Source organism: Nesoenas mayeri, assembly GCF_963082525.1.
Source record: "Nesoenas mayeri genome assembly, chromosome: 3".
NCBI classification, from domain to species: domain Eukaryota; kingdom Metazoa; phylum Chordata; class Aves; order Columbiformes; family Columbidae; genus Nesoenas; species Nesoenas mayeri.
This window is the reverse complement of record NC_137544.1, coordinates 82,501,760-82,562,707: the sequence shown is the minus strand read 5'-3', so window position 1 is coordinate 82,562,707 and position 60,948 is coordinate 82,501,760. Positions and strand designations below refer to the sequence as shown.

Below are 60,948 nucleotides of genomic sequence, written 5' to 3'. Positions count from 1 at the left end.
ACAAGCTCTGTGCAGTGATATAGAAACCATGTTGTTGTTGTTTTTTTTTTTTTTTAGCACAAGCAGACAAAAATATTAATACTATGAACTATGCGGAATGTTTAAGGAACTATTTGCTCTTTGAGGCGTATACACACAATTGCCTCATATTTGCAATTGCTCAGCATCTTTGTACCAAACTTACAACTTTGTCCTAGCATCTCTTTCCACTGACATTCAGAATTCAGATATTTTCCACTGTTTTTTAAAAAAATGTTATCTGTCAACTTTGTATTTAATTTTCTGTTATATATCGCCCTAGCTGTCCAAGCCACAGTAAAACTTTTCTCCAGTGGCTTTTATAAATTCTCAAATTCTTGGTTAAAGTAAACCTCAAGGAGTGAAGAAGCAACTAAAATAAAACTGCAACCTGCCAGACAGCTGCAGACTGTGACTGCTCAGTGACTCAGGTTTTTGAATACTTTCTTGGCAATAATTACATCATTCAGATTTATGTCTTTTTAATAGCTACTTTACACTAAAAAAAAAAAAATCTTTACCCAGGGGTGTTGATTCTGTGAAGCAGGAAAGAATGAAAACAGCCACTGAGACATCAGTTCCACTTCTAAGTGCTCAAGTATGCATGATGAAGGCATTTCTCTGCTATGAGTTTTTTTCCATTGTTTTTTTTTCCTCATGAATAAGCTTGGGGCCATGCTCCGGTGTCTCTGGAGGAAACAGCCTCTTACATTTAGCCCCTGGTTCTACAAACAGTGATTTACATTCTCACCATTAAGTTAGCAAGGCTCACCACATAGGTGACGCTGCGATATACTGCAAAGACACACTTGCAGGTGTGCCATCTGTGACAGGAGCCACAGGTATGCCCTGCCCACAGCAGACAACTCCTGGGGGGAATCAGGGAACCATGGCAGCACTGAAACCCCCGGGCTGGCAGGGACCAGAGGCACCCGCTGCTGTTCAGGAGCTGTGCGAGCTGCTGTGCCCCAGATGTGGGCAACCCACACAGGATCTGTGGCCACCAAACCCAAGGCCGCAGCTTGTACACGCTTAGAGCTGAGGCCAGACCCTGCACACAAAGGCCTCCCTCTCTCCTTCCCTCGCCACCTCCACATGGCGCAGCCGCCATCCAGCCACAGCAGGACCAGCGTTTCCCGCCCGGTGCAGCGCCATGGCCGCTGCTCCGCGGCCACCCCGCTCCCCGCTGCCCAACCGACACGGCCTCGCGCGGGCGCTGGGGCAACCGGCAAGGACCCGTCCTGTCACAGGTGCGGCCCAGGACTACGCGCCCCAGCGTGCACCGCGCCCGGCCCCGCGCGGCGCCCCGGGTAGTGTAGTCCGGGCTGAGAGCAGCAAGGGAGAAGGAGGGAAAAAGCCGCCGCGAGCGGCGACGGCGACTCCCGTTGTCGGCGGGGAGCGGAGCGGGGCGGGACTCCGGCTGGGAGCAGAGGTCTACCTCGCGGGAAGCGGCGGGGAGGCCGCGCTGGGGGTGCCGGTAGGAGGCGGCACCTGGACGCGGCAGCAGCATCACTGCCCGCCCGCCCGCCCGCGAGGAGGAGGAGGCGGGGGAAGCGGAGCTGCCGCGCGCTGCCGCATGTGCCTGGAGCGGAGCGGGAACGGGCAGCGCGAGCCATGGCGGAGCATGGCGCCCCGGCGCCCGCCATCCCCAACGGCGAGTGCGTCTCCCGCGTCCCCGGCAACAAGGTGACCGTCGTGCTGGGGGCCCAGTGGGGCGACGAGGGCAAGGGGAAGGTGGTGGACCTGCTGGCGCAGGACGCCGACATCGTCTGCAGGTGCCAGGTGAGGAGGCGGCCGGGGCACGGGGGAGGCCGCGGGTGTCACCTTGAGGCGGGCGCCCCCGCCGCCGCCCGGCTCCGTGCGGGCACGGACTCTTCCCCGGGGCGTGCGCCTCAGCGCGGGGCCGGGCGGTGCTGCCCGGGGGGGGCGCGGGGCTCCCGCCGCGCAGGGCGGGCTGCGGGGCAGCGAAGCCTTCCCCGGCGGGGCAGCAGCCCGTGGCGAGAGCCCCGCGGCCGGGCTCTGCAGCCCTCCCGCTTCTCCTTTGTCCCCGTCCGGCGCCCGGAGGAGGAGGAGGAGGAGGAGGAAGGCGCCCTGCTCGCCGTCGAGAGCTGCGCGGCAGCGGCGGGAGCGCGGCCGGGGTCGCGTTCCCCCGCCTCAGGCCCGCCGCGCAGTGCTCTTTGTCTGGGGGACGGCGGGAAGGGGCCGCGCTTGGCGGTTCCCGCAGCATCACTGCTGGGAGCGGGCGCTGCGGGGCCGGGAGCCTTTCCCCGGCGGCGGCGTGGCCTAAGCCGCCCGTCAGCGTGATCGCCCTGCCCTGCCCGGGCCGGGCCGGGCTGGGGGTAGTGCTGGGCCCCGGCACCGAACCCGCGCTTACAGGATATACCTAAGGGCATGAATGCTTGTGGTCCGTAGCAACTTAGTCATCGTCAGATGCAAACAGCTTCTAAAAAGCTTGCTTGCCCTTGCTTCAAGATCATCGTTGTGTCAATGAACTCCGGTTTTTCTCTGTTTATTTTTTTTTTCCCTTTTTCTTCTCTGTTGCTTTATGGAGGCTTTATTACAGCAAAAGAGAAAAAAAAAATGATTCTAGCCTGTGAGCATAGTACTCTTAAGTGCCTGCGTTAAACCACCACAGATCTGAGGGGATGTTTTTCTTAACGTTTCTTGTGTAGTAAACCTGTAGAGTGCAACATAATGAACTATGTACGTTTTTTTCTTGAAGTTAAGAGATAACAGCAGCTTAAAATACCTACAGCATGTGCAAATGTCATGTAAGCGTTGTTATCTGTAGGCCTTTGTTGAATGCTCAAATAAATGTGCTCTTAAATAAATATATTTTGGAAGAGCGTACCATTTCCCGTAGAGAACAAACACTGAAGCATTGTATTATCTAATAAGATCTGAATATATAGCTGGTGTTTTCAAAGCCAACTCAGTTGCAAAGTTGACATATCATAAAATTTGTATTTCAGAGGCTTGAATTTTGAAGAAACATATTCTTAAATAGCTGCTTTCACAAATGAATTATTTTTGCCATGTATCTTGTTTTTTGTTCAAAATGAAATGCAATGTGGTGCTGTGGCATGGTTGCCTGGCTTTGTGGGTTATAGAACACAGTGACTCAGTTTGTCCTTTACAACTTCGTTTTTGAAACTTGAAGGGCATCTAGGTGAGCGTGTGTGTTTAATGCTAAGAAGTCTTGGTGGGGTGAGAGAGGCAGATAGTGTATTTTTGTGTGTACATGTTTTAACGTATTGGTTAACTCTTTTGAATGAGTTGAGTAAAGGATCAAGAAAAGGGAAAAATGATGGTGCCATCTCAGGCTTGAATTTCATGTCCGGTTTTGCCATTTCTAACAGTTGTTGCTCCTGCTGAAGGAAGGAGTTTTTCTGCCGCCTTTCTTCCCTTTCCTGTTGATGGCTGTGCTATCTGGGTCTCCTCCCATGCACTGACTCTGGTACTTGAGCACTTCTGTAAGTTGATTTAACTCACCAAAATGATAGGAGACTTATTTTTTGTTGGATGTACTTTCTACCATTTTAGTAAATGAAATTGAGTTTGATTGGCTCAGAGGACCTTGATGAAAAGTGGAGCCCAGGACAGGGTAGGCACAAACAACAGATCCTCAATGAGAGGGGAGAACAGGAATATTCTCTTCCAGTGGTATTGAGCTATTAAATCATCTTGTTATGTATGCAAGCATATTCTTGATGTTTTTGTTACTGCTGTTTGTGCTTTTCCTAGTGGTACAAGTCCAGAAAGAAGGATTGTAACACAATCTGCCCCTTGCTTATATCAGCTTTCTGTAATCCGAGCTTCTGATTCTTATTTCACCATTATACTTTTATTCATTCTAGGATGGTTCGTCATGCTACAGAGTTGCTAGAATACCTGTGGATGCGATCAAATAATTCTAGCGTGTTTTTACGAGAAAGTTATTAGTACGATTGTTTTCTTGGAGGACTTGGGAGGTTGTTGTAGCAGGTCTGATGTGTCTTGGAAACTTGCATTATATTTGCAGTGAAACACTCTAGTGTGGCTTTCATATCACTGTCCCTGGTTCTGTGCAGATGCGAGGCATAAAAATGGTACTGTCCCAGAAGCGAGAGCAGGCTATCACTTAATTTTACAATGCCTGTAAAGGCATTGCAAGGAGGTGTACTCTGAAATCTATGGCCATACATTTTTGTCTCCTAGGTAGCGGGTGTCCTAATGGCTTCAGTCACTTGTTTGACTATCTGACTGTGGCATCTGGAACCAGATGCTGACTTAAGTACAAGTAGGTGAATGAGAGTGTCAGGAAATAAGTTAAATTACGATTCTACTTCTTCTAAGTAATGCGCCCCCCACCCCCTGAGTATTTTATCTTGGGTTTAGAGATTGTTAAAATGAGTCTTGTGCTCAGAGCAAGGGAATGGTATTTTCAGGAGACAGATTGATAGATTCACATTTATCAGAAGTAGTATTATGGTTTCAAAACCAATTGTTTGAAGGGACTGAATTAAAGTACATCCTGGGGCTGCGTGTTATTTGGCTGCTTAATGCAACTGAACGGGTGGCTGTGATAGTTTTGTGAGGGCACTGCTGGTACAGAGGGTTCAGATGCAGTTAATACATACATATCTACATTACTGGCAAAATATGTACTTGTTCTTGCACTGCTAAATTTTAATTAGTCTTCATTTACCTCTGGGAGGTATTTGCTAAAATTATACTATTGGGAAAATAAATGCATTGGTGAGACTTTTGTACTCAAACCTGCATCTGTTCTTCAGTGGCTTACAGAGCAAAGTCTGTGTACCTGCTGTCTTGTAAATCATAGTCCAGACAGTAAAACAGAGGAAGAATTGGTTTGAGATTCATTGCCAGAAAAACTGTGCTTTTGTGGTTTTTGATTGACGCAGTTTCCTCTTAGTAAGCAGCTAGCCTTGCTGTCAAACCTGGCAGTTTTCAAAAGTATACATTGTATTTTTGTCAGTTCCATGGGTAATGGAAAACTAAAGAAAAACATTTCTTGTTTTGATTAAGGGACTTCCTACCATTGCAGAGTGCAACCAAATTAGGGAATCTAACTACCAGAGCTTCATTTGTTAGTAGATACGGGAATTGCAAATTAATGCAAGCAAATTATTTTAGCTAATCATTTTATCAAAACAAATACAGTACCAAAATATGCTATGTCTCTCTTCTGCTAACACCACCCGCCCCACCCAATCTACCACTGTATGCGGTACAACAGAAAAATGTAGTCATGCATTTTGGAGGGCGTGATTCTGTTCTCATTTACTCACCAAAATTTTGGTCACTTCTTGCTCTTACTATTGGAGGTAGCTTATTCATTAAAAGTATATAATTCACACAGATGAATAAGATTTCTAAGTCTTCAAATTATTTTCAAGCCATGCTCCCAATGCTAAACAATCCTATTTTCCTGCTTCCTCAGTTATATTGTACACCTTGTTGCTACTTCAAAACAGAATTGCAGCTTCTGCACAGATCTTAGCTGATTCCACCATGGACTGCTTGTGACTCTGCCTGCTGTGGGGTCACACGATTCCTACTCCTCAGCTGCTAAGGCGTGGTTATTGCAATGTATGGGGTCTTCCTATTCCCTTTTCCTCCGCCCAAACAACAGTGTGTACAGTGACTCCACCACTGATCACTTGCTATGTGGCAATTACAGTGCAGCAATTAGTAGAGAAGTTTTCAATGTGCACATTCTTGGGGTTAAGCAGTTACCGTTGACCAGCTGATAACTGCCGACTGAAGTCCTCAGAGCAGTGCTGCCTAATACCTCCATATCACTAGTCTGTATATAGCTACCTTATTTTATTTGTTTTGTAACTGGAATTTTCTTATTTTCCATTCACCAAGTCTACTTTTTTTCTTTTTCTAAATATTCTAATTTGAAAAGGTGTTTTGGTCTAGAGCCTTTGCAGGGCAGGCAGAACTAGGAATTTTATAATCAGTAGCTATAGCTATTAGTGCTTTTTTAGCTGCTCATGCAGCCGATAAGTGATGTCTAGCTAGAGCGCTCTCTCTCTCTCTTTTTTTTTTTTTTTTTTTTTTTTTAAGTTCTGGGTGCACTTTTGGACCTTGTAGCAGTTGGCAGCAGGCCAGTGATGTGCTCTGGTGAGGAAGGAGAGGTCAGAAAAATGAGTTCTTTGGCTTGCTCCATCAGTGAGTCATATGCTTTACAGACCTGCATTAGAGCATCACTGCCGGATGATCTCTTGTTATTGTAAACAATCACACAATGTCTAAGTTATTTCAAATAGAAGAACAGTTGAAACCTGATTTTCCAGTTCATAAACGTTGTACCGTTAACAAAGGAGATCTTAATAGAACTAAAGAACAAATTACACCTTGATCTACTGGTTTCTTGTTCTTTTAATCTTACTGTTAACTACAAAAGCTTACTGTGTTGAGTTGGTTAAGATGCAGTAGTCTATAGCAGTTCATCAAGCTTTCAAATATTTTTTTTTATTTCTGCTGTACTGCTCCACACATTTTGGAGGTGTTATCTGTAAAGATTCCCAAAATCACTTTTTGTTTGTCATGTCTTTCTTAAATATTCTTGCGAAATGTAGCAATGATCAATGGGGCTTTGTGCACTGAAGCAACGTAGTGCTAGACCACTCTTTGCTTTCAACATTTTTCTTGTGCCTTGTCTGCCTGCCTCACTTGATCTCCTTTAACTCTGAAGGATAGATTGGTCTTTATTCTGGACTTGGATAATGAGTCCTTTTCCCTACCCAACATATGTAGGCATTGCAGCAGTATAAGATTTTGCAGTTCAGGTGACACTAAGCCCGAATCAACTCTAGAGTCTTTTTGAATAATGCCTTTCAATAGCACTTCCTCAGAGCAAGTTCTGTCACTATAGAGAAAGGTATGGAGTTTTTTTGAGATTAATAGACTTAAGTTAATGTTCTCTTTCATTTGGTAGGAGAAAACAGGTGAGTAGGTAAAACATCTTGTGCTTATTCTGTCATATTCTGCCTCAAACCACACTCTTCATCTTGTTCTGGTGCAACAATTCGTGGACTACACATTCAAAAATTTCTCAAGTCTAGCCAAAGAAACTCTTATTAAGTGTATAACATGGTGATTCCTTCAACTAGGTTTAGACTTCACAAACATGAATGGATTGTCAAGGAAGAAAACTGCTAGCTGACAGATGTTGTTTATACTGGAATCCAGGAGCAGGTTATATAGTAGAGTTGGTTGGCTGCTAATTGTTGGGGACAGAAAAGAGCAGAAAGCATGAAATTAATCACAAAATCTGGGCTGTGAGAGAACTAATTAGTTACCAAAACCTATTTTTGTTTTTATTTTTTTTTTAAGGGGGATGATTTGCAATCCGAAGTTCAAAATAGATTTTTTGCAATATGTATTGAAGTGAGAAGCAAATAGCCTAGTAATTGCAAAGCTATGTGTAGTTAGGGTGTATCATAGGGGTTCAGATGTTCCTCTTTGTTAGACTGATCATCTTTTTAAAGGTGTATTCAGCATTCCTAGAGTCCGATTGTGGCAAGAAGGAGCCTTTCTTACCTTTCTTGTAAGTAATAGGATCTAGCTTTCTTGATGTATTTTAAACTTTTCATCTAAGAGTTAAATGAAAATGTTTACGACCATGTGATGCCAAAGCAACATTGACTTATTTCTTGCCCAACTTGGCAGTCACTTGTATAGCTAGCTCAGAAACAACAGTGGTTGCCCTGAGCTAAAAATGAACGCTGGAATGTGGTAGCAATAAAAGTAAACTGTAGAAAAAATTATGCACACATGCATCTGATGGGGAGAGTTGAAAGGAGTGTATGGCTTCTTCCTTAGTGTAGTATAAGATAACATCTCTTTAAACTAGACAACTAATTTCTTTTCTAGAGGAGATAACTTGAAAGACTTCTTTGCTGTACCCTGAGGCATCATATTTTTGAAATAGACAACTTGGCACAATCACATCGTAAGAAAAGGCAGTGATTGTCATCATAGACTTTTTGGGTAGATACTGCTCTTAAATGCATATGTCAGTACTTCAGAGCTGCTTTAAATACTTCTGTATTTAGTATCACTATAGAGAGCCATTTACACTATGCTTTTAATAGTAATTTTAGTCTGCTTTTCTAAGAAATCTCTTCTGCCCTATGCACCTCTACTGTTAGGTAAAGTTGCAGTAATGTGGACCAGTCTCAGCAGTTCTGAGGGTGTTGCTATAGGCGAGGCATCAGGGTATGAACTGCTTTCTTGTCTTGATGTGTTCAAACAGGATTTAACTATTCTGATGACTATACTAACATCTCGTTTGCCCTTGACTAATAAAGATATGCTTTGAAAATAAAATACTATTTTCAACTTATGTAGTTCTAAAATGGAGAAAGACATGCTGTTGTACCTCCATCTTAGTTTCAAATGCATTATTTTCTGTGGTTCTGGAGTGATTTCTTACTTGCATGTTCTACTAATGTATGTACACATGCCTCATACTTAAGCATATGCTTCCTTGGCTAGCACACATAGCACACATTTTCTCTTGGTCTTTGTGTTGTTCACAAAGTTTTTAAGAAGGAGAGAATGTCTTATTGTCTTTTTTTTTTTTTCCTTTTTTCTTTTGGTCAGAGGGGTAAGTTTGTAAGGTCACTTTCGGTTTATGAATGAGCAACTCTGCTTTCCTTTTTGGTCTTGCTGATTACCCAAGTTGGTACATATTAGGCTGCACTTTTTTCAAAAAAAAGCAAGAGAAAACCCTGAAGTCTGAAGGCAGAATGAATTAAGGATTAAGAGGGTCTTTCAGGGAATGATGGATGTATTAAGTGTGTATATTTTTCCTGGAAGAGTCCCATGTTCCAGAAAAATGGAAGGATTGCAGATCCTTCTCCCTTAAACTGGAAGGACAAGCACTCAGGTCCTTTGTGTGCTTTTTCAGGTAAATCAGTGAGATTGGCTGCATATAAAACATACTGGAGTTTGTAACTCCCAATTTGATTTTTTTTTTAATTTAAAACTTTTATGTCCTTGGTAAACATTAATGTTGTTGAAGTATATTTATGGAAAGCCAAATAAATTATTCTAGAATAAATTGCTTCTTAGGAAGCATTTTGGTCCTATCTTCCTATTTAGCAAAACCCAAACCAAAACCCCAGGTAATGGTGATTTCAACTTCACTGTTTTGTTAGCTGAATTTTGGTAGTGGCTGGTTAAGCACCGTAAACTTGAAGTCTTACCTGATAAACTTTCTTGAGCCATTTTAATCCAGCAATAAAGTAGTGTTTTTGTCAAAAAAAACAATCTCTCTTTAATTCTGACAATAAAGGTAATGATGCAAAAAGGTTCCTGAAGTAGTCATCAGTTAGACTTTCTGAAGACATGCATAATCATTACTATTTTGTGAAATTAACTTCATTAAATTATTGAGACTCTGCCATAACTCCAAGAAAGATTGGTCCTTATTTGTCCAGTGAATCAGCTCACTACATGGATGTTCCTTGGGGAGCTTTTGCCTCGTACAGCAGTGCAATTCTAGAAGAAAAGTTGCTGTTAAATATTATGATGAATGCTCCTTCTCCATGCTTTATACATAATTCGGAGGTTCCTCTGCATGGACCCAATATAACAAGCTAAAGAACTCTCATGGTATGTGAAGGTTTGAAGTCGGAAGACTAGTCTTGCTTTGGAGTTTTTCATACATTCTTTTGAGTTTACCAGTTTGGTTCCAGAACACACTTTTCTAAGAGTTATACTTCTAAAAATTGGTTCAGTCTTTAGAGCTATAAGTAAAAAAGATACAACATAACTCAGCTACCTGGCTGCAGGTTTAATGTTGTTGCTAGTTCTATTCAGTTCTTTAACCAAAGTACTTTAGCTGGTAGTTAAGATATTTAAAAGCTACAGAATGCAAGAGAAATAAGCCACTAAGCCAATAAGACAGTAATAAGTGCTGAAAATGATTTACCTTAAAATTACCATACATGTCCTATTAGAAATACGGCTCAGTCAGTATGTTTAAAATGCAGTCCTCTTTGATACTATTGATGAGTCTTCAGTATGTTTTCCAGTAATACTGTCACAACAATGGTATGGTATTGTGGGAACTGGCATGTTTGGGGGCATGTGTGTATTGTTTGGGGTCAATATTGCCTTCTAGTGCTTTGATAGTGGTTTTTGACTAGCAGGAGTCTCTTGTTTGATTTATTGAAATTTCAAATTTGTTTCTGGTAAAATGTCAACTAGCAGATAATTTTTTTTTTTTTTTTTTTTTTTTTTTTCCCCTTCCGAATTAGTATTTTCAGTCACTCAAAGCTATTGCAAAAGGGGTGTTTCCTAGGAAAGTTTATCAGACAGCCCCTGGATGTGCAGTACTAGCAGATGCTTTTGTTATCTTATGCCCCTTGTGTGCACATGTAACTGATTTTGTTCACATTTGCCAGGGTAGGTATGTTTTGGAATAGTATCTTATTTTGTATGTAGTACTGACCAACCCATCTAAATTGGATATATGGATACAGATCCTTGGATGTGGTGCTTACACTGAGAAGGATTTTTAGGCTACCGAATCTTCTTTAGCAAGCTGAAGGAAAAACCCTGTTTTTTTGTTTGCTTTAATAGAAAATGATGATATCTCTGAGCAGTTTACCACCGTAAAAGGAATATTTCAAAAGTGGTATTTCATAGGGGGTGTTTTTTGGAATGAGGCTTTTAGAAAGCAGGTAAACATGGGGTTTCGTTACCAGGATTGCTGTCATTCTAACAGCCCTTGTGTGATAATTTGTTTATTAGTCTGCACCTCTCTGTCAGAGTCCTGTGTACTTAGCTGTTCTACATGTTTAATAACTTTGGTATTTCAAGGTTACCAGCTAGTGGTCAGGGATAATATACTTTTTCAAGGAAGTGATTTAAGCATACTGCACCAGTAAAATTAGAATAATGCCTATTTAAAAAGCTTATGCATTTAGTTATCTCACAAAATAGGTTTTACTTAAAGTATTAGAGATTGGGTAATGATCTTGTGCCTGATCTTACTTTCACTATTTCGCTTAATGACTTAAAATACTCTAAAATAATAGTATAATTTAGTAGCATCAGGATCACAAAAGCAGAAAGAAGGCTACTGTGTCTTGATATGATTTTAAATTGTTCATCCATCATGGAGCATCAAACTAAGAAGTCCCTAAACTAAACTCATATACTGAAATGCATAGGTTCATGCTTCTTGTTCATGATGACTTTCACACTGCATCTCCAAATAAATGGAAAAACATTTTTTTATTCCAATGCGACTGACATTTTAGAGCATGAAACAACAGCCCAAACAAAATAAAGAACCCACGACAAAAGAATAACTGAACAAATCCCCCTAAACCCAAAACAACATCTCTTTAAATAAAGAGTACTGGGAAGCTTTCTTGGCTGAGGTGGTTTTGTGTTTTGTTTCTTTTTGTACCAAGGGTAAACCAGCTATTTCTAAGATGCCCAACTTCATAATGAATTGTTTGAATTGATATTGTTGGGCGAAAAAATAGGTGTTTGGTTCTCCCTTTGAGCCAGCTCCTGTTTTCCCCTGTTATCAGCACAAATGTTCAGTGTCACCTGGTGGCAGTAACTCCTTCAGCGTTGCTCACAGCAACTGGTAATCTTGAAACTGGAAACTGAGTCCAGCCGAGAAACCAACCATACTGACTTTGGTGTGTTGTTTCAAAATCTTGAGGAACAGCAACAGTAAGCCTAGTTATTGACTACAGGGAAAAGTGACAAGTTAAGGAAGGACAGCATTGTATTTTTATTACTTTGTATTACAAAGTTCCTGCTCCTGGTAGTTGAGACTTTGGAGAAATTCAATTAGAGAGACAATTTAACATCGTAATTTGGGAAAGTTGTGGGCTCCTGAAAGGGGGCCTGATCCCTTGGTCACCAAAGAATCCTTAGGGAGAGGGGAGAGAACTGATCCAAATACTGTGGTGAAAGATACGAGGAGAAAAAATAGTTCAAGAAAAGGAGAAAGGTGTATTCCAGACTGAGGACATCTTTTGGTCTTGGTGCATACTTGGCCTTTCTGTCTGTGTTGGGCCAAGATAGGTGTTTCAGTTTTCACATGGCTGGGAGTTGAGCCAAGATAGGTGTTTCAGTTTTCACATGGCTGGGACAGAACTCCTCTAGTTTGGGTGCCTAGAAGGTTACTGAGATATGGTAGACTGATTAACCATATTTAATTTAGAATATTGCCAGCCTCAAGAAATGGTGTGTACCTCTTAATTTCCCTCTGACAAAAGCTCTATACAATGTATTGAAGGTCATTTGAGGATGAACTTTGTCTAATTAACAGTGAAAATAAATTCCACAGTTAGATCTCCATTAATAATGTGTAAACATTTGAATCAAAAGAGTATTAGCTTGAATGACATAACTTGTCCTATTTGGTTTAGCGTAATGAGGGAGGAGTGAGAAATCTAGATAGAAAGCACTGAAGCCAGGAGTGACTTTATCAGTTTATACCTTGAATTATGCCCAGAGGCAATAGTTGCCCACAGTATGGAGATGTTGGCATTATCATCAATTTCTGGAGGAGGAAAAAAAAAAACCCAACCAAACAGGAAAACCACCAACAAACAAACACTGCACCCCAAACAAACAAAACCCGAAACAAAACAAAAAACCCCAAACAAAAAAACCAAACTCCATAATGTAACAACAACCCAGCCCTCCACACCAACACCATTAGAACTCTGAGTTTATGTTTCTGTAATTTGAATTGTTTACCAAACCTGTGTTGTGCAATTTCTGAGCGTGCAACATGTGTGCACTTTACTGATAGTGCAGTGTGAACCATTCTTTTAATATATTACAGTTACTAACAGTGTAACTATACACTTGCACTTCTGCAGTTATGGTAGAGTTTACCTGTAAATCAACAGCAGAATTTTGAAAACTGAATTAATGAAATGCTGTTGTTTTAATGCCGTCCTAAAATATGGTTTGAAATTTAAAATATTTTTCAAAATGACATATTTTGACAGAATGACATCCAAAGTAGGATGGGTACTGGCTTAATATTCTACCAGACAGCTGCTATCAATAGCACTTCTGGGATTTAATCTTTTCATGTCGTAGGCATCATCATATTATAAACAAATAAATTCTGAGAATCAAATTTGAGTCTAATCTGAAAACAAGCATTTGGAAATCTTGAAGTATTAGTATGGCCTAAGAAGTTTGTTCAGATGGCGATTCATCACACATAATGTCAAGTTTTCTACTTTAGTCCCTAGCAAAATCCTTTAAATTATAACTGCTCACAGTAAACATGCAGAAGTATATATAACGAGCTTGCTTCTAGATGAAGTGTGAGCTGTGTTGTGCATGTACTTCAGGATTTAAAGGCTAAAATGCCATTTTTATTCTATTAGCTATGGGGTATTTTCCAATGAGCATGGAAACAACTGTGCTGGTTTGACTGAACATGGATTTTTCATGCAGTTAGAAACCTTTCTTTTCCATAGCTAGCATGCTCATTATTTGGACTTAGTTTGAGAACAAGCAGATAACACCCCAGGACAGAGCTAATGTTTTTATTTGCTCTGATCTGAGAGCCAAGGACATTCTGAGCACCCTGCTTACCCTGCTTACAGGTGTTGAGGAAGGGGGCACAGAGATGAGTGAGAGCTTGACTGACATCCAGACTGATCAATAAGAGTATTCCAGCCCATTGCCGTCATGCTTCAGATTTAAGAGTGGGGCTTCTGGTTTCTTGCCCCTTTTTCTCTTCCTCTGCTATCTTGCTCTCTCTGGGGCACAGTTGGGGGCATACAGTCGGGACATTTAGCTCAGCCTTTTGCCATCCTGCAGAGGCCTCTGGGCTTTTCTGCCTTTTCCCGCTTCTCTCTCTCTTAGATCAGCTCTTTGGACCAGGTGTGGCTGTCTGGGACTGGCTGATCAGTTGTGGATGGAGTTCGTTTGGAATCGCCTTGAGTATCTTTTATTTCTATTATATATATATGTATATATATTTATATACATTTACTAGTAGTGTATTAGTATTTTGTTATTTTATTAAACTGTGTTTATCTCAATCCAAGTTTCTCCCTTCCCTTTTGAATCTCATGGTTGTATTGCTAGCTCAGGTTAAACCACAGCAACAACACACTTTGGCATTACTCAGCAATGCAAGGGGGAAATCTTGACACCAACAAAAAACAGCAGCTATGTTCTCATGATTAACGGAGTCTGAGTCTGCATGCTGTACGCCTTACTCAGGTAGACACGACTGCTGAACTTTTAAGTTACCACATCTGAATGGTACCAGTAGATTGGCAAACTTTGAGACTAAGACTTTATTGTTAATCGTGATCTAATCTCTACAATGGCTGATTTTTCTTTCTCTTTATTTGACATTTATGATTCTAGAAAATGTTTTTTAAAAAAAAAAAAAGTTGAGAAGGAAAACATGAAATTAAATAATCCAGTTAGTAGGAGATTTCAAATGAACAGTTATTTACTAATCTCAGTGTTGCTTATGGGCTAGTCCAGTTCATTTGTGCTGCAGTGGGAGAGTTTGGACTCATCTTTGCATTTGTGAATTACTGCTACCTCAGTACTTCAGTGTTGTACTTAGATCTATTTATTGAATTTTCATTTAAAGCACTTTAGTGCTCATGTAAAATTTGTCTAGGCTGATATTACCAGTGGATCTAATAGAAAGGAATAATTAGAAGTAATCTGACAAGAAAGAAGATAACTGCCCCTTCCAGCAGATGTACTTGACTGTAAATGCTAACGCAGTACGTATCGGTTCTTTCTTCCCCAAGAAAGGTGGTGTTTCAGTTCTCAAACACTGAGTAGAAAACTGTCCTGGTTTTGGCTGGGATAGAGTTAGTTTTCTTCCTAGTAAATGGTATAGTGGTGTGTTTCGGATGTAGTATAAGAACGTTGATGATATACTTATGGTTTGGTTGTTGCTGAGCAATGTTTGTACCAAGTCAAGGACTTCTCAGCATGGAGGCTGGAGATGCACAGGAAGCTGAGAGGGGGCACAGCCAGCACAGCGGACTTAAACTGACCAAAGGGATATTCCATACCATGTGACATTCTGCTTAGTATATACACTAGGGAAAAGTTAGCCAGGGGACCACTGCTCAGGAACTGGCTGGATAACTGTTGATGCGTGGTGAGCAACTACATTGGGCATCCCTTGTTTTATATATTCTTTTGTTGTTATTATTACCATTGTTGTTGTTATTTCCTTTTCTGTCTTTTTAAACTGTCTTTATCCTAACTCACGAGGTTTACCTTTTTTTTTTTTTTTTTATGATTCTGTCCCCCATCCCACTGAGGGAGGAGTAGTGAGTGAATGGCTGTGTGTGGTATTTAGTATTTAGCTGCCTGCCAGGTCAAACTACAACAAAAAAGATGTCTTTACTTACTAAAAAAAACCTCGTATATTTTATGTATGTGTGTAACTTAGTAGTTCTTAGAATATTATCTAGTTTTGGAGTAACTTGTGGTAGCTCAGGAATATCATCATTGCATTTCAAAAATAGATGTAAATTACATCTACCTGCTAATGTAGCTAGTTAACATCCTTTTAAATAAATAAAAAAAACCTGTAGAGTTGGTAGACTGCTAAATAATCCTTCTTAACAGCTACTGTTGAGTAGAAAGGATGCGAGGAGGAAAGTTATTATTGAATATTTATTATTTTCTTAAAATAATCAAGTCTAAAGGCTTGCTTTATTTATACATTCAATATGTTTCCTGTGTTGTGAATCAAAAATTTGGCATTCTCTGATTCAGTCAGATCATTTGCAGTGAAAACTATCTGCATTGAGAAATCTTTACAACTTCTTTCAGGTACTGTTGGCTACCTGGAAAAACTCTACATTACTAAATCATTTAAACTTTTCTTAAATTTCTTTGTTGGGTTAAGGCTTTTAAGTCTTCCCTTTATTTCCTAAAGAGGTGGAGAAGCTGTAAGTCCTCAAATAAATAATGCTAAAATTTCAAGAATTTTCATTGCTAACTGCACTGAGATTAGGCTTTTACCTGTGGTGTGTGTGTTTATATACTGGCACAAATGTTTGATATCTAAGAACATTCTTTGTTTGTAATGTCAGATATAAGGCTTTATGTATTGCATTCATGCTTTGTAAATGTTGTAGAAGTAGTGAGTAGCTGTTGAGTCCATTGCTTAGAAAAGATTTTCTGTGATATATTATTCTGAAATATTTCAGATTTATAATTCTATCGATTACTATTTCATATAGTTTCTTTTTTCCTCTTTTCATATAATGCCTTTCTTCAGTTTATCTTGTGCTGAAAGAAGGCTTAGATTAAAAGTCTTTCCTTTAAGACTTTCTTTCTATGGAGCAGTTTGTTTATTTCTCGTGCAAGGTGCATGTAAAGGATGCTCCTGCAGTTATGACAAACAGAACCATTTTGTACGTGAACTTGTCTTGCACAAATGACTTGGTCACAAGAGAGTGTAAGCTTATTTTCAGAAGTACAACAAACAAGAACTGGGAATATTTGGTAACTGTTTTGTAATCATCTTAGTTTCTTAAGCCTATCTTGAACCTCTCTCAGACTTGGTCACAGGCTTCTTTTTGTATTTTAGACGTATTTCACAGTTTAACAAATCTCTTAATACTCTGTGATAATGAAAAAATCTAGAAATGTTAAGTGTTAGTTTGACGTAAATAATTTCCGGCAACTTATGAAACCACAATCATCTTAGTTGCTGCTAGACTCACTCCCTAACAGCAGGTTTCAAATACGAATGACTTGTACTAGTACAGACCTCTCATTGCTGAGGAGATATAGAATGAAGAAGTTAACTTTCCTGGTTACTGTTAATAGAAAAACACTCATAATACTGAACTCAGCATTCAGAAAAGCAAGTCTGCATGTTGCCAGACAGCTAGACTTCTCTTTCCCAATAACTATATGGTTTTATATACTCCATTTAACTGGTGACTTTTTTTTGATTTGCTAAGGTTGCAGTTTCACTTTTAATACTTACTCTCCATAACTGCAATAGAAATCTAGTAAAACTGATGATGGCTTTTATAAATATTTGCATGTTCTACAACATTTATGCTTCTCTCCACTAATTTAAAAAAAAACATTTTAATCTTATCTCAAGTTTTAGTACCTTTGATGAACCAAAATACTGAAGTCTATATGACAGATAGTACTGATGTAAAAATTGTCAAGTTTGACAAAACAGGTTTGGCTGATTTCCTAGAAGAAGGAGATCTCTGAAAGATCTTTTGTCAGTAACAGAAATTAAAGCTGCAGAATTGGAGCCGGAACCAGTTTATTCCATCTCTATACTGCGCGTTCATTTGTCTTTAGTATCAAAAACTATTAACACTTTTTTCCTCCACACAGGGAGGCAATAATGCAGGGCATACAGTTGTTGTGGATTCTGTGGAGTATGACTTTCATCTTCTGCCAAGTGGGATCATCAATCCAAAAGTCACTGCATTCATTGGTAAGTGTGACATCTCTGAAAAAATATACAATACTGTAGTTACAGACTTATGATGTATTAAAATAACAAACTATATCTGAGGACATAGAGGATCAGGATTTTTCTTCCTCAGATTTTCATAGGCCTGACCTGCTCTACTGTCTTCTTAAAATTGTCTTAACTCAGTTCTGAAGTTTGGGTTATAGAGGCATCTTTTATTGTCTTGGATAGTTCACCTTTGTATTTGTCCTATTAATGCAAACAGCTAGCTGCCCAGCATATCTTCATTCTCCCATTCCCTCTTATTTTCACCACCAGTTATTTCTTTTATTATCAGAATTCTTCCTCTCTGTTTTAATGTTCAGCCCTGCTAAGTAACTACCAGTACCTTTTGAAACATACATTTTTTTTTCCCTCCTTTTTCTGTTGGATTGTGAAATGAATGCTGACTCCAAAAGATTTCTGCACTATATAGTTCTCACCAAGAAGTCCTCAGGAGAGAACATTAGAAGGTTTAGGGCAGTGGCAGTATTGTGTGATGTCAGGATCAATGATTTGTTTGCTTCCTGAAAGGGGATTTAGATTGTCCTGTCCATTGTCACTACAAGATTGCTTAACCCCTCCTCATGAAATCCAGTTTCCAATCCTATGTTTTGTTTTGTTTTTCTCTTTGGATTGCTTGTATGACCAACCTACTTAATAATGCTGTGTAGCCTTTAAAATTTCCTTTGAAGCATGAAAGTAAATTTAAAGCAGGTCTGCACAGTGTTGTAGCTATGCATGTGCTTGTGCACTGTTTCACAAATCAGGTCAGTCTCTGGGTCACTGAAGGCCATGACCTATCAGCATTTCAATCCTGCTTTTTTGATATTCAGAACTCCTGTCCCTTACATTCTGTACTTCTCCAAATCAGGACTCTGTTGCCATGCTCTTCCTGTCACTTCTTCCTGCAAATCTCATTGCTTTGAGCCTGTAGTCTTGTCTCTCAGCTTGGTACACATGCCAAGAGTAAGTGGTCCTTGGCCATTTGCTAAACAGCATAGTGCCTAAAGAGCCTCTGACACTAGTTAACTTGCCTCATAAACAGTGCTTGCTGAATTCTTGGGTCCAGCTTGGTAGTGACTGTATGCTCACAGTCAGCATTAACTCTTTACTTGATGGGAATTGGTGGTTAAGTGCCTCTTTTCAGTTGTTATTTTGTGACTTGATAGTGGGATAGTTTTGGATCACCTTGCCCTGCCTAACACTTCTGCAGAAATTGATCTGATGGACATGGAAATAGATTCCCCATGGTGAAGGGAAGGTTGAGATGTTAACTGTTTATAGTTGTGAAGGCTGTGGCAGATGATACTCCTTTTCTTCTATTTTGATGTATTACTGTATTATATTTCTTTAAAAGGTTATTGCTTGTAAACAGTAAGAAAAGAATGCTCACTTGCCATGTTTTGTTTGGTGGACTCAAGGTTGAGTAGCAAAGACCCCCATCCATTAAAAATACAGTACACAGGAGAGAGCTTTTTACAAGTCCTCTTGTATCTGCCCTGTCTTGGTCTTGTCTGTTTTGAAGTTTGTTCCAGCTTCTTCTAGGTCTGCCTTGTGTTTAAAATCTCTTTTGAAAAAAAAGAAAATCTGACTTAGGATTCCATTGAAAGGGCTTATAGCTTAAAAAAAAAAAACAAACACAAGGGCAAGGGCAAAATGACTGGATTATTGTAATAGATTATTAGTATTGATTAGAACTGTACCATGAAGATTATCGTGAAGAAGTCTTAAATACTTTGTATTTTGGTGTTTAGAATGCTTTTATCTATGTGAAATCAGGTGACATGCAAAGAGTTTCAAATGGCAAGTCCCTTCATTCTTTAGCTAGATGTTATCATACCGATAGCTTTGGCTCTGCTGATCTGATGGCTTGTATAACCTTAACATGGTTCAGTTTTGCGATATGGAAGTGCCTATTAAGACTCAGTGATGCTGGTTAATTGTATGAGCTGGTAGTTTCTTTCTGAGCAATGTGACAGCTGTAGGAGAGAGAGTTTGCTTTTGATAAGGCTTTTTCCTCTGTTATTTTTTGATAGGCTGTTAACAATACCAACTCTATATACATAATATTGTGTCTATTTACAGCAGAAGAGTGCCTGAGGGGATGCTAGTGTTTATAATGAGGATAGAAATGTGCTTTTAGAAAACAATAGGGTTATTAAAATGAAGTACAAAGAGGGAAGTTAATTTTAGTTATGAAGAAGAGGAAGTTACATTCCGGTCTGTCCCACAATGCTGTTACTGTTTCTCCTGATCTAAATTATAAGTTTGAGTTTGTTAAAAAAATTCCATATATGTAGTTAGAAACACATCCCTTAGGTGTAAATCAGTCTCCTACAGAGGAATTCCTGAGAATAAAAATTGTAACATCTTGAAAGTTTAAAAACTTAACAAAAATACTCTGCTTAAAAAACATGAAGTGTATTTGAATTGTTTGGAATATTTTTTTTCCATGTTCAACATAATTAATTGAATTTTGTGTAATGGTTTTCTTTAGGAAATGGCGTCGTAATTCATTTGCCAGGGCTCTTTGAAGAAGCTGAAAAAAACTTGAGGAAAGGAAAAGGTGAGTAAATTGTAAGATACTACTCTTAAATAGTTTGTGGGGCCCTCCTCAAAAGATTCAGATGGAGGATGCCTCTGCAGAAGTTAGATACAATGTGTTTTTCCAGAATTCCATTTCACTGCTTGGTTCTGACAGGAGTCTCACTAGAAGTCCCAGGGCCTTCAAGAGAAGACAGACATAGGGAGTCTAAATATGAATTATCTGCAGACATTTTTCTTTGCTTCAAGCAGTGAATTTAAGAAGTGAAACAACTCATTAAATTGTGGTGGCTATTAATAGTCATTTTACCTGTTATGGTATCACTATACAGTTTGATGATATGTGTTAGTGTAAACAAATGCTGTGGTAATCACTTCTTGATTCAGAACTCAGTTTTTGGATACTTTGTGTTTATGGCCATGCTTGGCAGCAGTCTACTGGAAGTGAGGTAAATCCATTAGATTATTCAAAACCAAAAAGCTACTAATTGATTGCCAAAGTTGAGGAGCTAGTAATGTAGCTGGAATTCTTCCTCAGAATAAACCTGACTTTCTCAGCTTTATAGGCTGACGCCAAGTTTTAATTACGAAAATCTCTTTTCTTTTTCTCTGAAACATGATTGCTCAATCTTTAAATAGATTGACTGAAGGCTAAACATGGGAAGTATTTATCCTTTATACGTCAGAATACAAACATGCTATAAATGCCATGCAAAATGTAATTTGAGCATAATTTTGTCTTTTAAGGGCTAGAAGGCTGGGAAAAAAGACTAATAATTTCTGACAGAGCTCACATTGGTAAGTTTCTATTTGTGTTGGTGGTTTTTGGTGTTGTGGGTTTTTTTGTGTGGGTATGGGTTTTGTATTGTTTGTTTGTTTGTTTTGTTTGTTTTTTAAATCCTTGTTTTATCTGAACTTTCCATGACAGTAGAAGTGTGACAATTTTTAGCCATATCTTTATATAGGTATGTACTTTCCTTTGGATTAAATTTCCGTATGCTGCTCTGGTTTATTGAAAATCCTAGAAAAAAAAAAGGTTCAGCACTCAGGACCCTCCCAGGTTTATATTCTACTAACTCTTTAATCCTATTGTGTAAACATAAGCTAGTCAGGAAAGCAGGTTGTCTTTCCAAGCCAAAGATCAGAGGTGCAGAGCAGTCAAAAAGCAGTTCAGAAAATTGACTGAAGGATTCATTTCCCCCCTTGGTGTAAAAGCAGTGTTGCTTATAGCAATTTTTCTGCTGGGAAACCACGTGACTGGGCGTGACTTTCAAACTAACAGGCTTCCTACAGAGTAAATTACCACAAAGCTCAGAAAGAAGACTTTATGGGACGGGCTCTGTAGGGCTGGGGAGGATGGCTGCTCCTCGCAGGGAGCTCATCAGTCCAGGGTCGATTCCAGCCTCTGTTCCTGGCAGCCTGGAGTTCAGAGCCTGGAGTAAAATAGTGCTTAGAGTCCAAACCACCAAGACAGAGCTTCAGAGACTCTTCCTGTATCACTTAGACGACGTCTTTATTATATAAATTCATCCTGTAAATTTGATCTTTAGATATTGTAACATAATAGTTACGTAACTGCATGTACTAGGAAATGGGCTTATTGCTACTCTGGTAGTCATCTTCTGAAGATGAAAGCCTTTTAGGTCATTATCAGGTAAAATCTTGTAACACCAGAAAAAAGTGTTTTTGTTTTTTAACCAGTCTGAAGTGAGTGAACCTGTTATTTCAGAACAAATATGTCTTTAAGGTAACAAGAGAGTTTGAAATAGTTGAGTAACTTCTTATGTTACTAAAATCCTTTCTGAGAGTAGAATCACTGTAGGTGAATTACTTGGAAATGACTAAATTATTAGAAAAACTCTTCTGTGGTGATTACATTGGAATGGTAATACTGTGAAGTTTTCGTAGCTAAACAGGTCCTGAGTAAAAAGGACCAGTTATTGACTGTCACTCATAATCAAATGAACTTTCAGAATGCTTTTGTTTAGGAAGTTTGATGCCTGTCTGGAGATCTGTTGCAATGATAAATATGCCTTCTCTAAAATGGGTGTTGGCAATCTGTGAATGATTAGTCTGTAAGAAAAGATCCATCAAAAATAGGTTCAAGTTACTGGAGATAATCTTACCTTTTAAATTATGGGGATGTGTGGAAATAAACACAAAAATAAATTGGTAAGGCAAACAAAGAAAACCACTCTTGTTCTAGAGAGACTAGCATACTTATTAAAGCAGACAGTTTCTTGCAAGTTTTCAGTCTTTCCTGTGTAATGTGTACATTAGTAGTTTAACTTTCAGGAGATAGTACTTAAGAAAAGTAATTTCAGCGGTATGATGATTTTTATTATAACCTTTTTTCCAGGATTTTTTTCACCTGCATGTTTTCTTTTTTGTCCATATGTTCTTTTGGGCCACTATGAAGCTGATATGGCTTAGTTATTCTGTGGGAGGTGTCTACACAGTCTGCAAGTATTCTACAAAATAAATACATAAACATCTCTCAAAAACCTCCAAAGTTTTCCCTGTGAAAAGATGTAACTTTTAAAAGAGGAGAAAAAACTCGTCATTTTTGTTTTCCACATTGATAAACAGGACTAGAGTTGGTTTGAAGAAATTGTTCCTGATATAGTAATTTGTTTCACACAGATTTTCTACTTAAGTTACTTTTATTTTCTTAGTATTTGATTTCCACCAAGCTGCTGATGGCATCCAAGAACAGCAGAGGCAAGAGCAAGCGGGAAAGAAGTAGGTAGTTTTATTTTGTCAAACATAGGATGACTTAGTACAAACATATGACTTAATACATTGGATTTCTGTTATTGTTTGTTATCAAGTTTAAAAAGGTATTAATTATCCTTGTAACTCTTGAATGTGGAGTATGCAGGGATAATTTCTTAAATTTCTGTCCTCCAGTGACTAGCAAAAGATTATGTTCTTAACGAAAGGGTTGTATCTTGATATTTTGCCTTATGAAAAAGTTCCTAGTTCCTAAGTTGCTTTATAAAAAGAGTTCCTCTTTCCTCATGTTTTAATTGTTTACTGTAGGTATTCGTTTCTGTAAGAATATATTTCTGTTTAAGAACATGGAAGGACACCTTTGTCATCTTGAAATATCTGAAAGGTCTGATGTGACTACTTCGGTATCTCACCATGCTTCATTGTCAGAAATGCATGTAAATGTTCACATTATCTACTACATGCTGCTATGGACTTTCTGAAGCTTTTGAAACTTTTATAAACTAGCTGCTGTGTTTTCAATTTGTGATTTCCAAGAAGCTTGCTAGTTGATGGGGAAGAAGCTGCAAGAATTAACTGTGACATGTCTACAACTGGAATGTAATGCTGTGCTGTAGACTTCTGAGATACCAGTAAACTTAATCTCTCTTTTTGGAAGTTTGCCTGTGTAGATGAAAAGTAATTCAGTCTTCCTTACAGAGACCTGTAAAAGGTCTCATCCATGATAGTAACCTTTAGGAGAGTGGCTGATCTGGGCATGTCTTGCTTCACACAGGTTGCTGTGGAGTGATAACTTGTCAGTTATTCTTACACTGGGTCATTTTCACACTTGACTGTGCTGTCTTGTTACCAGTTATTTTAGGAATTAAAAAGTAAACCGTAAGATCATACATAAATATATGGAACAATATACATTTTTTTAATGAGCCAGTATGGGCATAACAGCTATTCTTGAATGTTTATGGAACGCAAGCTAAAATTGCTATATGACAATATTTGCAATTAAAAAACACTGCTAGTCACGTACTACTTGTAAGAAGCAACCACTTCATTTGTATTCAAGATTGTGAAGGAAAGCCCAATTAAGAAATAACCAATTTTCTCATTTTTTTAAATGGAAACCAGCTCCCCCTTAAAAAAATTCTCTGTGGAGAGTATGAATTGGGATGGAGGCTAGAGTCAATTAGTTAAGCCATAGTGTCCTGGTCTGGTTAAATGATACTGTGTGATGCAGAGTTGATTAGAATGTCTTTTCTGACTGGAGGCAAGACATATCCCTCCCTGATATTACCAAGTATTGAGCATAATTGGAAGAATTTTCTTTTTCCAAGATTTTTTTTTTAATCTACTCCAAACTACTAATGACTTAAGTAAAATGAATTATGTATTGGTTATGAACTGAACATATCAATTGATACCCTTTAACACAAAGTCTAGATATGACCTGGACCTTCTACCTGAAATGGAGTCTGTCTTGAACCGACTTCAAGGCGGTTTGAAGGAACCTGGGCCACTCTGCATATGCATCTTGAAGATAAGCCTTTGTGTGTCTGCTCAGGGAAAAACAAAAAGCCCCACTAAACAAACAACAAAAACCTACGCAACAACAGCAAAAACCCAAACAAACAAAAAAACAAACCAAAAAGACTCCAAAGAGTTAAAACTAAATGCAAAAGTAAGCTTCTGAAAATGCTATAAACCTGTTCACTTCACCTTAAAAAATTACTTAATCTTTTAAGCGTGATGGGGAACATGTCTGATAATCTGCCTATCATGAGTGCAGTTTGGCTTCAGTTTGTTAACTATGTAGCAAGACTCTGGCAGAAGACACTTTCTGAACTAACTGTACTTCTCTGACAGTAAAATCATAGAATGTCCTGAGTTGGAAGGGACCCACAAGGATCTTCAAGTCCAACTCGTGTCCCTGCACAGAACAACCCCACAGTTCACACCATGTGTCTGAGGGCATTGTCCAGTCTCTTCTTGAACACTGCCAGGCTTGGGGCTGTGACACCTCCCTGGGGAGCTTGTTCCAGTGCTCCACCACCCTCTGAGGGAAGAACTTTTTCCTAATATCCAACCTAAACCTCCCCTGGTACATCTTCCTGTCATTCCCTTGTGTCCTATCACTGGTTGCCAGAGAGAAGAGATCAGAAAAGTCAAGTTGTATCTTATGATATCACTGAATTAAGCTGAAAAAGACTTTTCAGAAAGAGTGGGTAGGTAAGGTTAAGAAAAAGAATTCAGGTTTTCTGAATCAGCTACAGTGGAAAATCTCTATTCCTTAACCCTTTCTAACTAATGCTGTTTTGACTATCATTGCCACTTTTAGATGCTCAGCAGTGTTTTCTGTTTTCCTGGATCCAACTGAGGCATTTAGAATCAAATTAAATATTTCTTGGATACAAACTTGAAATCCATATTGTTTATGCTGTTGCTTTAAGGAGGACTCTCGTTCTTCAGGACATTTTTTTTAGGAAGGCGTTTAGTTAGTTGCAGTTCATAGTACTGAAGGATGTTGTCTTGGCATTCAGGTCCTTAACTATAGAAGTTGGGAATTTTGTACAAATAAATACGTAACAGTTGACTAAATTATGAAAAGATATTGGTTTAAAAACAGAAGTATGTAGAAGATTACTATGTTCATGTCTACAGACAGTGATATTCTGAAACAAAGTTGCATGCTGAAAGTACCTCATGTTTTAAATGCTTAAAACAAGGTTCTAAATGCTTGCAATTAATAGCATTTCATTATATGCTAAAGAAAAAACACCTCAGTTTTATATCAAGAATAACTCCTGTTATTATCTTTTGAAAGTTTGGGAACAACCAAAAAAGGAATTGGACCAGTGTATTCTTCAAAAGCATCTCGAAGTGGACTCAGAATGTGTGATCTTGTCTCTGATTTTGATGACTTTTCTGAGAGGTAATTTCTGTATTTTAATGCACAGCTGTAAGCATCATTTTCAGTTTCTGGGCAGTACCCTATGTAAACAATTATGAATACATCTGTTGCTGTTACTTTTTAAAATCTAAATTTTTATTTAAATAGGAAAGGATTTTATTTTTAATTTTATTAAATTATCTATTTATACATATTAAGCCAAAACATTTTATTGTTTAAAATTGTTTAATTATCAAATAATTGCAGATATATAACCAGTAAAAACTTGAGATTGATGGGAGCGTGAGGAGGAAAACAAACAAGCAAAAACCTTAGTGAAGCTTTTCTGTCTTTTAGGTTCAAAGTGTTAGCCAATCAGTACAAAGCGATATATCCTACCTTAGAGATAGACATTGAAGGGGAATTGGAAAAGCTCAAGGTAAGCTTCCTTCTGTCTGCTAAATGATATAATCATTGTATGCAGTTACTGAGATGTAAATCTCTTGGCGACTGATGGCTTGTGTGAGGAGTTAAAGCATAATACATATCATGGGAAAGTGGTATGTATCAATTTTAGAGAGTCTGCCAGCATCTTTAAAGACCATGTTGATCCCGCTTTATGCAGCATTTCAAAACTTGGTTTCAAGAAACATAATGTAAACTTTAAGAAAAAGGCTTGTATAGTGGGAATTATTTTTGAATTCTGCTTACTCAAACGTACTGGCTAGGAGAAAAAAAACCTAAGATTTTAGTTTCGGAAGGTATATTTCACTGTAAAGCAGAATATTAATTCCTTATGTCAGAAACTTAAGAACTGAAGTAAATTATTGTTCTAAGTAATAAGCCTTAAAGAAAAAAATACCGCCTAACAACATAGAAAAATGTTAGTTGATAGCGGCACAACTAATGAAGCCAAATTGCCAGCAAACTAGTTTTGTGGTTAATTACGAATTCTCATCTGATGTTTTCCCTGCAATTTGGACAGTTGTGAGATTTCTCTTATGCTTAATAGAGCAGTTTTTGTGGTGCACCCAGGTTTTTATTTGAAAAAATTCTCAGATGTCTTACCGTTACCCAGTCTTTTTGTTCATGAATTTTACAGAAACTTAATTCTATGAGATTTTTTTTACCCCTTAGAAAACTTCAACCAAATTTGCCAAATTGTTAAAAATCATTGAGGTATGTGTGGAACAGGGGAGGGCATGCACAGTTACATGTTCAATTCTCTCAGAAAATCAAGACAAAGAAATCATCCTTCTTTTGTCTTTAGTTGCCACTAAACTCAGTTTACCAGCTCTAGAATGGAGTATCTGGGAATTCTTAGCACTTCAGTTTGTTTTGCTTTAAGTAATGTTACACGTGTTGAGTTGTAGCATTTTTATCAATATGTAGACCTAAAAATCAGTTACAGCTAAGTGTTTTGTAATGCTTTGTAGTTTATTTAATACACGTTAGGATTACAGAATATCTGAAACACATTGTTAGAGCGGAAACATAATATGTATTTGTTGCTTGACGAAAATTACCTGCACTTAATGTTTGTTTTATGCTAATGCACTTCATTAAATTCTGAAAGACAATGTGTTATATTTCATGTGAAGTGAATCGTTAGAATGAGATTTTCTGTGTTCTCATGGAGAAAAAGGCTGCAAACCAAGTGTTCATCTGAACATTTCTGACCTCTTACATCCAGCTATTCACTGGCATTCAGGCACTTGACTCTTAATTCCAATAAATAACTTTTCGTTTACTTACAAACTTAGCTGTATATATATCACAAATAAATGCTGCTTTACAATTATTTGCACTTGTTGGCTTCAGATGGCCGGAAGTAAAACTCCCCACATGCTGGTTTGGGGGAGAAATTTTGAATACTTGGAAATGAAATAATGAATATAGTAAATTATTGAGATTATACTCAAACTTGTATATTTCTAAAGCATTTCAAAAGTATGGATTCTGTTTCTTTTTTCTTCCTTTTTTTTCTTCCTTTTTTCTCTTTCCTCCTAGGAAAAGTATGCATGCCTATTGTGTACATCTGAGTCTAATGTTCTTCCTTCCTTTATTCACATATTATGCCATATTTAGCATTTCTTTCTTTGCTTTTCCTTTTCAAAATTAATAAGAGCAGTGTTATGAGGGAGCAATAGCACTTATGCTCTGGCTGGCTTTATCATAACGAAATTATACTATACAATAGTCTTTTGTATTATTCAGGGCTACATGGAAAAAATAAAACCAATGGTAAGGGATGGTGTTTATTTCATGTATGAGGCTTTACATGGACCACCAAAGAAGATCTTAGTAGAAGGTGCAAATGCAGCACTGCTGGACATAGATTTTGGTAGGTATAACCTTTTTGAGACACACAATGCTATATACTTATGTTGTGAAAGAGGAACACCAAGTATAAACTCTTCTATGCTTAGGTGTTCTTATGGCAGAAGTGTTTTATATTTCAGAAGAACAGTGCTATGTATGACTAGCAAAATAAAGGGCAGGAGGGAAGTTTTTAATTAAATGATTTAAAAAAGCTTTAGACTCTCCCAAGATTATTTGAATGACAGTAGAGATCAGGTCACTTTTCTTTAATAGAGTGTAGCTATTACTTCAGTGTCTATAAATTTAGTTTGAAATAATTCACAGTTGTGTGCATCTATGGAAAACAATTGAGAAGGAAAATGGAAAGCTTTGAGATGCAAAGTATATGTGCAAAACACTTATTGACTTTTGAAGAATCAGCTTACATCAGCACTAATGAACTGCTGTGTTCCAGGAGTCTCTTTTTTTTGTCCCTTTAATTGTGGAAATAATTTTTAAAATTTGATTATGTAAGCAGAAATTTTCTTTCCAGAATTACACATTTCTCTGCAATTTCTTATCCTTAAAATGTGTTGATCAGTTTGTAGAGCTTGTATTTTATTTTTTTCTCCAAAAATGAAAATGGTAAAACTGTGTTTTCTAGCCTTTTAATAGCATTTTCTTAAGAATCGCCCTTCAAAATTTCACATTCAGTTAGTGAGCGTATTTTAGATAAGATAGCAAGGTATGGTTTCCTGATCTTGTTCCAATTTTTGACTTGTATGATCATTCAGAATTGTTATGTAGTCAACCTTTGCCTGTCAACTGTACCAGTTGAAGTTGTAAAATTTCTACCTTTTTTTCAATAAAGAAGGAAGAATCAGACAATGTACATACAAAGCTAAGAGCTCATTAAATATGTTCTTGACTGCAAAATACATTTATAGTGTGTTTTGATTTGTAGCATTGTAAAACCTAGGTTAGTGCAATGCAAGTGCTATTCCTCACCAGATTAGATCTTGTTTTTTTGCAATGGTTTAAAGCTAGTGTTTTATTTATTTATTTATTTATTTATTTATTTATTTATTTATTAATAGGCACATATCCTTTTGTGACTTCATCGAACTGCACAGTTGGAGGCGTGTGTACAGGCCTGGGCATGCCACCGCAGAATGTCGGGGAAGTGTATGGAGTTGTGAAAGCATATACAACGAGAGTTGGAATCGGTGCCTTTCCTACAGAACAAAATAATGTGAGTATGATCAGCCCTGGATGTGACATGTAACTTGGTGAAATAACTTGCTGTGCCTGTCTTACATTAAATCAGAGTTAGTGGTTAAATGCAAGTAGGTGATAGTGCGTTTGGATATTTTATTCTTCTGATTCTAGACCGAGTTTACAAGACTGCCAAGTCCAATTGTCAGTTTCTCAGACCTTCGTATGGGATAGAAGGCTAGAGCAGGAACAGATTTTGAGAGATTTGCCCAAATAGTGTTCTCTTGGATTAGAAATAGCATTTTGTTTTTCTGTTTTCATCCCAATGGACAACTTTGTGAAAAATTGGGGGAAGAACTTTTAAGGTAGTTTACAGTATTGTAAAATGTTGTTAAGTATAGGCCTGCATCATGTATTGCAATTTTTTAAAAAGGCTTATGTAATATTATTACTCTTTGTTAGGAAATTGGAGAATTGCTGCAAATGAGAGGTAAAGAGTTTGGTGTTACCACTGGTAGAAAGAGAAGATGTGGCTGGCTGGACCTTGTGTTACTCCGATATGCCTACATGATTAACGGATTTACTGCGTGAGTTATTTTGACAGCTTTGTTGGCAACTTGACATAAAATCATGAAATGCTACAGATTACTGTAAATTGTACATATACTAGTTAGTAACATTCAGACTGTTATAATTCATTTGTTGATTGTTTTGATATTTCAAGAAATTAACTAATTTTTCCTAGTATTAAATGTTTTTATATTTGACATTTTCATATTTGTAAATTATTCTTTGCTTGTAACACATTATTTCTCATTTAAAATTACTCAAAAAGCACTTATCTTAGTACTTGGTGTTTCAAGCTACCCCAACCTCTGCCATCCACCCCAAACACAAACCAAATGAGATGCATTACAAGGGCCTTAAAACCTGATACAGTTTTTGGAGTTTTGTTTTCAAAATAAGAGAGATGGAAACCCATCTGTATCTTCAGCAGTGTGTGTAAACATAGAAAATTTGAATATGACTTTGGGATTTTAATTAAAATGAAAAATAGGTGTCTGAAACAAAGCTGATACACAGTTTGAGATACTAGAAATTTTATAAATGCATACTTTACTTCTGTTTTCCTATTTTTCTTGTCCTTTGTTTTTACTTAAAATACCTGCAGCCAAGTAATTTACAGACTCAGTGTTTGATTATTTTGCTGCCTTCACTATTGAACAGGAACATTTGGCTGAGGTCAGGAACAGCCAGCAACAGGTATCATGCTATGAAACCATCTCAAAGGAATGGTCATAAAGTACCTTGGCAGCACCCTGATCACTTAAAATTCTAACATTTAAAGCCATAAACCAGACACCTTGATTAGACAATACCTGCTCTTTGAGTTTTGCCATTTTCTTATAGTAGTACATCTAAGGATGCACCAAAAAGGCACTTTTAAGTTGTCTCTTTTTTTAAGTAGCACCAGATAAATAGATGAGTGCCATGCAAACTATTTGTCTAAGGAAAGACAATTGCAATGTACAGGAATAATTTTTTTTCTTTTGGTATTTTTACAGTGTGATGAGAGTTGAGAGTTGTTGAACTTGTTTAATCGAAGTAATGTTTCTTTATAGATTGGCACTTACCAAATTGGACATCTTGGATGTATTTCCAGAAATCAAAGTTGGTGTTGCATACAAACTAGATGGTGAAATCATACCTCATTTTCCTGGTAAGACCGCTTGTTTAACAATTGTAGATTTTGGTGAAATGTAACCTGAGACTTAAATATTTGCATTTGACTTTTACTTGTAAAATTTATGACAGGAATGTGTTACTTCAGCATTAAGCCATTGATGTCTTCCCAGATGCATAAGACACCCTGTACCACACCTGTACCCAGACCCTAAAGACACTTGTATCAAGTACTGTCATTTGTCTACTAGAAAGACACGAAGTGCTATATAAAGCTTCTTAAACATAAATATTGTTACTGCTCTATCCCTTTCCTTTAATACAGCCTGGGTTACCTTCAAGCTAAATTGGAAGCTTGTGGCACACACTAAACCCAGTGTCTTATTCCCACTACTGTATTTCTCCCCTCTTCTAGTAGGATGAGTCTTCATTTAAGCATACGGTGAACCGCATGAAGGAACTGATCCAGTTGAAAAGCCAGGTTTTTCTCTCTCTGTGTTATTTTTCTAACCGTTCAGTTCCCTTTAATGGTTCACAGAGCAGCCAAAACCTGTCACACCTATGCAATGGAAAAGGGGTGGAGGAGGAAGTGAGCAATTCGTTTAGGTGAAAGCAAGACTATTTTCTAATGTGGGACCAACATACATCAGCTTAGCATGATAGAAACTATAGCTCCTAAGGAGGACCGTGGTCATTTTAATGATCATTTTTACATGAAAAATCTATCTGCTTGTTAAAACATTCAAATATCACAAAACATTGTTTTCATGGATAATGCATCTTTTTGCATTTGCTATAGCAGAGATACTCCAGAAAAGGGAAGGACATTAACCAGTATGAAAGACTGGGCTTTCTGATTTTCTAATGTAGGCATAGGTGCCCATTTCCATTCTAATTGCTACCTCAGGGTTTGAGGCTGGTCACAGTTTACGATATTTCATATACTATCGGTGGAGATTTTTTTTGTGGGTGAGGAGATCAACCATAATAATAAGATACAACTCACAGCAGGATTTATGTAGTATAAAGATGTAATTATGCATAAAGGCATAAGTGATGATCTGCCAGTAATCCTGGAAGATAGCACATACCTGTTAGGGAAATTCATAAGAAATTAACAAAAAATCTTCTCTTTCTCTGTGTGCTTCGGGGAGTTCTCTAGTTCATCTGCCCTCCATTATCTTCAAACAAAGTGCCAGTTACAATCTGAATGCATACTGAATGACATGGCATGCACTTTTATTCAGGAAATTTAGTACTCATCTTGCACAAAAACAGGCCATGCTTTTGTCACGACCCAGATATTCCCTGATTGATATCCTTATCAAAATATTAAGGAAATTTGTGTGTACTTTAGATGACCTTTGAACATAATGGAGATTGCACGTTTGAATTGAGAACGACTCAGTAAATGCTTCATCTGTAGCCCTGTCATCTCACCTGGGGGCTATTTGGACTGTCTTGTGCTCAAGGCAGGAGGACCTTCTCTGGCAGTCCATCAGTAAAAATGACGTGAAGAGGTCGCCATGTTTTCCAGTACGAAGACTTCAATGATTACTTTTTTATTTATTTCTTCCTCATTCATTGTGTCTCTTAGGTGGGACTAGAATCTTGTTACAACTCTCGAGGGCAGACTTTGCTCCCTGTATATTGCCCAGGTACAGGTAGCTGACCTTTGGTCATAGCAGCACAACATGGTTCACCTGTCTAACTGTATCTTTCTTTACTGTATAAAAAATTAAGAATTCTAGTAGAAATTTAGTAGAAACTGTTGTCATTGCTGTTGACATGCTGTCTTCCTTAAGTGTCAGGAAGGAGTTTGAGCTGAACTTCTGGTAAGCTGGAAGATGCTGTCTCTCACAGTGCCTCTGTGTTCCACACCTCTCTCTTTGCTATACTCCTCAACATTTGGCAGCATTTTCAGCACATATGCTGCAGGTTACTTATTACCCTTGATCCTGGCATAAAAAACAGAAGGTAACTTTATTCCCACTTTGTGTTTTGCAGGCCATTAGATTATTTCTGATGTCTACATCTTTGCCTGCTGTGCACTTACATAGTTTATTTTTTTTAAACCTTGCCACTTTGACATTTTGAATTTAATTTAGAAGACATCTAGTTTGGGAATCTCTCACTGGCAGGGTATTTCGTTTTCTCTCCCCTCCTTACCCTCCCACTCTCTTGGAGATGCTAGTGATTTACCCTTCTTGTGAAATGACTGTCTCTAAATTAGAAGCACACATAGTGCCCACCATCTCAGGAGAAACATGCCATATTTCATATATTGTTCCTTTTTCCAGCTGGATCAGAGAATCATACAAGTCTCACTTAGTTTTTTTAGCTTAGATTTCTGTGGGCATTTCATAATCTCCTGCTAAGAAAGAACTGAAAATGTCTTGTAAATGTACATATGACTTCAGGTGGTATGATTGAGGCTGTAGTTTTTTTGCTATGGAGCTGGCCAGAACTTCAATTTCTGTTCAGTCCTAGGAGTTTATGGAAGGATTGAACTCCCTGCTAGCTCTGAGCTGATCAGTTTAAAAGGAGTGTGAAAGCCGTGGTCTAGTCCTGCTAGTTCCTTCTGTCTGAGTTCAGGTGCCAGGTGATCTTGGCACAGACAGACACAACCCCTAGCTCAGGAGACTTTGAAAATACAGATCTTTAGGAAATTGGGGGATTATTTCAGGTAAGCTTTATTTCATGCTTGCATTTTTTTCTTTTTTTTTTCTTGTGCTCTCTCACTCGGCATGTAGTGTAGTTAAAGAGCTAGGACACCGTGTTTAGGTGCACCTTGTGCTGACCTGTATGACTGTTTTTGTGTTCAGTTCCTGGAAACTGCTGGAGGATCTTTCTCTTACAGTGGTGCCAAGATCCCAAATTTCAGCTATTCCTTTTGAGTTGGAAGTAATATCACATCATTCCCTCTCCAAATTATGGTACCAGACTAACGGATATCGTTATATCTGTTCTCTCCATTATCTAATTCAGCTGTTATTAAGGAATATTCCAGAAAGCCTAAAAGATAAATCCCCTAATGGAAGAGCTGAGAGAAATCTAGATGGTGACTACATCTGTAACTACTCTGAGCTCAGTTTATGGCTTATCTTTTCCACACGTCGTCTTTTATCACACCTGCTGGAGCAAAATGAGAGAATCATTTGAAACATCAAGAAATGTATCCCTTTTCTTCCTCTCTTTTGGAGAAGTGAGGAACTAATACAAAGTAATGGAAGACTGTAGACAAGATTAGATCATTCAGTTCTAAGTGTTTTCAGCTTTCTTCCAGCTCACCTCATCAGAGAGGCTTCAAAGTAAAAATGCCTGTGAACCTCCAAGGTTGGGTGTGCAGTCACTTTCCATCTTCAGAACTAGGGAGGTTAGTGTCTTATTCTAGACCATCTGCAATGCCCGGAGATTAGTTTGTGGTTTTGCACTTTGAATATGACTATTCTGTTTTACAGATCACCTGGGCAGCAGGCAACACCTCAGTTGTTAACTGCTGATGATGTTAAAGAAAGTGCTTATCCTCAGCTTCTGCAACCCAACATCCTTAATGTGCCTGTCTGTATTGATTACAAGTATTGAGTCAGAATCATTTGCCTTAACCTGTGAACATGTCAGTCCAAAAATTGTGCATCTTTTCACTGTTGTAGGCGTTAAAGTCAGTAGAGCATAGTCCTCTTTCACCCTTTCTCAAAATGCCTAGTTTATAAAGGCTATCCTTACAACTTTGCTACTTTTGAGCTCTTACCTGCACTGGGACAAATTATTCAGTATGCTGAGCCTGATTTTGTTGGTTACACATGTGCTGGAGGGGATCAGCTGTGGGTTTGTATTTGTACACTGTACCTCTTGCACCTAAACCCCTTTCCCAGGCTGACTAGCTGTCTTTGCAGGAGTGACTAGGTTTGAGACATAGACCCTACATAATGTTCATTACAGTGTGCCCTGTCGTCTTCAGGAGGGCAATAATGCCTGACACCTCCATTTTTTTTTTTATCAATATGTTTTAACCATTTTCAGGCTCAAGGCTTTTGTTTCACTGCCCAGTGTCATTCCAAGACTAATGTTCAGATAGTTAGTGAAATTATTGAATTCCAGAACAGTGTGCTTAGCATCTTTTCCAGTACTTGAAATCATCACAGGATTCAGAGTTAATGGACAACATTGTAGCAGGTTCCTAGATGAAGGACAAAATGGAATATGCTCATTCCACTTCTATTCTGAGAAGTAATTGGAACAGTTAATGTTCATACATCACATGGAACTCCACACTGATTGACAAATTTGAGTTTTGGGGCAAAGGGTCTGTGGGCATCAGAAGTCTGTTACGTATAAACTACATCTTATGACCCTGTTTAGTGAATTGTGGACTCCTATGCCATTTCAAAATATGTTTTAACTGCATGATACTTACAAGCTGGGGCCTGATTCTGCTTTCACATCACCAAGTTTCCCCATGAAGGGGGAGTTGGATCTTAGTATTTGTTCAGAAAAAAAAAATCAACATTTTTGGGAATTAATTTTCCTCAAAAGTTGTTTTCTGAACTGGAAAGATTGTGGTTTAAGTAAAATATATGCATGTGACTGAGTACTGGAAATCCTAAAGTTTAAGTCTTGATAGTTACTGGATTTTTTTTTCCCCTCTGCTTATATTAACAGAAAAGGACACTTCATCACCCTCAGTGCTGGTATTATATTATGAGTAAATAAACCTCCTTGTATAAGAAAGGAATAAAAAGCTTTACAGTTACACGTTTAGTGGTAGAGAATATATAATCTTTGCAGACATAATAACTTTGTTTCTGTTTGTTTCTCAGCCAACCAGGAAGTCTTAAATAAAGTAGAGGTTCAGTATGAGACACTCCCAGGATGGGATACGGACATATCCAATGCAAGGACGTTTGATGAGCTGCCTGTAAATGCACAAAATTATGTTCGCTTTATAGAAATGGAGTTGGGTGTTCCTGGTAAGTAAACCAGATTTTGTTGTTTTGTTTTTTTCCTGCTCTATGAAACTTACCTTGTAGTTTGCCTTAATAAACATTCAAAATACTGAAAGCTAGTTTGTAGCTGTGCTTGTTCTGAGGTGTGGTGATACTTGTAATTGTTGTTTTACTTCTTTTTATCTATCTGTTTAGCTGTTGAATTGAAAGTTTTCAAAAGTTTTAATAGGCATTCTTTCTTTGGCTATACTATAGTTCTTCAACTGAGATTTTGATAACTTTGTTAAGTGTTCTTCAGATTGTTTATATAAATAATCGGAGTTTTGTTCTGCTGCCATTACGAAGTCAGTGGGACTACTTGTATATTAAATATCTGTGACGGTAAGAGGTACTATACTAACAAATTTCTCTTAGGATCACCTTTACTAAGGAGCATGTGGTTCCCTCCAAAGCTAGGAATTAGGAGATGATGCAAATCTTTATTTTTCTGACAGTTTCTTTTTGTCTTTTTTCCTACGATCTGGAAAACTGCTTGATTTATTTATGGGAGCTTCAAGACTGTTCCTGCTTTTCTAAGTCACCAGTGCACTTTTACTTGGAGAACAGCAGACATAGTTATAATTTCTTAATGTGCTAATGGTATATGCTGTATTTTTCTTCAGACTCTGATACTTAAGATCTTAAGCGCTTAAGATAAGATACAAACCTGTCTTCTTAAGATACAATCCGACCTTGCTTTGTATTACTTATAATAAGTTTGCTTTTCTCTCCTGCAGTTAAATGGATTGGAGTAGGGAAATCCAGGGAATCAATGATCCAGCTGTTTTAAAGATTTCAGATGCATGGAAGAAAGCACACTCCTCAAAAGACTGCTCATTCTTAAATGCATTAGTAGCCCGCAAAGCAAAGATGTTGGAAAGATAGATTTTTGCATGGAAAGAAATGCTAGAGTTGATACCCCCAAATCAATCGCTACTCCTGAAAGAGACTTTAACATGAACCTGTATCAGTTCTTGTTCAACTGCAATTTCCAGGACACTTGTTGTTGTTGTTCAAGGTGCCATCAGATTTTTTTTTTCTTTACCTAATATTTACTTCATAATGTAATTCCTGTTTGAGAATCTAAGGTAGCATAACTTTCATGACTGTTTGTCTTTGTTATCCTCTCTCTGCTTTTGGCGGTGTTACTTCCCTGAAATTTTAGACAGTAAAAATAATGCAGTTTTGCACAGATAGTTTTACATCCTCATTATTTGTATTCCTAAAGCTGTTGTATTCTTAATGCCTGCTCTTGTGAGTGATTAAAGAGGGGGATTCTGATTTTATAATGCTATAAATGCTGTCTAAATTATTATGTGATCTGTTTTTTAAAAAAAGATGTGATGCCAAGTTGTTAAGAATGTCCGGGTTTTTTTAGCTATGTAACACAGAAAACTTACTCTTTGTAACTCACAGAGGACACTCAAGTGTTTACCAGGAAGTGTGCCCAGAAAGTTAGAAGATTGATATTGTAAAAAGTTCATTTGCAATTATTAAAGAACCATTCTGATTTTGAGTTAAATGTTTTATAATGTTACTCTTTTTTTTTTCGCTGGTATTTTGAAAACCCTGCACTTCTCTTCTTTCAAGCCATATATCTCAAACTGTTTCCCTAATTAGATGAGGTTATATTTGGTGAGAAGTCTAACATTTTGGTGCCCTTTTAAATTCCTTTCTACATAGCCAATAGAAGATCTTTCTCCAGAGAACTGGCAAAGCACAGACGCTTTTGTAATTATAAATTGAAGATGCTTTAGAAATAACATTTAAAGTATTCGATGTACTTGGTTTAGATGTAGAGAAAATAACAAGTAGTCACCTCATGACATCTAGCATATTTTGGCTTATTAGTGTTGGGAGATGTTATAGAATTATTTTAATTTAAAACCATTATTATATATATTCCAAAAAGTCTGATTTCTTATGGCAACAACCCAGTAATTACATATTCCTCTCACAGATTTTTTTGAGAATTATTTGTTTTTACACACTATGCTGCCATATTCATGTGCTTCCTTTTCAAATAAAACTTAATTTGTTTCCTAAAAACAAGTTGGTGTCAGGGTGGGGGCAGTAGTTTTAGAGTCACTTTAGTAGATTTCAGCTATGGACATGGATATAAGAAACTTTTAATGCAAAATAAAAGGTATGAGGCCTTCAAGATTGTCTTAGGTAACCAGATATTACCTGAAATTGAATAGATTTGACGGATTGATGCTGCTCTAGAGGTGTTCAGCACAATGTATATGTTCTCAATCGATATAAAGTAAAATTGCTTATACAGGGAGGAACAGGAAGGCTGAAGAATAAAATTACTTTATATTTAAGGAGCTTTTCCTATTGAGTTGTTTGCATGTGACAGAGCCAGTTAGCTGGGTGTTTTACTTGAGTAATATGTGGAAAGAGGAAGGTACTACGGAATGCTGGAAGATTGGCAAATACATGGAGAGACCTTTGTATCAACATTGCATGTAAAGATCATTCTCCTCAGCATTAAAAACCAAACAACTCAGTTTGTTGTGGACAGGATTAGCGTCTACTTTTGCTGTCAGCCTTGCAGTCCAGGAGAGAACCGCACCATCCCTCCCTAGCTAAAGGATGTCTTGAATTAAAATTCTCTTCCTAATGCCGTGATGAAGAGAAAGAGGGATAGAACTGTGTAACATAAATGCCAGTATTCATTTAGAAGGAAAAAAACCCCAATATTACTATTTTCTAGGCGATTGATGGACTTGACTTTGCAGTTTGAACAATAGGTAATAATTACTGAGTGTTCTTGGCTCCTGATACCTGTAGGAGGCACTGAGGGGATTTGTGCTGTTGGTGAAATGACCAACCAAGGACTGGGGGCCTAAGCTGGTTCAAGGGGTGAGTAAAAAAATAAATGAGAGCCTTCTTTCCTTCTGTAGTGAGTGAATAAATCTGGGCTTACGACATAGTTGTGTGTCACTTCTGCCAAGGAGAGACCTTCAAATTCAAGGCCTCTTTCAATTCTTCTGTACAAACTACTCTCGTTTTTCAGTTGAGGAATTTATATTCCCAGATGCAGCAGGATTTCTAAGTAATATAGCTGTAGCCTAAAATGATAGAAAGTATTTGTGCCATTAAAGAAGCAAAACAGAATTGTTGTGGATGCAAGGGTGATTTACTTCTGTTCTTTTGCTTTCTTTTAAGTTCAACTGAGATTTTTCTTTGATTTTTTCACTGAAGTTCAGGCCTGGAAAGTTGAAAGCATCCTGCAACCAGTACATGTCCAGGTAATACATGGTTCAGGATCTGTTGGTGTTTATTTACTCTCATGACCTGGAACAAAGAATTTTTCTCTTTAAATTTCAGGCGGTTAAACTTGGCATCTGTAGAGCTTATTATGTTGCCTCTGAATGCTAGTTCCACGTCAGCTTTGCTCGAGTGAATTCTTGGACTGCTGCACAAACATTTTTCTGCTGCTGAAGAATGGTTATAGAACGTGGTTGTATTCTGTCACTTATTTGTATGTATGAGGAAATAGGCTGGGATGTGTTGTCACCAACCTGAGTGTGTGGAAAAAATAGTTCAAAGTTATGGAGAACATTTCAAGTGCTGTATGCTCTGCTCTTGAAACCATGCTATGTTCAACAGTGGAAGCAAGGATGAAGAAGAGAAGAACAGCCTAATACTCTGCTGCCAGCCGTGTGTTTAGCAGGGGCTAAGTGTCATGTCTTTGAAGGCACTTGTAGTGTTTTTGGTAGCCAAAATTCAATCTTCTGTATTTTTTCCCTGTTCCCTTTGGCCTCAAATGAATTGCCATCCTCACTGGTTGCCACAGGCTAGTGGTAAGCTGTAATGAAAGGAAAACCTTTGTACTTTCAGGAGAGTGTGTATTTCTCAGGCCCTTCCTATATACTCCCTCTGTGCAGCCTCTTCTGTTGCTAGCATGTGAAGGGAGAGGATGGTGGCACAGGATAGTAGCTGAAATTGATTCTTCTCTGAGTGTCCCCTCCTGCTAGTGGCATGTTTTCAGGAGGCACAGATATCTGATAGGCCTGACAAGGCTGATGACAGACAAGGTATTTTGATCTCATGCCATTCTTGCTGCCACTGAAATATTTACGAGTTTGATTCTCTGAGGCTTGTGCTGTGCTGCAGCATTTAGTATCCCTTAGGTCCCAATGGTTTGGTGAGCCTCCTTTATGAACTAATAGGAAGGGAAAGGAAGGATACTTCTGGTGCTCAGCCTTTCCATTTGTATTCCATGTGTAATTGCGTTTTGGCATGTAGCTAATGGACAAAACCTTCAGATAAAGTGGCAGACAGATAATGTTGATGTAATGCATGACAGCTGCTTTCGTCTATCATCATCCTGGAAATCTGCTTTCTAATAGAAGATTAGAATTTCCTTTTGCTGTCACAGCCAGCTCCCTTAATGAAACATAATCAAAGGTCTGGCTGGTTTAGAAAAAGTAAAAGGCAAAGTAGCTGGGAATGAAGATAAGGGACAACTCAATCTGGTGAATTTTCTCCTGCCTGTACTGCTCCTAGTCTCTGACACTGTGACACTAATAAACCTGGTGGTATAGATATCATGCACGCTTCTTTTGGTGTATGACAGCTTTACCTGCTTAAGGCAGACTAGTGTACGTACATACATACATGCAGATGATGCATCATTTGTAGAGACTTAAAATTTTACACCATTCTTTTGTTGTGCTGAGTGTTACAATGCATTTGACATGTCATCTTTAAAATACCTTGCAATAAATACACATTCAAATTATCTCCCATTCAGCTTTAAACAGATAATGTTGAGTTAAATCCTAATGTTCTTCACTGCCACTCTAGAGCTATTAAATCAAGTGTATCGAAACAATGTATATTCTTGCACTGTTAGTGTTTTGGTTTTTTTTTTTTTCCCTATTTCCAGGTACTTATTCTTTAGCTCTTTTGACACACACTACTGGCATAGTGTGTGTCAAAAGAGCTAAACATAGATAGTGTGTCTGAGCAATTATTTTCAGATAACAATCTGCACAAGGACAAACAGTTTGCCTTGTTCATTGGGTTGCCTTCCGCATATTGCTGAGGGAACTGGGACACCTGAGTGTTGGTAGTGGAGAGAGGGTATGGCTTGGGGAGACAGGTGGCAGCTCTTTGTTCTCACTTTTTCCGAAAAGAAAAACCAACTATGGACTTTTTTCTCTGTGCAATTTAGGACTAGCTTGTTTACAGCAGAGCAAACATCCCCAGTTCATGTTTGATGCCCCTCTCGACAGGAAAATGGCCATGGATTACTTACTTGTGTTCAGGTATGGCAAGTCAAATGCTGCTTTGTATGAAGTTTGATTGTACCAATTGCAGGTGGTCTTTTTCATTATTTTTTGGAAATGCACATATGTTCTGAGAGCTGAATTGTCAAAGTCAGGCTGGAATGGAGTTTCAGCTTCATAGTTTACTGGAGCTGGTTCCAGTTTACTGAAAGGTCTAGGCAAAAAGCATAAATCATTCTATAATCTCTTGCTGACATATGGTATGTAAATACCATGATCCCACCCAAAGGCTAGCCAGCATTATAAATGTACTTTCTAATCTCCTGCTGAAATGAGCACTCAGTATAATGCAGCTGTAATCTAATAGATACTAACAGCCTGAGAATGTACAGTAAGGCCTTAATAATTCAGTATTGTTCGATTGGCTCCATCTGACTTGTAATTAGCACGATAAGGGTTATGCCTCTTGCAGTCAAGCAACTAACTGCTTTAGTTTAATATTACTAGAATTTTTAAAGCTTTGACTTACCAACAGAAGTAGCCTATGACATTTTAATTTAAAAAATAAAAAAAAACCCACAACGTATTTTGATGTGCAATAACACAAATTTTCACAGGGGAGAAAAAAACCAGAATTTTTTTCTACAATTTCTGTTCTAGATTCTCATGTACATGATGAATTCAGGTCATGCAGCACTCCTGGTATGGCCAAAAACTTTTGGATGTAGTTTTGGTTTACTCTGCCTGGATTCTCTTACTGTTCCTCTTTTAGGCTGAAGTCATAAACAGTCATTAGAAGCTGTGACAACATTGCCCACAGTAGGTACGAAAGGGAAAAACTTATTTCATAAGCTGTACGGGTTTACTGTGACTCCCAGGCTTACCCTGGAGCTCCTCTGGATGTGTACGTCTTGTGGACCCGTGCTACTTGCCCAGGATACAAACCAGAGACGTCCTTTCCAAGGCGAACAACTGAGCTGATGAAGCAAACAAATAGAAGATAGTGAAGGTACAAGCAAGAGACTAGAGAGCAGGGATCCCACCCAAGCTGTGGAAAAGCAATTTTTTAAAATATATGACAGTTACGGAAAATAAATATTTTTGCTCCTGTACAAGTGAATAAGGGAATGACACGCAACGTGGCAAAATGTTTCATTTTTCTTTTCTCTTCCCAACTACCCTTCTGAAATGATAAGAGTTTTGACTGGATTTTTTTGAGTTACTGATAGCCTGAACCACATGCATAATGTGTGCTGAGTGCTTCGAGAGACTCACCCTGGTGGAAAGACTGGTGCAGGATGTATAAAATCCCTTAGTTTGTTTTGAGAGCACATGCCAAATTCCTACAAACAGAGATGTAAAATGTTATTTTTGTTGTTAAGGAGCTATTCATGGATCTAAAAGAACTTGCTTATGTGTCTTGAATGTATTAATCTCCATTCGGTAGCAAAATCCACTATGGAAGAGCATCCGTGTTAGGAATCTCTCAGGAAGAACCAGTGCATGCACATAGAAGTAAAGGTCCCACAGAACATTAAATTTTGCAGAGATATGGGAGTTTCTGGAATAATTTGCACAATATTACTGGCAGGGCTTAGAATAGAAACAAATGCAGGAGCCAGTTAACTTATTTAAACAGTATTTTATAATTCAGGGCAACAGCATGCTCTTCTGTGACTCAAAGCAGAATTTCTTAGCAGACTGATTCATTATGTCAGTGGGTCTGATGGTCTGCTCGTTTGTCACAATTAAGTAATAATTTATTCTGTCTCCTGAGGAATGAAATTTGGCTGCCGTGTATAAAACACTGACTCACCCGTATTTGGAAAACAAAGTAGATGTTTTCTGTATTTTGTTGCCCATCAGAGTCAGTGAAATATGTTTTGGCCATTCCATGGCAACTACTTCACTGGAGTGTGAATTAATATTGCAGCTCCAGGAGTTTGATGTTAGAATCGGTTGTCACCAGAGATCTTATTCAGGCTATTGTTTTGAATGGTATCATGACACAGCCTCTTAGAAACTCCTTGAATATACCCACGGTTCAATTTTTTTTCCAAAACCAAGGCCATTGCATCTTCCACTTAGTTGTCGAGCATGATGTAAAAGCTCCTTATCCAATTCAGTCTACAAAAGAATGTATTTTCATGCTTTAGATAATTTCAGTCAATCTTGGAAAATGTAGCTATACAACATACAAAAGTGACAACTCCAACACTCACACACAATATGAGCTGTTGAGAATCACTGTTATATTTACCAACATTTCCATATCCCTGTCAGCCAGTTCTGCACAACTGTTGTCCTCATCGTAGTCAGCAGCACCAACAGAGATTCCTCTCCCCGACTTTTCCCCAGGGGTGATTCTTCTTCTCCAGCTTTACCCTTAGTGTGGCTTCAGCAGGAAGCCTTCCTCATCCCTCATCTTTGAGAAATGGGAGACGTTGCATCTTTCTTGCTCCACCATGAATCATGTATTCAGGTTGCCAACCCAGCTACCTGAGATGGTGCCAGTAGCGACTGTGTCCTACCACAGAACTGAGAAGCTTTGTTCCAAACCTCAGCTTGCATACCTGTCTCCTGGTGTACACCTCAAAGGCCCTCATATAATAATTCATCTTCCATCCTGGATATATCCAGGAATATTTGTGAAATTTGCTATTTGGATGCCTTGGTTACAGCTTTCTCTTGTAGCTTTGCAGATAAAACTTCAGTTACAAGTTTCAGAAGCTTTTGAGACGTCGTGTATTAAAAAAACTCATCGGTGGCTTTGGTCTTAATAGGCAAGGGACATAAAGCCCAGGAGGAAGGAGAGAGCCTAAGATGGAAGTTAAATGATTCATGTAGAGGCCTGCAGAGAGTCTGTGACAGACAAGGGAAAGCAGCATATGCAGATGCTACAGCTGTATAATTAAAATTGGAGGACAATCTGTAATCTACCTGCTCATGCTAAATACTAATACTTCATCAAAAATATCCTAAGCTTATTTTTGAAGCTTATTGAACTTAACACACTGAAAAAGGATTCTTTTTCCAGGATGAAATCCATTCTGCTTTTGAAAACCAAGGAAGCCCGTACCAATTAAGTCTATTTAAGTGGTATTTCTGCTTACAGATTGGGCAAAGACTGAGGATGTGATGTAAGCTTACCTTTCCTGGTAGACACAGTGGGGTCACACACTTCAACAAATCAGGGAATGAAGATGAGCAAAAGGCAAAGCTTGCAGGCACAGTCCTGGGCAATGTCTGCTTGAGCTCCCTTTCCCTTGCTAAGCTCCTATGAGCAAGTCCTGCTACCTCACTAAACCTGGCTTTGTGATGCTTCCTTCTGTCCCCCCTGGCACTGCAAGGGGAGCGTCCCTTGGCCTCGGGGCAGGGGGAGCAGTCCCACCCATGCCAACCTTGCAAGTGCATTTTTGAGTGCTGTTTGGGCTGATCTGCTGAAAATAATGCAGTTGACTGTATACACAATAAAATGGAGAGCTGTGGTACTGAAGATGGGGATCTAAGGAGACTCACAGCTAGACAGGAGAGGGGAAAAGCTAATCTGTCAGCAAATTGCTTGGAAACTTGTGCCCCTGCACACCTGAGCCCTCATCCTGAGTGCTGCTGCACTTTGGTAAATTAGATTGTAGAGTCTGTGAGTCCTCAGGTTGCGTTCTCCTCAGGTTACTCCTAGATCTGCGTGTAGGAGCATCTCCTGACAGTGGTGAAGTTTAAAGAAGAAAGTCAAAGGGTGAGAAAAAAAAAAAGAAGATCTGACACAGGAGGGAGTCCAGGGTAAATGTTTTTCTGATAATTTATTGGATGTGGACTCCAGTACATGTTACTTGCTGTAGACAGAAGGTAAAGCTTTCTTTAACCTTTCTGGAATTAGAAATGTAGGTGTAACTTGAGTATGGATTTTTTTATGCACACTTCTGTCATATGACCTACAACCTACATCTTGGCACTGAAACAGGGAGACTCCCAGAAAGACGAAGTGGGACAAGAAAGAAGGAAGAGCTTTCTTTGCTTCTGAGACACAGACCCCTGGAGCCAGGAGGGCCCTTGAGCTCAAGGGGCCTGGGACGGGAGGAGGGTCTCTGCCTTCGCTGATTCAGACAGACACTTGCCTAACCTCATACCTGGGACCTCACAGCCTCCCTGATGGTTTGCTCTGGTGTGTCACCCTTAGAAAGTATCTCCTGCCATCCACTTGGATCCCTCCTGCTGCTATTTAAGCTTGCTGTTCGGTGGTCTGTTTGCTATGGACAGGGAGGGCAGATTATTCCCTTTTTTCTCTGCAATAATATTTTGGATATTTGCTACGTCCCAGTTCTTTTTTCCTCAGGCTCATCAGTTCTCTGGGGCTCTGCTTGGAGGTAGTTTTTAGAGATTGTTAAGGCTGTTTGTTTTCTTTTTTTCCTCTGTCTCTGGCAAGCTGGGACCCAAAAGTGGTTGCAGTTCATTCACTGATGTTTGCAGTGCTAAGTGGCAGGAATGGAAGACAACATGTATCTTGACATCATGAAATTTAGTTATAGTTTCTAGTAGGATATTTCCCATCTTTCCAGTGGCATAGTTTTGCTGATTCATACTTTGGTCCATTTTGCATTTGCTCTGTTGATATTTTTTTTTTTTCAGATTTTTTTTTGTAGAAAATTGCGCACAGCCCTACTGCATTACAGCCTGTTTTTCTCAGACCATTTCTCAAATTTGTTAAGATTGTTTTGAACTCTTATCCTGTTTTCTAGTGTACTTTCAGTTCCTCTCAGTGTCGCATCACCTGCACATTTACTGAGTACACTCTCCGGTCACTGACTTGACCAATGAAAAATCTGAGTTGTATGGAAGCAAGACTGGTTCACTGAATACACTTTGCTGTTTTGATGGTGAACTGCTTTCCAGGGTGTGATTTTTTTTTTTCCCCTGACCTATTCTGCACCTGCCCCAAAGCGATTTTATCTAGACCACATTCCTTCGTTTGCTTATGAAAACATCCTGCAAGTCCGACCATGTCACCATTTGAGCTGATACCAGCAGCTTGCTAATGCTAGGAAAAAAATGTCCTGATCTTCACCTTGTCATTCCTGAACTTTGTGCCAAACCAGTTTGCCCAGCTAAATAGGCAGAAATGAACTAGTGAAAAATAAGTGAAGAGGTGCCTGTGGGGTCAGCAGGTTGACTTGGCCCAGCAAAGAGTCCAGGGAGCAACAGAGGTGCCACAGGGAGGGGACTCAACCGTAACATGTAACTTCACACTGAGCCAGTGTTCGGGCTTTGCCAAAGCCGGGAGCTGGTGTTTGCTGCTTCCCATGGGGAGAAAGCTTGAGTTTCCCTGTTGGGTGAAGAAGTGGGAGACAAGTATGAACAGCGTTTTCATTGATTTCCTGCTAATCATAACTTAATCATAACTAATGATTAAGTCTAAGGTGATCTTAAGTAATCTTTTTAAATCAGGTGTTCTTTTTGTGCCACTTTTCTTCTGTGAGAACACCCTGAACACACTTGTTCAGTCAAGCACGATTCATTCATGAATACAGATGACAGCTCTATGTACTGAATCACTGAAAAGCAATTCCAAAAAGGACGTACATGTTTCACACACGTTCTCCATCTCTCGCCTCAGTATCAAGCTGCCTCCATGGCAGGGTGGAAAGATGGGGTTTCTTCCTGTCAACCACCCGTCTCGCTCCAGGATCTGGCCATCCCTGCGGCACCCTGGCTCAGCTCTCATTTGGAGTCGGGTGACAATGGTTGAATTCAGTCCTGGTGTTTTGCAACCCATCAGTCTTCTTGTTTTCTCCACTTAGACAACATTGTGTCAACCCGGTGATCTTGTCACAGGTGGAGACTTGATCCTGGAAGAGCAGCCTGCAAGCGCTGGGGCTGCACAGGGGACAGGAGGCAGAAAGTGATGGTGGCAGAGGGCACCAGCTGGCCCCAGGCTTCACTGGGTTGGTGAAGAGAAAAAGAAATTTACCAGTTCAGCACAGTAAGGGAGAAAATTAGAAAGCAAGCGGCAAAGTTATCTTTGTAGTCATTCTTGGTAACAGAGCTGGAATTTAAAAGCCCTTTGGGTGTGACACCAGTCCTGTCTGGTTGCAGGTGAATGGAGGATTTCATTCCTTATTGTAAGAAATTCAACTCACTCCCATTATCTTTCCTAAATAACAAAAAAGAAAGGATTGAGAAGATTTGCCTCTTTCCTGTCAGCTTATGGCCCCAGAAGTTTCCCAGCACTGCACTTGCATTGAAACTCAGGGTAAGCATTTACCTTTGGATGCTGCCCTCTGCCACGGCCTTTAGGGCAGCTGGTGGGCAGCTGGAGAGCTGAAGTTTAGTGGCAATCTGAAAGCCAGCACCTTTGCCACCTGGGAGCCACCGTCCCGGCCCAGCACCAGGCGGCTCGCTGCTCACCAGGAGACAAAGGGAGCCGCGTCTGAGCCGCGCTGAGGCTGCACTTGCCGGAAGAAACCTAACAATTCTTATTTACCAAATTGACAAAATCCTATCATTGCAATTAAGGGGATATGTAATTAACTGTGTCTTAATTACAGCAGCTGCCACTTCATCTGAATGCAGTAATTTGCGGAGAAACCCGGGGAGATGCTTTAAATTCTTGTGTGTAAACAGCACCAGCACAAACAGGGCAGCGTGTGTGACTCCTGGGGGTGCAATGCTCTGCCCTGGGGGCTATGGGCTGGGCTTGCTGGCTGCTGGCCTGCCTGTCTGGGGTGACCTCTGGAAATCCCTCAGGCAGACAGAGAGCTGCTATGAATCCATTGCGCAGGGGTTTTCAAGCGTTTTGCTCCACCTTGACTTGCCAAGCTGCAGGGCTGGACATTGTCTGGTTCAGACTTCCTGAACACAGAAACCATTTTAAAAAGCTTCTTACTCTTGACTCCCGGCCTCTGTAGGAACGTGATTTCCCATGTCCTGTTTCACAGAATCACAGAATGTTGAGGATTAGAAGGGACCTCAAAAGATCATCTAGTCCAATCCCCCTGCCGGAGCAGGAACACCCAGATGAGGTTACACAGGAATGTGTCCAGGCGGGTTTTGAATGTCCCCAGAGAAGGAGACTCCACAACCTCCCTGGGCAGCCTGTTCCAGTGCTCTGTCACCCTCACGGAGAAGAAGTTTCTTGTTGCTGAGGTGTACTGGATGAGATGAATTTTTCTTGGTCTCTCGCTGTGCGCTTCATCGCTCTTGGCTGGCAGGAGCAAACTGTTCAAAGGGAGGGCAGTAGCACCTGCTCTGCCGGCCTCTTTCTGTCCCCTCACCGGCTGCGCTGCCGGGGAGCAGGCTGGCTCCATCCAGCTGCTGTGGGTCTGTGGGACATTTTAAAAGTGCTTGCACGCTTTGCTGCTGCAGCCTTCCCCAGTTCACACGATTCATTTCCCAGGAGCTGCTGTGGGTTTCTGAGGCAGACAAGTTTTCCTTCCTGTGGTGCCCAGAAGCTGGTGGTGTTTGTGGATCTACTTGGGTTTCACTGCCTTTCCTGCCTGCCTGAGCACTTGCCTGCTCCTGCGTCCTGCCTGTAACCAGAATTTGGTGACTGGCTGTGCTGGTTTAGGGCAGCGAGTTGTGATGGGATGGACATGGTTTTTCCATACCTGGAGAGACATCATGAGGTTCCCTGTTCTTCCAAGGCAAGAACTCTGGGCGCTTAGTAGGCAGGAAGAGGGTGCTGATCTGCTGGGGCCTTGCAGCTCTGTTCCCAGACAGCGACTCCTCCTGGAGATCATGCTGAGGAGCCATGTTATCCCTCTGTGCCTCAGCTCACCCACCAGTAATGGGCTCAGAGAATTCACTTGACCTGGGCATGCAGCATCTGTGCCTCAGGCACAGCTCACAAATACTGAGCTAAGCCCAGAACAGGCTTATTGCTGAGCTGTATCTTGTAAGGAGCCGTGAGCCCCCCTGCCACTGCTAGTAAATAGGATTGATGCTGCAAAGGCTGAGGTCTGCACCTGCTGAAGTTGATAGACATCATTTGTGCTCCATAATTCAGCTGCATTGATTTGTCTTGTATGTTTCACATGTGAAATGAAGCTGCTCCCTATCAAGGCAGCACAGGAAGGATATCCCTCTCAGTACCGACAATGCTCCTCCAGTTTCCCACCTGAAACCTAAACCATTTTCCAAGTATTTCAGACATGCAGTGTCAAAAAAGCCTGTTTTATTAATCAAGAATTTGGAAAGATGGGTTGACATCCCATTGCTATTTCAGTGATGACACAAGCTCCTGTGGACACTGACGTGACCAGAATTCCATCAACCACTGTTACTCAGCTGTCACAAGCTATCATCACATCACACTGTGGGCAATCAATGGCACTTTGAGGAAATGAAAGCCACAGTTAAAACTTTTAAAAACTTGTCCATATTAATATGTCAAAACCCACTTGATCCTAGTAGACTTACATGCTGGATGAAGCTTCATGGAAAACTTTTGAATTACATTCCTCTTTCTGTCTTCTTTGGGATGGAGCACTACCCACATGATGTTTTTAATACCAGTTACATTTGCATGAATACATGCGCTTTGTTTAATTTACCTTCATGTTTTGCTGCCCACTTATTTGAAGGTAAGATAATACAATATTCTGACTCAGTGATTTTCACAGCACTTCTCTGTGGTGTTACTGGCCGTGCTTTGGGTTTGTCCTTAGTAGAAGAAATTATATAAAAACAGAAGAAAACAAAGCAGCCTTTCAGTTTGTTTAACCAAAGTGAAGCATCTAGGCAGCACTGACGCCATTTTCACAGCTGCTGAGCACTTCAGCTTTCACCAACGTCATTTGTGGGCTCCAGTATGCGTGCCAGGCTTCTAGCTTTTGGTGACAGGATTTGGAAATGCCACTCAAAGGTTCCCATTTCCATCCAAGCGTCCTTAGCAACAAGTACAAAAGAAATGCGGAAAATATGAGACACCAGAAGAATGTTTTCCCTCCAAGTTCCCTGTTTGATAGGTGCAGGGTTTTGTCCTGCCCTACTGACACTACTGTCTTCATTGGATGGATAAAATGCTGTCAGCACAGTCACCTACTGAGAACCTTCCTCGACCCTGCCACAGGCTAAGTGAATTTTGTTTGCTTTCCCACTCATAAACCCAGAGAGACAAATCTGTGGTTGTTCACACTTAGGCAGGTTATACTTGAGCATCTGTTACGCAGTTAAAGTGGGGTTTTTTTTACATTAAGGTGTTTGACAGCAGCAAATGTCCGACACCCAGGAGGTGGTGTGGCAGCGCTGCCGGTCTGTAAAAGCCCTTGCTACCCTGCTCTTAGTGTTTCAGCAGCTGAGATCCCTGGATTAGAGGGAATCTCTGGGTTTTGCAAACACACCTCCACTCTGGCCCTTACCGCTCTGTTACCCCAGTGCCAGCCCCTCTCTGCAGGAGGCAGGTGGGGGCCACCAGCTCCACCAAATGGCAGAGTGTGAACAAAGGACCGTGATGAACTGGGATGAGATCACCAAATCCATTCGATTTATTCGGGGTTTGAGCCTAGGTCTTCTGGGTGAAAGTGAGTGCCTTAACCCACTGTGGGAGTTAATTCCTCGCCCAGTCATTATTCAGGCATCATTAAACTATGCATTGTGCTGGAGGTCAAATCAGATTACTGCAAAGAATTTGGAATGGCAAAAATGCTGGGTTTTTTTTCATCGGCCTGAGTGTTTGGTTATCTCAGTGTTTAACTATTTGTATTGTGCCTGTCACTGTGGCATGTCACTGTATAAACAAAGGGATGCTCTAAATCTCTTATTATTTTAATGGCATTAATGTTCTTTAGCTGGCGGGGGGCGGGAAATAAAATAATTTCCCCCTGGAAGATAACAGAATAAGTGGTTTAATGTAAACAGCGGCTCTGGGAAAACTGCTCTTCCAGGCTCATCGAGGCAGAACGGTCCCACAGCTCTGCATGGGCTGGCACCGGCAGCCACCCGGTTGTACCTGGAGATGATGCTACCCACACCCTTTCCTAATTCGGGGGACAAGCCCCCACTGCTGCAAGGGCTACCCTGAAATAGCAAAAATGTGAAGGAGGATGACAGTCTGGATCTATTTAACTCTGAAAGAGAGGAAGAGGAGCAGCACTGCACGACTCTAAGCTCTCATGCATGAGTAACTTTGAGCAGAGCTCTCCTCTGCAGAGGTAAGATGGGTGTCATGTTCAAATCATACGCTCGCTCTGGCACCAGGGGGGAGCAACAACACATGGGCTGGATCAAGGACGATTCATTTCTTGGCGATTCACAAAGATACAACTTGTAATTGCAGATCCAGACATATGCTGCCCTTATCACAGAAAAGAAAAATTCTCCATGCTGGAGGGGGATCAGCAAGGCAGAGCAGGAGCAAACAAGGGGTGCAAGGAGTCAGCTCCCACCCCACAGAAACCTGTCTGGCTTTCTGGTTGTGGCAGCAAGGGGAGAGGATCTGGAAACTGGAAGCAAGTTGAAAACCATATTGAATTGGTCTGCAGCTATAAAATAAGATGAGGGTCCTCCTTCAGAACACATGATGGCTGGGGAGGAAGCCTAAATACCAAGACTGCTTTAGTGATGAGAGACAGTGCTCAGAGAGTCTTGGTGTCTGGCACAGTCCTGGGAAGGAGAGAGAGAAAGGGTGAGAGCACAAGCTGGCCATGTTGGGGATGACAAGCAAAGAGACCCTCCTGAAAGGCTGAAAAAGGCCTCCATAAGTTTTAACCTACGGGTTTTCTTTAGCCTTGTTTCATGTGGAAATAAGGCCTGGATGATCCCTCTGTTAGCTCACTCTCCTGAACTTCTTGAGCATCTTGATGAAGGTGATGTTCTCAAAGATGTTCAGTCTCTGCAGTTCAGTCCCTTTGTGCAAACAAGCATCCCAGAAGCAAAGATAAGCCTGCAGTCACAGGAGCTCAGGTGCAGCATTACCTAGGTGCCACGAAGGAAAGGGGTTTACAAACACCACAGCTGTGAAGGGAGCACTGTAGAAGCAAAATGAAGAATTGCTAAAAGGAGCACATTAGATATGGGGTAGTCCAGGAGCAGGGCACACAGTCGTAGGGATCCAAGCTTCATACATTCCGTTGCCCAGCAGTAACTATTTGTAACTAATTTCAAATTTAATCTGAAAATTCTGTGCGTTTCTCCATCTAGGGACTGAAACACATTTCTGTACTTTGAAATCCACAAGGGATCATGAGTCCTGATCATAGGACTCAGTGCAAGCTCCACACCTAAGGAGTTTAAGGAATATCAGAGATGTACTGAGCTGCACTGAGATGTTCCGTACTGAGATGTACTGAGCTGCTGTGTCCAAAAGGCACAGGAGAACAGGACTAAGAGGTGCACAAGCCCCAGGTAGGAGGAACTCCTTCCTGCCAGTTTCACCACTCTTCATGTGTCAGGAGGTGAGATAGACTGGAAGACTTCTTGAGGTACTTCCAGCCTCCCTGACTATGAACCCCATACAGAGCTGAAATGGCGTACAGCCAAAATGTCTGTGTTCCTGGCCAGCAATGCAGGGAGCAGAGACCAGCAAAAACCAGACAAGGATCCAAGCTACTTCATTTTTGTTTCAACCCAGCACGCAGGGGGCTGCCTCTGCGCCTTAAAGGAGAGATATAAATTGCTGTTTCTTTTTCTAAATATCCTGGTTTGGGTGTTATCTTTGCCTTGCAGCAAGAGAGCTCAGAAGCACAGCATAAGATCAGCTTCCCCAGGAGAAAATTATTTGCTGTGTGGAGTCCCAGTGGTGAAAAACACTTTATGCCATGTCAAGGATGGTCCTGCTCTTGCACACATCTGGGTTTCATCAAAGACTCATCTGTGCCCTCATTGGGAACAAAAGCTGTCTAACAGCCCTGCGCTTCTGTACATTGAAACCTGCAAAACTGGGGGCAGTCACGTATTGGAGTGCCACATGTTCAGGTACTGGGGCAGCCTGGAGAAGTGCCCTCTGTGGCTGCTTTTGCCTTCTCCCCAGATTCATCTGGACCAGCTCCTTGTTGTCTACCCCTTCATTGACCTAGTCACCTTGCAGCTCCTGTACAGCGCTTTTGGAGGATACTGGCAGGAGTCTCCAAGTCCAGCAACTCCTTCCCCATGGTATGTGATGGCATTTGGGGCTGATCTCCCATGGGTAGTGGGACAGGAGGCTTGTGAGCCAACATATCTCTTTGGGGTAGAACCACTAACATGCAAATACATGTTGATCAGCATGGCTTTGTTTTTCCAGTAGCACGGATTCATTTACAAGTCAAACTAGGATGATTGCACTCCTGTGGTGTTCAGCCTGCCTGCTTTTTCTGCCTGCTCTGGCCTGGCAGGTTGACGGGGTCCCAAATTTGGCAATAGTTGGCCTGTAGTGACTGCTGGAGGGTGGAAGTGGGCGATGCTCCCCTGCTCTGCTGTGGAGATGAGGCTGCCTGAGAGGAACCTAAATATGCTCGATATCAGCTGCCTGTACCCTTGGGTATGTGAAAGCCAAGATCTCACTGACACTCTGCCCTGCACAACTGTTGGACCATTCAATTTTGTTTTCAATGTTAAAGAAATATTATGACAGAATTACACTGGGACTTGCTAATTTAACCTCTGATGGTGCCCATTTAACACCTCAATGGAAGACTGTGATGCTTACCTCTTGTTCTCCAGCGGCAGCAGTATCCAGTGATCTCTTTTAGAAGACAACTGGGGCAGAAGTGATGCTTATGCTGTGAAATAGGTCATATGTGACATGGCACCTTATCCGTTTAGCTGTGAACCTCACCACTGTTTCTTGGCCTCTGTATTGATTATCTGATGGCTTTAAAATGCTCCTGAAACCTTTGACTGTCGCCTTGTGTAATTGCACTAAGGAATTAGCACTGTACCTATGTCCTTTTAGCTTGGAAGATCCAATTATTGTTTCTCATTTCTGTAATCTGGGAAAATAGAGAGGCCCATCGTAATGCACAGATGGCCTGTGATTTACGTCAGGAGCCATGGGGCTAGGGACCATCCCAGCAGAGAAAGCACGCTGGTCTTTCTTTTATTGAACTGTCTGCGAATGATGTGTAGTCAAAATCCTGGCCACCTGTGGCCATTAAAGATCCAGCGGTGCTTTTTGCAGGACTAACACCCACGTCCTGAATAGATTCAAGCGTGGGGGTGTGTATGTGGAAATACACTCCAGCTTCCTAAATCCTACTTCCTGATTGAATTGCAAGAAAGAGGCATTATCTCTTTCCTGCCCTGAGTTTTCCTATAATGTTATTAAACTGTAGACAATCAAATAATTACTGCATACTGCCCCAGAGCTGGGACCGTTTCAGCTGTGAATTCGGGAGATCCAAATGTGTCATTTCAGTCTGTGAAGTGTCTGGGAACGGCACTTACTGCCTTGAGAAGAGCTCTTCAGTCCTGCAGGCATTTTTATGAGGCTGTAAAATGTCCCCAGATTTGCTAAAGACTGAATTATTAGCAAAATAATAATTAAAAAAACCAGTAGACTTTTAAGCTTCACCTTAAATCTTTGGATTTGTATGGAAGATTAAAACTATTGGGGAGGAGACTTGGCTCTGACAACAGCAACGGTGCAGCCATGTCATGGGTAGGTGTTTCGTGGCGTTGAGTGGAAATGCCTGGAAGAGGCATCAAACAAGCACACGTGGGCTTGTTCTTCCCCTAATTGCATCACTTTTATTGAGGAATACACCACACGAGCACTTAAAATTAGACTCTGAGAGCTCTTGCTTACACAAAGAGACCGTCAATATTTGCAGAGTGATGTTTGGGCTCACCCAAACGGTATCCAAGGACATCGCACTTGAATGGCTGAATACACGGAGCACTCTCTTCCCTTTCTCTTCTTAATGAAAAACAAAATGGGGAAAGCTTGATTTTGGATTTCAGATTAATTACATTCACATTTTTTCCAGATGCTCCCAAACTTGGTGTTGACTTTTCAGCAACTACTTCAAAAGCAGACCGAGCACAGCAACATGTACTGGCCTAAGACTATATGAAATGCAAAACAAAAGGGGAAAAATAAAAAGACTTTTTTTCCCCAGATGTTGTAGGTTTCTGCTTCTCTAATCTCTCTTTCTCTCTGGGTTGTTAGATGAAATACCCAGAGCAGACACTGACTGGTTCCGGAAGCAGAGCAGGAGTGCGTTGCCTGAAGGCTGAATTGGATTGTAACGCAGCATGATGTTGCCAGGATGGCTAGGTAAAGCATCCCATACAACACCCTTGCTTCTTGCTCTTTTATCACTAAGAAGTCATGATTTTGAAGCTGATGGGCATTACCATCCCAGGTGGCTCACAACTCTTTGTGAATTTTTTATTTTACTTTGCTGGAATAGCAGGACATGAGAGCCTGGTCCAAGGCAATTTTATGTTTCTTAGGTAGGGCCAAACTCTGTTGGATCTGTAGTGCTGCAAGCTCAAAGTATCCACAGTGAAGGCTTCTTCCCTCTAATTTTTCTGTGCTCAAAGCATTTCTTATCCATCCCTGACCTTTGATCCACTTGGTATCTCTGGCTTTTGCAGGCAGTTAGCTGCCCTCCCTTGCAAAACCTTCCCTGTCTCTGTCTCTCAGATGACAGGGAGACTGATTCCTACCGCAGGGATTGGAAAGCCTTGCACTCCACAACAAGTGTGGCTGCTTCCCTGCCCCATTGCATCCGTCACCCTGCACACACCTTGTTGGGTATGTCTGCTGGAAACAGCAAGAGCATGGGCGCAGTTCACATAGCAGCACTTCTCACCACTTCCATCTATAGTAGATGTCCATTTAATAAAAGTCTTGTAGGCCTTTGAGTACTTTATAAAGCAGGCTGAATATTGTCTTCCCCATACAGCTGGGGCAACTACAGCTTAGATGCTTGCTGAGGACCTCAGTTTCCATTTTCCTGAGCTGATGTCCTGGCTGTGGCACCATGATGCATTCACTGTTTTCTCCATTTTTTCAAACAGCAGGTCCCCAAATGTGAAGAGATGTTCCCCACCCTGGAAGTGCTTGCTCACCCATCCCTGAGGTCAGGGGATACGATTTCCAACCCTGATTTCCTGGAACAAACCAGCCATAAAAGCAGAAGTATCTGACAAATTTGGTCTGGCACAGACTGTTCATTGCAAATCTTAATGCAAATAAAAGAAATGTCAGTGCTAAAAGAAAAAGAGTATTTAGGAAAAAAAATTAAAATCTTGTGCTGTTTTGTGGCATTTGTGCATAAAATAATGAGACCAAATATATCACCATTGGAGTTGAGCCAGATAAGTTCATAACGTTTAATCCAGCTGGTGGATCATGACTCCCTTCATTATTTAAAGCAATGCTGAGGGAAAAGACACACAGCAAAGTTAACAAGATGGTGCTTGAGCTGCCATCCTCCTGGCAGCTGAACAAATGCAGCGTGCGTTTTCTCACACCAGCAGGGAGAGGAAAGAAAAACGTGGAGCTAACGAGGAGCCTCACGATGCAGACTGAGCCTCACCCGCTGTCATCTCCCCTGCAGCCTGGCTCTGTTTGTCTCAAGTGTTTCCCTGCTCCTACTGACCATGGTCCTGGGAGTTTGAAAGCCAGGAGAAGGATATGCTGGAGAAGATCAGTCCATCTGGCTCTCCAGCCTGTTCCTCTGATGCCAGGAGACAGGTGGCAAGCACCTACCTTGCAATGTTTCCCCTAAGCAGCCTCCTTGGCAGTTCATGGAGGGAGCCAGAGGTGGTGACCAGCCCTTAGTGACTTAGTTTCTTCTCCCAGTTCACGCAGTCTCCCACGCAAACCTTTTGGGTCATGGCATCGGTGTGGATATCATGTCTTGGTTGCATTCTCTTGCAATACCCTCAGTTGTCTTCTCCTCTCCTGGCATCCACATCCCTCTCACGCTTTTGCCTCCTTCCTTGTGACACCTCCATCACTCAGCTGATGGGGCCTTCCCATTTGTGGCACTATTGATTTGGGGACAGTCTACAGGCTGTGCCACAAGCCTGTCGGTGCACATGGTCCCCCTTCCTGTCCCCTGCTGGTCCCCTTGCAGGAACTGGTGAACATTGTCCCAGGACCACTGGTGTGTCCCCATCCTCAAAGAGCCTCCAGCCCCTTTCAGCTCTGGAAAGAACCAGGCCGCCTTGTCTTTAAGATGATGTTCTCCAGGTTGTGTGCACTGTGGATCCTGCTATGGCAGAGAAGACATGAGGTCTCTGTACTTGGCTCAGAGGTGGCTATGTGTGTATCTGCATCTTTCTGTATAATTGTGGTGAGATTAATAAGGATGCAATGGTATTGGCGTGCACTACTCTGCTTCTCCTCCTCTGTACTTAAGGCTTTCAGCTCTTCTTCACCTGTTTTGGAAGTGGCTTTCTGTGGAAAAAAAATAGAAGGACACCCCTACTTCATTGCTCATGATACACAGCTGCTAGGACAAAGCATTTTTTTTTATTTTTCTAGGTAAAATTAAAAAATACATCCTGGTCATGACAATTTTTTTCCCTCTGAGGTTCATTTTTCAGGAAAGTTGATTTTCATCTCAGAGACCTCACCAGGCACCTCAGAAGACTTGGCACTTGTCAGCATGGTCCTTAATTGATGCATCAACAGGGCTGTCACATCTCTGAAGCATTTCCCAAATATATGGGATACACAGATATAAACAAAAGCTCAAGGCACAACCAAAAGTACAAAAATATGATTAAGTAACTTCCTTGCAAATTAATTTTCACCTGCTTTTTTCCTCTGTCTCAATCCAACAAGCTCCTCTGCCATACATCCAGACTTCCAAGAAAAAAAGCAAGGCAGGACAAACATTACCTTCTATGCTGGGAAAACAAACTGACTCTTCTTTGTATTGTAGGTGATTTTTTCCAGTTCTCCTTCATACCAGAGAATACAACATTATCCATGTATTTGTACATCAGCATCTGAGTCCCGGAGCTCAAACAAGAGGAGACAAAGAGCAGGAAACAGGAATGCCGTTATTGAAGGGCTGGGTGTTTCAGCAAATGGCTTGAGAATGAGGAAGGATAAGAGAGATGAAAGAGCCCATAAACACCCAGAAATAGGTGTGGTGCTTTTACCATGTGCTCAACAGCTGCCTGGGGATAGTTTCCTTGGAGGGTGAACTTGGACTGCCTGCAGGCTGAGCTCAGGAAGCAATCATTTTGGGCAATGGTTTTGGATGGAGCAGGCAGAGGCCAGGTCTGGACTATGGGGAGAGTAGGAGGGGCAGCAGGATGCTCCCTGCTCAGAGGATGCTGAACAGCAGAGCCATGAGTCTTGGGAAGCTGAGCATCTGGCTGGGCATCAGCTCCGGCACTATGATTGCTGTTGGCTCTGCAGCTCTGCTGCCTGTTTTGCCCAAGCAGTTTGGGGGGGCCCACCAGGCTGCCACTTTCCTCAGGCTCCCAAATCTCAAAACACACACTTTGAGGTCTGGCAAGATATCCACCAAAACCCCTCACTCGAGAGGGAGATGTGTCTCACAGGTGCTGTCCAGAGGTGAGTGGGTGCCTAAACACGGCTGCTGACTCATGTGCAAGGCAGGGAAACCTGCATGAAAAGCACCAGCACATTTCCTGCCCAACAGGTCTTATTTAAAAGTGCTTTCCCAGGAAAAGGTCAAGTGTGGTTGCTGACTACTTGCTGAGCCAAGACGTGTCCCCTCTCCCATTGGCACCCTCCCTTGCCACTGTCTGCTTGTGCTTCTTCCCTCTCTGCTTCAGCCAGGATGGAAAGCTGCTGCTTTCTTTCCTCATTACCATGTCCTGCTTTCACCTCCTAATTTCCCGAGCAAACAGACAAGATGCCATTGACTGTTCCTGAAAAGCCATGTTTTTGGTAATGCTGGCCTTTCTGGTGGTTCAGCAGTGGCTGCTTGCAGGTGGAGGCTCAGAACGAAGTGGTAGCAACACGCCACACCAAGGGCTCACACCCTGGGCTGGGCTTTGGGAAAAGCAACGTGCGTGCACCTGCGTGGTGGGATGAGGTGCGTACCAGAGAAAGGGAGCAGGATGGTTGCCGCAGCATCACCTCTGCAGTCCACGTGTGGGCTTACACAAATGGAGCCATTCTACCCCTAAAGGTCAATTTTGGGTTTTCCTCAAAGGAAATCCTTCAGCTTTTTCTCTCCTGCTGTTTTGCATGCAGCCCTGTGGGCACAGGGCCAGGCTGGGAGAGGATGCATCAGGGAGCAGGGGCAGGGATGGAGACAGGGGCTAGAACAGGGAAGCCCATCAACACATGACACAGGAGAAGACAAGAGGTCCCTAGAGCTTCTCCCAGCAGCAGCTTGAACAAGTACTAGTGTATTATTTTTGGACATTGGCTGAGTGTTAAAAGTTTTCCAAAGTGACAGCAGCTGCCCAAGCCCAAACTCTCTTGCTGTCCTTCCAGAGAAATGTGAGGTGTTGTACAGGCTTGGGCACCCATATGCCTTCCCTGCCTCGAAGAAGATGTTGGATGCAGAGGTTCAGCCCCGGTGTTAATTGGCCCAGCCTGCCAATTACCCGAGGTGCTAAAGGTTCGATTTTGCAAGATGGGGAGGGCCCTATGGGGCTCCGGCTGATCGTTTGTGCCAGGCCCCGGTGGAGTGCTGGATGCTGGCAGGGAGCAGGGAAAGCAGAGGAGAGATCCCCGCTGCTCGCAACACACGATCGAATTTGTTTCTTCTCGTTTGCCGTCGTCGAGGGCGAAGGACCATCCTTGCGCTGGCCCGTCGCAGGGGGAGGTAAGGGCTCCCTCCCGTCTCCCACGACCAGCACCGCGTAGTCAGCAAAGCCCCTTCCCCCGACCCTCGCAGGGGCAGCGGTGACCCCCGCTTCCCGCGGCCGTGTCCGCGGTCCGCACGCCCTGAGCTGAGCGGGCGGAGGCGGCTCCCGGGGGCAGCGGCGGGCGGAGCCGCGGCGCGGCGCCGGGGCGGACGCTAGAGGTCCCTCGCCGCTCACGGTTCGGCCCTTGCCGGGGCGCCGCCGCCGGGACCGCGCCGGGCGCTGGAGCAGGGGGGTGCCGAGAGCCAACGGCTCAAGGGGGCCGCCGCCGCCGCCTTCCCCTCCGCCAGCGGGGCAGCGCCTCCGCTCCCGCCGCCTTCCCCGGCCCCGGAGGGCGGGCGGCTCCCGCAGCGCCGAGCTGCCCGCCCGGAGTCACCGCGGGCTGTCACCCCAGCGGGACCGGGGCGAGGGAGCTGGAGTGAACGGGGTTTTCTAAAGCAAGTCAACACCGAAAGCATTAATGCACGTTAATATATATATATATATATATATATAATTTTTTTTTTCCTTTAAAAACTGTACTATAGAAGGTAAATTTTCAGCCGGCTTCGAAGCGCCACATGCAAATTTCCTGTGCTTGCACGAATAAAGAGGTCTGCTGAGACAGGTCAACGGGGGGTGACTGCACATCGCCCCGATTTCCCGGCCATCCGCTTTGTTTCTTTGTTAGCGACCCGCAACGCGCACGCCGCACCAGCGCTTCGGGGTGCTTGTACCTTAAAAGGAAAAAAAGATTTAAGGCAATGACCGGTTTAAAAGGGGATTTCACTGGCTGATTTTAGGGCTGTGATGTGCCCAAACTATAAAACCTGGCTGAGAGTGGAATGACAATCGAGAACGCAGGAGTATTTTTTTTTCTTTCCTCAGAGACTCTGGGTTTTGTTTCAGAAACTTCATAGGCGTAGGAGCTGGCTGCAAAGGTTGAACCAGATCTATTCCAAGTTTTATCTGCCTCACAAAAGTCATTTTGGCAGCCAGGGAACCGACAAGACCTGAATCCAAAACCCAGCAGAAGTTCCCTGTTAGAAACTTTAGAGTAGGAAAATGTCTAGCACTTCGAAACAATGTGGGCTTTCATGTGAAGCTCTTTGCAAACTTACAACACAGTTAAAA

General features: G+C 40.9%; 1 protein-coding gene across 3 annotated transcripts; it reads left to right on the top strand.

Moving 5' to 3' along the window:
- The first annotated feature begins 1,358 nt into the window (after positions 1-1,358).
- Positions 1,359-37,402, top strand: ADSS2 (adenylosuccinate synthase 2). 3 transcript variants are annotated; one of them, XM_080341690.1, is made up of 13 exons: positions 1,359-1,800; positions 17,398-17,500; positions 20,019-20,087; positions 20,813-20,863; positions 22,741-22,807; positions 25,617-25,724; positions 26,040-26,121; positions 27,900-28,026; positions 29,081-29,235; positions 29,661-29,785; positions 30,821-30,918; positions 35,702-35,851; positions 36,604-37,402. In XM_080341690.1, the coding sequence occupies exons 1-13, from the start codon at positions 1,633-1,635 to the stop codon at positions 36,654-36,656; spliced, it is 1,356 nt and encodes a 451-aa protein (XP_080197816.1). In that variant the 5' UTR covers positions 1,359-1,632; the 3' UTR covers positions 36,657-37,402. The 3 variants fall into 3 exon arrangements, with proteins under 3 accessions (XP_080197816.1, XP_080197818.1, XP_080197817.1); XM_080341692.1 differs by lacking the exon at positions 17,398-17,500 and having other exon boundaries at positions 1,527-1,800; XM_080341691.1 differs by lacking the exons at positions 1,359-1,800; positions 17,398-17,500; positions 22,741-22,807 and having other exon boundaries at positions 20,036-20,087.
- Positions 37,403-60,948: the final 23,546 nt, after the last annotated feature.

Bases quoted from the DNA above. Each gene is read 5' to 3' on its own strand.
- ADSS2 (XM_080341690.1), top strand. From the start codon at position 1,633: ATGGCGGAGCATGGCGCCCCGGCGCCCGCCATCCCCAACGGCGAGTGC. The intron at 20,864-22,740 runs GTAAGTTTCTAT...TTATTTTCTTAG, and splicing joins TTCTGACAGAGCTCACATTG to TATTTGATTTCCACCAAGCT. The intron at 25,725-26,039 runs GTAATTTCTGTA...TCTGTCTTTTAG, and splicing joins TTTGATGACTTTTCTGAGAG to GTTCAAAGTGTTAGCCAATC.